This window comes from Lolium perenne, chromosome 4 (assembly GCF_019359855.2).
Source record: "Lolium perenne isolate Kyuss_39 chromosome 4, Kyuss_2.0, whole genome shotgun sequence".
Taxonomy (NCBI): domain Eukaryota; kingdom Viridiplantae; phylum Streptophyta; class Magnoliopsida; order Poales; family Poaceae; genus Lolium; species Lolium perenne.
The window spans coordinates 230,412,290-230,484,378 of NC_067247.2; the positions used below are offsets into that span (position 1 = coordinate 230,412,290).

The 72,089-nt window shown below is 42.9% G+C and overlaps 3 protein-coding genes and 1 long non-coding RNA gene across 4 annotated transcripts; 1 reads left to right on the plus strand and 3 right to left on the minus strand.

Moving 5' to 3' along the window:
* The first annotated feature begins 6,695 nt into the window (after positions 1-6,695).
* Positions 6,696-7,506, plus strand: LOC127326176 (uncharacterized). Its single transcript, XM_051353040.2, has one exon. The coding sequence runs from the start codon at positions 6,711-6,713 to the stop codon at positions 7,314-7,316; it is 606 nt and encodes a 201-aa protein (XP_051209000.1). The 5' UTR covers positions 6,696-6,710; the 3' UTR covers positions 7,317-7,506.
* Positions 7,507-7,974: 468 nt separating this feature from the next.
* On the minus strand, positions 7,975-13,372 carry LOC127326175 (uncharacterized). Its single transcript, XM_051353039.2, has 5 exons — positions 12,939-13,372; positions 12,811-12,860; positions 10,214-10,340; positions 8,996-9,100; positions 7,975-8,920 (listed from the first exon to the last, which is right to left on the minus strand). Exons 1-5 carry the CDS (start codon positions 13,324-13,326, stop codon positions 8,298-8,300), a joined length of 1,293 nt encoding a protein of 430 aa, XP_051208999.1. The 5' UTR covers positions 13,327-13,372; the 3' UTR covers positions 7,975-8,297.
* Positions 13,373-16,026: 2,654 nt separating this feature from the next.
* Positions 16,027-21,227, minus strand: LOC127326128 (uncharacterized). The gene is made up of 4 exons (XR_011743382.1): positions 20,830-21,227; positions 20,102-20,240; positions 19,733-19,947; positions 16,027-19,610 (listed from the first exon to the last, which is right to left on the minus strand). It is a non-coding gene; the product is annotated as an uncharacterized lncRNA (long non-coding RNA).
* Positions 21,228-21,594: 367 nt separating this feature from the next.
* Positions 21,595-24,015, minus strand: LOC127326127 (uncharacterized). The gene is made up of 2 exons (XM_051352988.2): positions 23,115-24,015; positions 21,595-22,214 (listed from the first exon to the last, which is right to left on the minus strand). The coding sequence occupies exons 1-2, from the start codon at positions 23,718-23,720 to the stop codon at positions 21,855-21,857; spliced, it is 966 nt and encodes a 321-aa protein (XP_051208948.1). The 5' UTR covers positions 23,721-24,015; the 3' UTR covers positions 21,595-21,854.
* Positions 24,016-72,089: the final 48,074 nt, after the last annotated feature.

The following is a 72,089-nucleotide window of genomic DNA, read 5'->3' on the forward strand; positions in this document are numbered from 1 at the left end:
TAACTCATTCATTTATTATTACAAATATCATACACATGTCGTTTCGGAGCTCCTCTTGGGTCCTAAGAGGAATACTCCTGGGTTCGAGGCGAACCCAACTTAGCTTACAATATAAGAGTCGCATTAAGTTATACATTTATTTCCTCGAGCAGCTAAATACTAAGAGTTCGGGCTGCTCGGTTACTACTACTACTGGATGTCTCTAGGCTTGATCTCCTCCGGAAGCCTCCCCGGATCCGTAGACGATGAGGTAGTCTACGCCTTCTATACCTCCAGAGAGGTCTGGTTCTTCATAGCCGATGATCTCGGCCCCTTCATTGTTGTCGTAGTCCTCCTCCGGATTTATCTGCATAATCTAAGCATGGGATTTAAGAGTGGTATGAGTACGAGCGTACTCAACAAGTTCATTATAGATAAGAGGTGTTTAATGCTCTAGCTACAATATTAGACCAGAAATTCTAATACCAATGCAAGTTTTGATAAACATTTCTTCAAGAGATTGCTTTTATTCGAAAGAGCTATGTCCGTCAGCCTTCACCGGTTTACTAGAACTTCATGGAGCTCCTTTCCGGCCGCGTTCACAGTTCCTTATCCCAGAACAGGGAGTGACAAGTCACAGTTCTTTACACTCTGCAGAGGTGTGTTGCTTTACCCATAAGAGATCTTAACCTTGGTGCCAACCGGGCAGCTTTCCCATCCACACTTCCTTCGGTGTGAGGCCCGGTATAAGGTCTAGCCAATCATGTTCCTCCGCTACCTCGAACACCCACCCTTTGTTGCATACTCCGACCCTGGGTCCACGCCGGCCCCATTATTCCCATAGATTTCAGGGTGGACTCCGACCACGACGTCAATGCAGGGCTCTACCATACATTCCTACGCCGGCAGATGCAACCCATCATAGACCTCATTACCGTTGGAACTTCTACGGGTTCCCACCCCTGCATCAAGTCTCGCAAGATCATGAGCACCCGGTAATGAGCATCCGTTGATGAACGAGAGGTGGAAACACTTTTGACTACTCCGTCCCACTCCGGATCTTATGGTTAACACGGGTATTACGGCACAAGAATCACTGGCGACATTTGTTGTTTAATCCTAGATGGATATAACCCTTGCAATGGAACCTCCACCATATCAACACAATCCATGGTTCCATTGCCCACCACATAGTCATATTCATAGTTATGAAAGTAGTGGTTTTGATTTTTATGCAATAGTGATAACCATAATACTTTGCAAGTAATTTGATAGAAATACTCGAATGATCGACATGAGCAAGTGATGAACTTGCCTGAACACTGCAAAGTTTTGCAGTTGGATGGTGTGGACTGACCCTTGTCCTCTGGTTCTGAAAAATAGCATCATTGTCCGATAAGGGCAATGGTTAAAGAAGCAATTATGCATGGTTCCAGTTTTAGGGTTTGTCCCCCCCTTCCGATGTCGTTATTATTTCATGTAGGAGGTTATTACTAAGAATAATTTGGGAATACTTGATTTAAAGTAATATACAACCTTGAAATGTTGTCAAGGTGTTTTTAAAGTCCAAATGCATTAATGGACTTATTTTTATTATTGAAAATTATATGTGTGATTTAAATGATTATTTAAATCATCAAATGAAGACTTATTCTTAATTGTCTTCAAAAATTCCCCTTTGTATTTTATTATGATAGAGAATTTTATGCTGATCTATTTTCATATTTTTAATTATTTTTTTAGAGCTATTAAGTATTTATTGTGCCTTTCCAAAGTTTATGCATTTTAATTGAATTGTGAAATGGCAAAAATGCCCCTGGGCCCACCTGTCGGTGCAACCCAGTGGGTTAGGTCGAACCGACCGGCCTGGTCCGGCTCGACCAGCCCCATTCCCCTCTCTTCCTCTCACGTGCGACCGAACCCTAACCCTAATCCCTCTCTGGCGATTCGCGTCGCCTCCGCCGTCGCCGCTCGATTCCGGCGAGCTCCGCCGGAACTGGCCCCCGCCATGATGCGCAATCGACGTGCCTCACGACGGCGGTCATCTTCATCCGCGTCGATCTGGAGCGGGTGCTGCTCCAGCTCGTCTTCGACCTCCCTCGCGGCGGCTAGGGTTACGGGATCGTGGTGATCCCGCTGCTCACTGGGCTCCAGGCGCGGTGGCGCCGCCGTGGGCCTCGCCACGGTGGTGTGGGGCGCTACGGCGCTTGTCGGCGCATGGCCTGGCCTGGCCAGGTGCTACCGAGCACTCGGCGCGCGCCGCCGTGGCCGCCATGGCCGCATCTGCTCGTCTGCTTGCCCCGGTATGTGCGCCTCCTCTTGCTCTCTCTCTCCTGTGCCTGTTCTACTCATTCTCCTCCTTGTCTCCGTCTAGCTTGATCACTGGCTTGCCCTTCCTCGTAGAGGTGCGGCCATCTTGGTGATCTTTCTTCTTCATTCTATTTAGTCTTTGCTATCTTTGTTGTCTTTCTTTGCTATGCTACTTGTCTTTCTTTGTGCTAGCTGTTGTGCTAGCCCTACTGATGTGCATCTGTTGTCGTGTCTTTGTGCCATCGGCTCTACTGGCCTTGGCCATTGTTGCCCTGGCCATGCCAGTGCTTGCCATTCTTGCTAGATTCTTGCTCTGTGCTTTTGTTCATGTTATTATGCTTCCCTGGCTCACTACTGTGAGTGATTCTTGCTGTTTTAGCAAGTACCAGTGCTGCTTGGGTGATGACCAATGATTGTAGGCTCATGGTAGGCTCAGCCTTGCTTAATTGTGGTCCATATACATCAATTCCTTGATGATATGCTTCTGGATACAATCATAAAAATGGTTTATATCATTATCTGTGATTCAATTATTGCTTAGCTGTGGCTGTTTAACTTATATGATTCATGTGTTGATGCCAGTGATGCCCTAGCATGCCCTGGCATGCTCTAGCAAGCTTCTGATGATCATAAGATCATCAGTTGCTTGTAAAAGCTACTGTGTTTCTTCAGTGCTTCAATTCTGTTCAATCTATGATGTATGTGTATCACACAGGCTGGTCCTGGTGTGTGTTGGTGCTTACTAAAGCAGTAGCTGTTGCTTGCAATGATCCATTGGATCATCAGCAAAGCCCTGGTGTTTTGATTTATTTGTTTTGTTCACTTATCTGTATTGCCTGAATTTTACTGAAGTGGATAAGTGATGTGAGCTGCTTTGCAGTTGTGATCATCCTATTAAATGTGACAGGGCTAGATGGATGCCAACACTCAGTTGTGTACCCTAGCCCTCTACTGAATCCAAATGGATAATGATGTGTAGGTTCTTGTGCTGGCTCAGGGTTGAGGTGGCCCCGGCAAAGACTTGTGATGCCGTCTGGTTGCTCCCCTCTCTGTGATTTGCCATGGTTTGTGATTCTTGGCTGGAATGGAATAGTCGTTCACCGGCTTGATCCAATATTGGACTTCTAGTGACCTTTTGATGTTGACAAAGTATATAGACAAGTAATTGTCTATAGTCCGATGGCATAAATAGTCGTAGGTGCTAAGTGTGTGGGCTAGGCTAGGTGTGACTTCATCTTTTCTTTGGATTTCTTCGATTATGCATTGATTTGCATAACTGTTGTTCCCATAGGATGATTGCCTAATGGTCTTTACCCATATTTGCTTGCACCAAATGGCTTTGCGGCCAAATGATGACACAAACAGTGGTATTCTACCCTTCGTGCTCTGTGATGCATTGTATGCTTATTTATGAGCAAAACTTGGTTTTGCTCGGGTTGATTTGGTTTATACCTCACTCCAGCTCCTAGATTGTTTGTTGGTGTAGAGGATTTCTTCGTTGTTGAGCTTATGCTTGCCCTGCTCCTCCTTGCAAGCCTGTGGTGCTTGAATTGATGTTGTGATGGTGTGAGCAGGTTGAGCAAAGATCTTTGTTCTTCCCGTTCTTGAGTTCTTGGTTTCGGTGGACTTACCCGGAGTAGCCTGTCGATGGATATGGCTTAGGGTTTACCGTGGAGGCTTTTATGTGGCCTTCTCCTTCCTCTCGTGTCGACAACAAGGCCTCGCAGCTTGTGGTGACTCAACGGCTGTGTGTCTTTGTTGAGCATGCACACCGCCCGGTGAGCGATTTGTTGTGTGTGAGTACCAAGTGCTTGGTACCTGGCTTGGTACTTGACTGTGAGTAGATCAGCTCGGCAGAGCTGTGAGCATATCCTCTCTGTTGCCATTTTCTTTCTAACCTGCCAAGTGGCAATGCCACTTGGCATAATTGTTGCTTTGCTTTGTTGTGTGCAGGGAATCAAGAGGATAATCAAGTGAAGATGAAGATCATCAGGCTCAAGCATCTTATGAAACTAGACTTGTAGTTTAGGATAGGTCATTGATTGTAATCTTCTTTTTCTTTTTCTATTTAAGCAATTCTTGTAATGTGTTGTATTATTCATTTATTTTCTTTATGAATATTGTAATGACAATGTAAATTGTGTGATGATCAATAAAGCTCAAAGTTTTCTCTAATGAGCTTTACTTTATTTTAATTGTTCATATTGTTTATTATTTATAATTTACTTAATGAATTTCCTCACAATTGAATTTATGAGATATTTATTTGATGTTTGAATTTGAAATTCAAATTCAACTTAGGTTTGAATTCAATCATGCAACTTAAGTTGTGATGCAAACTCTCCCCTCTCTTCTCAAAACCCTAGTTTAGTTAGATGAGAAACAAGTTTGTCGCACTCTCGAAACCCTAACCCTGTAAGGTGTCGAGAGAGAAACTTGTCCCCCTCTGATGCAGTTTTTGTTTAAAAGCGCGAAATTTCCCCAGAATTTACCATGCAATGCACATCCCTTTCTAAAATCTACCCCTCGATCGTCTCTAAACCTGGGACATTACAGCTGTTCAGCAGAGGCCGACGGCATTCTCAAGTGATTAGTCAGCGGCCGCGGGGAAGTCAGGAACTGCGGGTAGAGCGTCTCACCTTCTCGTATCCCCTAGCCGCCCGAGGCCGATAATTTATTTCGCGTCGTGCGAGCATAGGAGGCGGCGGCGTGCGGCTAGGGTTTGGGGCCTGGAGACGTGTGGGCGTGGGAAACTGGCAATGGTGTGGGAGAGATGAAAATTTGGGAAGTAAATCTGACAGTAGTGGAGATGCGATGGCGGCGATCACGCGTGTGCGGGGGGTGGTCGATAGGAGCGTGATTTTCGCGGGGATGAGGGGAGAACAAATGAATATGAATCGTTCGATTGATGCATATGAACGGAGGAGATTTGATTTTCCAACAGCACTTCGTGCCTTTATAAGTAGTAGAGATGTGAGGTCCCTGTTGAATGTAGATGAGCTGCAGCCCAATAAGGTAGTCCATGTGGTCTACAATTTCTGAAATCTCAAAGCCCATCACGTTGGCAGCTTGGGACAGCCTTGGAGGACAAAATTTAGTCCCACATTGCTAGTTGGGAGAGAGTTGGAGTGATATATAAGGGCTGATGTTCTAGTCCTTCCAAGTGAGTGAGATTAGAAGGAGCCCTCGCGCACTCCTCCTCCTCCAACCGCCCTGCCTCGGCTCGGCACGTCACGTGACTCGAGTTCGAGTTCGAGACACACTCAAGGAAGCCTAAATTTTTGCTTGGTGCACCAACTGTGTTGGGTACGTGTCGACCAGCATGTGCATGCTCGCCGCGTGTCCCTGGCTTCCTACGCGTGTCAACACGGTCGGGTCAGCTTCCTCCCAGGCTATACAAGTAGACCGATCAGATCTGGAAACAGGGAACAAGTAGCAGCGCAAGGTGAAGTTCCTTTTGCAGTGCTACTCTCTAGTCTTCCCCATCCCGGCGACTGTGTGCACAGTCGTCCGGGAGTGCAGGCCTCCGAAACCCCGTCCGTTGAGATCCTGCACCGGGAGACAGGCGATAAGGTTTTTGGGGAGCGTCTCGGCGCGACTGCTCGCTGCTGTTCGTGCTCTTCTTCGCCGGATCGACTGCTTCATCGACAGATCCGACTACACCATGGGCGACATCAACAACTCCCATGGTGGTCTTGTGTCTTCTTCTTTGGTGCGACCTTCCCGGTCGCGATGTACGTGTTTTTCCTCTCCTACCTTGCGCTGCTACTTGTTCCATGTTCAGATCTGATGCATGTGCTTAGTCTGATGTGTGTGGTTAAGTATGTTTGTGCATCTGTAATGTTGCTTTCGGTAATTAAACTCACACGGAAATTGCCTAATAATCCAATAGTCCCTCCTCTCTTTTTTCAGCTGAGGTTGTACCTTTCATTGAAGAGATAAAATTAATCATAAATAATGCTACACATTATAGACAAAGGGTTACAGACGGACGTGTTAAATCATAATTAGTTCACAAGATTTTCATGGGACCACCACTCCGGGAAACCAATCGCAGAGCATCACCACGAGTCTGTAAGAAGCCTTCCGTAAGAAACATCCGTAGATGTAAGATTATTGGTTAATAATCATGATAACTTTTTTTACATGGAACATCTACTTATGTATGTCACCATTGCTCGTACCTTAACCACACTCAAGCACACTTTTTGGAAAGCTATTGGAGATGCTTCTCGTGTCATGGGGCTTGCCCCGACGCCACGCGCACGCAATTACGCAAAGTGATTACGGTAGGTCGACTTGGGAAGGGAGAGTGTGGTACACGCATAACCAGCCACAAACTCCAGTCCAATCCACCTGCCCAAGCCAAGCCAGAGACCCACACTGATCAAGTTCAGAGGCCACAAGAGCTCCATAGCGCAATGGCATGCAGCCAACAACCTCCTGCACTCGACAGCGCATGCAACGCAATTGCAATCGGGTACATCGCAAAAGGCTCTCAACCGCATAGGAAGCAACAGGACAAGCTACCACAGCAAGCTCATCACTATGACCTCCAACTTTACCGCCGTCAGCGAGAGAATCGTCGTATGCTACCAGCTTTCAGTTCAGGCAGCCACGCCACATGGGACACGGCCTCTTATCTATATCTTCTTCCTCACCTCAGACCTCCCTGCTTGCTTAAGAACAAATACTTAGGAGCATTAGAGACAGACAACAGCACACGCAGCTCCGGCATGGCGTCGCCGGCGCCAGTGGAGGTCGGCGCGCAGGGCACCATTGGGTCACTGGTGTGCCGGGAGATCGAGTACTACAGGACCACGGATGGCACCAGCGCCAAGAAGAAGAACGGCAGCAAGAAGGCAGCTGCCAATGGAGGGAGCCCCCGGACCCCGAGCAAGGCGCGGAAGAAGGGCGGGGCGTTCTTGCCAAGCATGTGCTCGTCGGCAGAGGTGGCGGTTGCGGCGGCCGCCGGCAGCCAGGCCCCCAGGTTCCGGTACCGGCATCTGGGCGAGCCTCAGGATTAGCTAAGCTAGCTGCACCCATGTCAAATAATTAAAGGATATAGTATTACAAAGCATCGATGCTGCATTTTGTATCAGAGATCTGGAGTCCTATATGCATGCTCATATTCTATCCTTAATACTCCCTAGTACATGTAACGCGTCTGTTCACTGGAATTTCGTCTCTACCGTGGTCGAGCGTTTTAGTGTTTCATGTGCTCAAAAGTACATGTTGGTATGTAGCAATTTGTGGATTGCAATTTTCACAAGTACAAAAATGGTGTTCATCCTGCTGATTTAGCACAGGTCAAGTGCATCTCCACCAAAGCAAGTGCTTCAGTGCCAGATCAAAGCAGTTACAAGCTATATTTATTCTTAGGGATTGCTTTCAAAGGCCTCAAATCCTTTTCAAGTTTCAAAAACATTCAAGGCGGTTTCCCCTTCATGTGTTCGGTTCAAAAGACAATTCCTGCGGGGTTTTTTTTGCCCTTAAATATTCTTTTGATAATATTCAAAAATAAATGTTTGATTTGCACGCTGTGTTAGTTGTGCTCTGTTGCAAATCCAGCCAAACCAATCCCATAGGCCAGTCACACCGGGGCCTTGACATTTCTTACTCACGACAAATGCTCAAGAGGATAACAAACACATCAGGAGTTGCATCCTGATGCATCTTACATGATTATCCAAAAAGTAGAAATATTATCTTTTCAAGCAAGGCAATAAGCCAGACAATACTATTAGGTTTGGTTACCAAACTGTACACTGCGCTGTCTCGTTTCTTACCTACTCCATGCTAGAATTTGCTAATCCAGTATAAGTTTCGCCAATTCACAGCAGTGCAGTCGCAAGGAATAGTCTTCTGTTCAATATTTGCTCCCTTCCTCCCTAATTTTGTTACATTCTGTTGTCTAACCCTGTCAGAAATCAAAATAACTACTGCTACATTGCAGTTTATAACTAAAGACAAGAAAAAGAAAAGGGCATATCTCTACATGAGCTGCTTCACTTAGTAGAGAAGTCAAACATCATTGTATGAATGTACTTCTCACCAGGATGAACTACAACTGATGGAAAATTAGGTTGGTTGACGGCATTTGGAAAGCCTTGCGTCTCAAGGCAGAGGCCGGCGTGCTTCCCATAGACCGCACCTCCTTTTCCCACTACACCATTAACAAAATTACCAGTGTAGAACTGCACCCCAGGAGCATCTGACCAAATGTTTAGGACCCTAAGGCTTGAAGGGTCTGTCACCTTAGCCACGTGCTGCAAGCCTGACCTCACTTCCCCAGAATCAAGCACATAGTTGTGGTCATAACCGCCAGGGACTTGATCAATCCTGCCACCGATCTCATTCTCTGTCAGAAAGTCAAAGGCTGTGCCACTCACTGGCATAAACTCCCCTGTGGGTATTGAGGTTTCATCTACTGGAGTTATTTGAGATCCCTGAATCTGGAGAGAATGTGCAAGCACATCTCCTGAGCTGTGGCCTGCCAGATTCCAGTAGGTGTGTTGTGCTAAACTGATGGGTGTGGCCTTGTTCAAAGGCACAGCCTCCATCTCTAGCTTCAGCGCCATGCTTGATACAAGAGAATACCTGGCAGTAACAGAAACATTGCCTGGGAAACCTGTTTTTTTGAAGAAGAGAAATCCGTTAACTGTTCATAAAGTAACTGTTCGATTGGAATTAGTTGTCATCGTACCTTCCTCTCCATCTTTACTGTAGTATTTCAAGGTGATTGATGGGGTCTTCCCTTTGTTATATTCAGTGACTTCCCATATAACTTTGTCAAACCCTTTAAATCCACCTGAAAGGATATGTCACGACATTAGTTTATGTAATAAGCACAGGTATTGTACTTGTCCTTTTCAATGTACACGTATGCCATGTGCATTTCTGATCGCAATGACCATGATAAGAAGAAACCAATTGGTCTTGAAAAAGTGCACATTCAAATAAGCCATTCTCCTTGTGCAAGACTGCCACAAATGCTCTTTGCACAACAGATGGACGAATGAGATTGAAGTATTTCTGACACGTTCTTGGAGCTGTTCCAAATTCCAATATACTTGCTGCATGAAGAACCATCAACATTGAGGATACTACAGCCTACGGCAACACCAGCTGTAACAGAGAACAGATAGAACTGGAAGTTGGACAGGGTAAAAATGGGCAGAACATCATCTGGACGACTGTACCAGGTAGTTAGTTGTTTCTTGGATTGCTTTCAACTGGATGAAATCAGGGTTTTTTGAGCTAATAAATCAGGGTCAAGTTGGACATGCTTATATGAACCAAGCATGGATAGACATGATTATACCTGGAAACTTCACTGACCAAAATGCATTTGTTTGCCACCATGAAGCTACAATTTTTGTCATTCAGCTATTGAGTTCCCAAGATAAGCAAGGTTGTGCACAAATGCGAACATCCTTTTATCCCTCCAGCATTTTGGTATATAATGTAGGGATCTCATACTAATTGACTGGTTAAATGACATAAAATATCCATTGTAATAAATAGAGTACATAGAGTACTATTTATAAGAAGAAAATAAAGCCAAACTAACAAATATGCTAACTACATAATACTATTTATCTATCCTGGATAAACATGTGCTTTCTCCAATAAATTAGGAATGCAAGTCAAAGATCCAAAAGGCTGGTATGGTTCTTCACTCCAATTCTCATAGCTACGGTCAAAGAACAATATTTTTTTACCGAATGATTACTAAATCCTTTGGCAGAAATACCATGATCATATACAATTCCATTTCAATCAGTCACAGTTGTTCGGTACCAGGGTAGTTATAAGCAATCTGTGACCAGACCACTACTTATGCCTGTATACCTGAATATATAGATGGATTAATATTTAACAAACGCATGCAATGTAACAACTCAGGCCTCCTGTGTCTTACCATGAAGAGTATTCGGTGGACTGTTGATGGACAGACTATGCTGCACACCATTTAAAGTAAACTTTCCATCCTTGATTCTATTTGCAACTCGCCCAACAATGCAGCCAAAGTAAGGCGAGGTTCCATTCTGAGTTAAAAGAGAGCTCAAACCATCAGCAACAAATAATTACATCAATAGTTCAATTATGTATATAGGTAGATATAATCATCAAGTAAATAAGAGGAACATATGGGCAACCCACTTCAAGCACTAAATTTTATAAAGGAAGCGAGGGTTATACTGATTGCCCATAAAAAGATGAATGTACAAATTTAAATTGCAAAACAAAATCCAAATAGTTTTTGAAATTATAACTTCCAACCGTCCCAATTAAGCATTGGAATAAAAGTGGCTAAGAGACAAAATTCATAATTAATTTCCTCTTGTTGCTGAGGTAGCTTACTTAGATGACAGATGACAATATGTGTCCAACCAAAACCATGAAACCTTAATATTTGTTCTCATTAAGGAACACAACATGTCCTAAGAGCCTCCCCAGACTGTACGTCAGTAAACATCAATAGACAACTATGCTATGCTTGAGATATTGGCAAAAGAAAGCTTACAAACGATATGGAAAGAGGACAGTTAAGTTCAGAGATACTAGTCATATTTTGATGCAGTTATTATCGTCATTGAAATATGAATAAGAGACAAGATGGCAAGCCAGAGATCTCAAACAAAAAAACCGTGTTACTTTTCTCAGATAGCTTGTAGATACTCCCTACTTCCCAGTTTAGGATGCATATTAGTTTTGGTCAAAGTTTGACTAACTATGTATGAAAATATATTAACTTTAATAATACTAAATGCATAAAAAATGAAAATATATTTTGTGTTGGTTCTAATAACATCGAGTTAATGTTGTAGATGTTAATATTATTTTCTACACATTTGGTTAAAATTTACAAAGTTTGAGTTTGACTAAAAATAATATGCATCCTAATTTGGGAAAGAGGGAGTATGGTGCTACTATTTCCATGCTCTCTTTTTTTGTAAGTTGGAGTAACATGACCCCACATAGTGATCATGGCATTCCATAAATCAAGACTACATGAGTTCCAAAAGAATCAACCTGAAACAGAATGTAAGCTTAGAATTTTGAGCTAAGCTTTAGATCCTCGAAAAGGACAGTGGGTACGCTCTGCGATACAGTTCTACAACAACATACAATTTCCTTGGTTTCATCATCAAGCAATATGTGTCAGATATGCTAATACTACTTGATAACTAGCAGCCAGCTGGCCAGAGCAAATACTTAAATTGCATACAAAAAAAAAGGCTGAAGTATAACACGTTGCACGGCCACAATCTTTTGGTTGTGCAAGTCAGCAAGTGCTAGAACACCGACACATGTTGCCACTGAGTAATTCCTGAAGAAGGCAGGCTTTAACAAAAATGTATGAAAAAGTTTAACGTTTTGGTGAACTAGAACTCAAACTCAGAGCGAGTTTTCCGTTCTTTGAATCGAGTTATAAATTATGGTGTACTATATAAACACACAATGCAAAGCAGTGCTGCCACTGCCAATGTATAATTAATAGAAGGAATAGTGAAGTTAATTCACAAATGGTGCTGATATTCTAGGATTCACCTATAGTAGTATAGTGATATGATTTATTACTGCTATTGTGACAAGTTTTGATGTTAATAATAAAGAAGGAAAAAAGTGTTCTTTGTTCCTCATCTTTTGCCTTTATTTAATCTACATAACTCCAGTCTTGTTTACTGTAAGATTTACTTCTAATATATAACAATCATTTAAGCTACATCAGTTTTAAAATTATTGCCCCTAGATCTAACTCAATTAAAATGTCAAGCCTTAGATATTACATACCTAAGAGATGTTTCGATTATAGATACCTTGAGTTGAAAGGTTCTAAGTTTAGAGACCATGTGCATTTGTCAATGAAAAGACAAGATGATGGAAATGCACATTTTCTGACACTCGCTGAGACTAAATAGTAAGATCCACTATTGTCATTAGAAAATTAATCATCATCTAAAAACATGTCAATAAAGCTCGGGTAAGTATCGTTTAATTTGTAACCGGAAGTCCATGAATACATAAATAATCTGCTGCACTCCTAAGAAAAGGAAATTAAAATAATTATCAAAAATTGTAATACTAATTGACTTGTTATAGCTAAGTGTCGTGGTTTTAGTGGATCGGAGGAAGTATAATTAATAAAATCCTAAAACTACAACTGATTAACAAGGAGGCAGGAAAAGGCAAGGTTCTTGACACATCAGCTACAATTAACAAAACTTGGCATACCAATTGACTCATTATAGCTACAATTAATATAAGGTACAATTAATAAAATCCTAACACTCCAACTAATTAACAACAATGGAGGAAAAAGCAAGGTTTTTGACACATAAGCTTACTTAAAAAGCAGAGCCACTAGACTACTATAGTTGACTTGCAAAAGTCAGAAACCAAGAAATATCCCCTTCCCAGTCAGGGAACAGTAATCGTGGAGAGATCTCCGAGAATGCACCGAGATACTGAAACTAATCTTTGCAAATCCAAAAGGACACATGGAGGACTAACCAGATATGGATCCAGGGAGTCGAATCCAAGCACCACATCAGCAAGAACCCCTGCGGAAGCACACATGATGGCAGTGAGAAAGAGAACCGAAATGAGGCAACGAATCAGTCCAAAAAGAAAAAGCGCACCTTTCTTGTCCGGGACGAGCAGCGAGGTCACGGTGGCGCCGACATTGCTGATCCTGGCGAGGATCCTGCCGTTGTCGAGGTCGAAAAGGCCCGGGGAAGGCGGCGGCATGGGGACGATAAGCCTGTTTGGGTTGCTGGCGGGGCGGAGCGAGGCGGCGGGCGCGGAGAGGATGGTGAAGGAGGCGAGGAGGTAGACGGCGGCGAGGAGGAGGAGGAAGAAGGGCGGGGTGATGGTGATGCGGAGGATCCTGAGGCCGGCGTGGGGCTGCGGGTGGTGGTGATCCCGGAACCTGTTGGAAGGGATGTGCTGGAGATGCGGCCGGGTCGGGGTCCGAGGGGGCTGGTGATGCTGCTGCCGCTGCTGCTGAGCTCCCAGCAGCTGCTCCATTTCCTCCCCCAGACCTCTCGCTCCGACTTCTTCTTATATGTTGTTGGGCTTTTAGCTCCATTAAACTCCTTCAGTTAAGCTAACAGAAGCTACTCGTCCAGATCAGCAGTAGATCGATTCTGTGTGCACGTTTGTTTTTTCCAATGACCAACTGTACCTAGTGATGCACATCCATTTCACTGCAAGGATTTATAGTCGGCTGAAAGAACAGAAAAAGAACACGTTGGCTTCATATACTTAACGCAAAAGGATTACATGTATCACTTATAAATCACAAATCTTGTTGCTAAACCGTCAGTCAAATAGGTTGATAAATCTCGCGTCGCCATCTTCAAGTTGCACCCAGAGTCCAAAAGCCTTCGTGCTTCTGAAATCATGTATGGATTTAGTATGTACTCCCCGTCTAGATAAAGTTGGGAAGCTTTTTTAGGAACGGAGAAGCACCATCATTGTATTGTAGATATAATAAGCCTAAAATGTTACACAGTTAAACACAAAGGGTCATAACGGTTATTAAACTTCTGAAAGTATCCAAACCACCGATACATCCAAAGCCTTACGGATATGACAAATAGAAAGCACAGCTGGAACAATTCAATGGTTATTAAACTTCTATACAAACTAGTACAAATGCCCGTGCGTTGCCACGGGTTCCCAAATTTCATTTTTGAATACAAATATATAATTCACAACTCACTATAAAAATTAAATGCAAATATACAATTCGCAACTCGCTATGAAATCCTATAACGGTGAGAGAAAGTAACAACACCAACAAATATGTGCCCATATATGGAGATCAAAAAGATCATAGTATATTTCTCACAATATAAAGAGGCAAATAAGATACACATGAGAATATAACCATAGTAACAAAAGCATCAACGCAAATACAATAGACCACTTGTATAAAGTTGAGGGCTCATTTCCACTTGCTTATCTGGATCGTACGGGCTTTAGGTTTTGAATCCATTGCTCCCTATCTCCGAAGATGCACGTGTATACGAGTCTTCATCCCTGGTTCAATTCTGTAAACAAAATATAAAAGTGACCCTTCAAGATATATAACAAAAATCTAGAGATGTTACAAACATTTCTCGAAATGCAAAGAATAAAGAACAAATCTGTAGTGATTTTTTCATTCCCACTAAAGTTTAACATCCAAGTAGCTTGAGTGAGTACCAAAAAACTGAGTGAGATAGTCTACAACTTTATACTACGGGCTATACGTATTCTTGTTATAAATAATCCCTTTAAGAAATTACTACCTCAATATAGAAGAAAGGGGATATGTATTACATCATTTCACCTTCCGAGTGTCACCGACTTGCAGATATGATCTCTCAAAAAAAAGACTTGCAGATATGAGCTTTAAATCAATTAAATTGCTTTCCTCCAGTCCTAGTAGAAAGTTGTCTAATGAGTAAAGACTAATTTAAATATGAAATCTAATGGTCCTAACAATTTGACGATCCATGTTTGACTACAAAATCCATGTTTGACTACAAAGATGAAAATAGCTAACAGACAAAATATTAATCGGTAAGCGGTAGGGGAAATATAAAATTGGCATTTCAAACTGAGGGTGTGTTTGGTAGCCCGTATCACCTCGAATTCACTTTCCCACATGAGATATCTCACATCATCCAAGCTGACTTGAGATTTTGTGCCGTGTTTGGCAGCCCGTTTGTGTTGAGAGAATCTGAGCCAATACATTGTTTGGCAGCATCTCTGGGTTGAGATTAGCCCAAAATATAGGAAATTACAGACCAGTCCAAAATTTTGCACGAAAGACCCTAAATAAAATTAAAAAAATCAATCGGGTCCCTGTATCTGGAACAACACGGCAGTGGGCAGTGGAGCACCGGCGGTGGGCGGTGGAGCGCCGGAGGCGCGAGGTGGTAGCCAGTGGGCGGTGGTGCGCTGGCGGGCGGTGGTGCACTGGCGGGCGGTGGTGCGCCCGTTGCTGCTGCTCGGTTGGAGATCAAGAGGGCGCCCGTTGCTGGTGCTCGGTGGCGGCGCAGCCGTTGCTGGTCGGCGGCGGCGTGGCGCGGGTAGCTGAGGACATGGGAGGAGGGCGGCCGACGGGAGAGGCGGAAGGCGGCCGTCGCAAGGAGCGACGATGGAGGAGCCTCAGGCTCAGCCTCGGCCGAGTCGTCCATCGCGTGATGATGAGGGCGCCGGCACGACCCTTGCTGCTGCTCGGAGGCGGCGGCGGCTCCTGCTGGCGGCGGCGCAGGTGGCTGGGGACGCGGGAGGAGGCTGGCGACCTGAGAGGCGGAGCGTGGCCACGAGGCTGCGATTGTTGCAAATGAATGGAAAATAGGTCGGGGTTGAGGGTATGGGGGTGCTGCGAGCCGTTGCTACAGTTGTTTGCGGGATGAGGTGGGCTCGGTCAACCTGAGAGGCTCGAATCGAGCTTCCCAACTCGGCCTGGCTGAGAGCCCTTTTCTGTATGAGGCGAGCAGTACCGTGATGGACCGAGCCGGGCTACCAATCAACAAATTATGAGGTGGGCTCGGTCGACCTGAGAGGCTCGATTCGAGCTTCCCAACTCGGCCTGGCTGAGAGTCCTTTTCTGTATGAGGCGAGCAGTACCGTGATGGACCGAGCCGGGCTACCAATCAACAAATTGGCCTACCGTGATGAGATTTTCTGAGCTCGCCCGGGCAACCAAACACACCCTGAGAGCGCCATGTGTTCAGTAACTGATATAATATATATTTTCTGCACATTAGGTACAACCATATAGGTACTGGTAGGCATTTGGCAGCAAACTACACCAAAACAGGAAGATATATGTCTTTCAGTTAAGCATACCAACTCCAAGCAAATAATTTAGTAAATCCTCAATCCAACCCTTGCACATGAGATGCAAACAGGCCACACATCAGCTAGATTATCCATTCCTACATAGAACTACACAAGAGTAGCTTCAGTGATAGCTTATAAAGACTTCGTTGAAAACAAAACTGGTAGTAAAAAAATCCAAGCCGGGTACTGCAAGCTCTTCCTAGCTCTTGGACTGTACATCCGACCGACCGATCGATTGATCAGCATGGTCCAGGGCGCGGGCAGAGCACAAGTATGCGCGGCCTGCCAGCTTCATGTTTCCTTGGCTGTCATACAGCCACATCAGCTCGTCGATCTAGCCAAACACCTCACCATCTTGGTCGAAGCAACATACGATCAACCATCCTCGCTCAGTCAATTAAGATCAAACTTGGAATTATATTCTTCACATGGCACCTAGCTTTATCAACTTTCAGGTCGATCTAGCAAAAAGCATAAACAAATACATTAGTTATACATGTGCCAGCATAAATACCTTTCTATGAAGCTCTGCATGAACATGTAGTGTAGAGGAGCCTAAATCTAAAATTCATGTAAGTACCTATTTTTAGAAAAGCGAATGTAATTTTTTTGGTTTATTTACTACTTAAGATAATAGACATCTAATGAAGGGCTAACCCACAACATGTCCTCTTTTTCTGAAAAACTCACGTGATTAAAGGAACTTCCGAATAACTCTGCAGATATGTAGATTAATACCAGTAAAACAATAGATTGCAGTGGGCATCATCATCTATATGAATAATTCCCCTCAACATACAAATTGTTGGTTTCGTGGTTGGGTCATCCCATTCTTAGATACTCTTCTTTTCCTAATAGAAGTCAATGCACCTCTGATTGTTCAGAGTTTAGCTCAAACAAAACTTGCAATTTCATACACTTAAGCTGTTGCTAGCAAGGAAAACCAGCGCAAAAACGAGATTTAGAAGCACTTACATGAAACTCTGATGTAGTGTACATGAAGCACGAAATGGAGGCAGACACGGACAATGAGGACTTGAAATTGCTGATGGCCATCACAGTAACTTCAAATTACTCATGGCCAGCACAGTAACTTTTCTGCCAAACTAACATTGGAACAAAGACCGACACATTACTACAACACTCCTAATTCCAACCAAGGCACTGAATCTCATATTCGTTCTTATTTCCTAGCAGATGTTGTTCATTTTTCATGCGGAGGTTTATACACCACATGCTGACATCAGCCAGAACCAAAATAAACTGACACACTATATAGAATCCTGGTAGAAAGGAGTACTAAACACTTGCTTGGTGAGTCGAAATTACTGAACCAACGACACTTTGAACGAATATTGCAAAATAACTTACCACGCACACATAATGTGTGAAACCTAGCTCGATAGAAATATCCAACCCAATTTGTGAAAAATCATACAGACAAATCTTAGAAAAAAAAAATCATCAACCCAATCGTAATACATCAATCCTAGGAAGAGATACATTGACCCCATATCAGATTTATCTTCGAGACCCAGCCTAATTGTTGGGACAGGTAGGAGTCACTGGAGTTGAGGACTGACTCACTGCTACCATCACGGGAAAAACAAAATAGCCCGTTAAGAAGAGAGATGTCCTGTTTCATGAGGGAGTAATAAATTTGTGTGAAGAGAGTGGTACTGTTTTGTTCATGAGAGATGTCCTACATTCCCTGGCTGTGGTAGAAACAATCTGGAAAAGTGTATACCTGCTGAAGACAATTCTAACGATATGGATTCACTTCACCACCATAAAAACTGGCAATGATAAAACTGTATAGCTTAGTGTATGAACTGTGTAAAGGCTGAAGATACTCAATGCAGAATACATCGTTGCCTAATAAGAAAAGCTTGTACTGTTTTGTGCTCTCGCAAATGACCCGCTTGTCATACATGATTACTGAAGAGTAAATCTTGTGAAGAAATTTTAGGAATTGGTTTTGTATCACTTGCATTCCAGCGGTCCTTCTTAAATTTGCATGTTAGGATTTAATGCAGGTGAGCACATGTATTACCGACTTCCCCCATTGTGATTTTAGCTGCGAAGATTGTCCTTTAATCTCTAGGATGAGAGAAGCAATAATAATGTACCGCATATGGCCGCACATTCAACAAACATGTTGCTGTGAGATGAAAACTAAGACATACAAGGACAATAAAAATTTGAGAAAGTACCTGATCTTGTACTTCGGCACAAAGCAAGATAATAGTTTTCAATGTTTATTTCCCTCTCTCAGATCAAGTTGGAAGAGAACCACCCAGATTAACATAATTCATAGCAAACAATTTGTGGACGTAGAGATGTATGAAAAGATATCAGTTGCAAGGTTCTGATGTAGCACCCTGCAAGGTTCTGGAGATATCAGGAATTAAGTTGAAGTTTGACATATTTCAAAGAATAATATAGATCAATCAACAATTCAGATCACAAATGATTAATCAGGAGGTAGTTACCTGCCCTGCCACTTCACTTGCACAAAATCCTTCATGAATTAGTGATGGTAATAGCGTTTTATTTTAAAAAGGGTAAATTCTGGCAGTGGGAAAGGCTACTTTTGGTTCTCCACAAAAACACTAAATCTGAAAAAAGGGCAGCCCGGTGCATGAAGCTCCCGCTTTGCGCTGGGTCCGGGGAGGGGTCGGACCACATTGGGTCATTGTACGCAGCCTAAAAATAAACAAATCAAATCAGCTTCAGGAAGTCAATGAAGAATAAACAAAATCCATAACAGAAGTACATCAATTACTTCCACTCTGACTTTCTGACATACATACTCATGTCCGAGTGCAATACCCAGAACAAATAACTGAATCTTTCACACTCCCTACGTTGATGAAAGGATGTTAAAGATTTATCTAAATTCGGATGTATGTATACACCAAAAAAGTGTGTCTAGATACATCTAAATTTAGACAAACTTGCCATATCCTTTTATGGACAAATGTAGTAGAACTTTGGCTCACACAGAGATTACAGTGCTACCAAGAAATGATTTCAGTTTCACCATATTAGAAGAGAAATGTTCGGTGGGTTACATAATAACCATAGTATTATATCTACTACTTAAAAAGAGGAATGCTACTACGTTTGCATTTAGTGGGGATCATCAAACAAATGGTGGTAATGCATGGACCGTCTGACCTCCTCGCACATTCAGACCAAGCCTCACTTCACGCATCTGAATAGAGCACAAAACGCACAAATAATTAGAAGCAAATAATTGGAAGGTGACCAATCCATGAATAAATAACTACACTGACCAATGCCAAGAAATAAATAAGTTGCAAGTGAGGGAGTAGGATTGGAACTGGGCAGAGAATATCATGCACATGCAGGCTGCTGGATTGATTAGCAAGGTTGGTATGCTCATGCTTCGGTGCTGCTGCTGCAGATCGCGGAGGATACAAAGCCTGGCACAGCTGCGAGAGTTCCTGCGGAGAAAGAGGGCACATGATAAGAATCGATGGAAGAGCCATAGGATGTGGCGGTGGTTTTGCTCCCAACACAATAATAGAAAATTTTAAATCGGCAACTCTTATGAAGAAGAAAATACCTAGCATTCAAATCAGCATGGGACAAGGAAACGTATGCGGCGGGTTCCGATCTACCGATTATTACTTTGAAAATGTCCAGGTTGAGGGGCTCGGGAAGATCCTGCAGAGGAGGATTCCCAATCTACACCTGGCCACCGCTCGCCATGGAACCAAGGAAACGCCGGTGACATCGAGATCCTCGTGCGCACCCGCTCCACGTCATCGACGCTGATGGCTGAGAGTGAAACAGAGTGGATGAGAGTTACGGTACGGAGAAAATAGGAGAGAGATATGAAACAAATAGGAATGCTCAACCTATTTTGAACAAATGGACTGGGTAATATAGATAGTATGTTACATCAATGGAACAAATTGGAACCCACAATTACCTTTATTTTTTCCAACTCAGGATGTGCGTTGCTCCCTCTCCAAGTTCTTCATGGTCAGCACTTTATTCAGTTTGGATATCACCGCCTTGCTAGGCACCAACTACACCTCAGTGGTATATAGATATGATATGCATTTTCACTGTAAAATGAGATACGAACTGTCCTATTTCAGATATGAAACAAACCTCTGTATCCTCAATATTTCATTCAACAAATCTGAACAAAACATCACTATATGGGCATTTCGATTTCAGATATTGACAATTTATTGATGATGTACAACCATATTTCGAATTCTCAATTTATCTATGATTCAGAGTCTGGTAACTAAAGACCCTACAAGAAGATATTTGGTACAATACCCTGTAAGATAAATGGCATGATGGAGGCGATCTAGCCTACCTTGTGACTTGCAAGGGATCTGAACTCAACATTGTTAACTATAAAGCTAGGGACAACATGTGTTCGCTATCAGGACACAAAATACTTTCCGCGGACTCTCGCGAAGTTAACCCTAAAGCTAGGGACAAAGTGTGGCTTCTCTGTACAGCATTGCAACCTAAGAAGCTGTTAAATTCACCAACATTGTTTTTGGGAACGATTTCAGTTCTGTGTAAGCACCAGGCCTGATGAACATGAACATAACAGGTGTCTTCGGTGCTATTGTTGTGTGTTGGAGGAGCTAGGGATTGGACTGACCTGCAGATGTAAGTGCTATTGTTTCTCACCTGGCAGAGTGAAGCTGGGGACGTAGTTGGGTAGAGAGAGAGATCAGAGCTTGACTGCAGTGGCCCCGAAAGAGGTGTGCATGGTGGTCGCAGACGGTGGCGATGAGGCGGGTTTCTGCTCCCCTCCTTTCCATGACCGAGCTCCTCATGTCTTGCGACTTAGCTCCTCCCAGACCATGTGGCTGACCTACTCCCAGTCCCCGTGGCCGAGCTCCTCGCATCCCCATCCATCTCTCCAATCTCTACTACCCATATCTCCTCCTAGAGTACCAGTGCGCGATCGAGCGGCATGGGATTGGTGTCAGCGCCATCGAGGGCGGCATCAGGAGGCGGCGCGGAAGGATGCGGTGGCGGGGCGAACCCTAGGCAGTGGCGGCTCTAGTTCGTGCGAAAGAGAGGAACATGAGGAGGAGTGGGGTCTGAAGCGGCCCAGGTAGAGATGGGCGCGGCCCATGCTGAAGCGGGACGAGTATGACGAGGACGACCAAAGTTTGACGTATTGAGTCTGGGCAGAATAAGGAACACCTTCGTTCTTTTTAAGTAGTGTAGAAACGCGCAGAGGTTTCGCAAAATGCAAACAAACTGAATCCAACAGGAACTGTGGCTGCATTTAAGTGCATTTTGAGAGTTCCCCATATGCCAGCGAAGACACAATATAGAGTTAGAGACCAATACGCAGTTAGCATATATTTTCCATCACAAGCATAGAAGTTCCATTACTTCGAAGGAGTACGTATCAATTAAGTACAAACATAGAGTTAATAGAACAACGCATATAACAAAATATAATTAGACAAAGCATCTACAGCATATGATGTTACAAGATCCAGCAATCAACAAACTAACCTAAGAGAAATAGGTGGAAACCATGGAATTAGGGAGAAAACTATCTGAACCTCTGAAGTATCCAAATCTCTGATCTGCCGCCCGAGCAAAGCGAAAACCCACAGTTCAGGATATCCTATCTGACTGTTCTATGTATCCCCAGGTTAGGGGCTCCTAACCACCAGGCAAAGAAGTATTGCCTATTCTTTTGTACAGTGAGCATCTGTGCCGCGCCGTGTACAGTGGTTGTAACCAACACTACCAAGAAATGACCTTATCTCTTGTGCACTGCTGTTGCTCGCCTGCAGCAGGCGCTCATCTTCTTCATATATAAGGTAGGGAGCTTCGCCTTTCCTCCTTGACAGCAACTTTGATGCACCTCTCAGGACATGGTATTCCCAACCTTGAACATCAATTTTGATCAGAACCACATGATCTGCATCTGAAATGACTTCATCCAATGGAATTGTGGCAACCTCCACAGCAACTTCTTCATTAGATTTAAATGCTAACTTAGCACCAGTTGCAGATATAGCACTGTTGTCGAGTCGTCCGATAACCTAGGGTTACCAAAAATACTCAAAGTAAGCTGCCGAGAAAGCACAATAAAATAATCATCTGAACAAGAGAAAGCAACCTGAGATTTCTATGACATGATAGAGGCTATGTGTTGACAGAATACTACCCATCATGTGCTTAGTGAGTCAAGCAACTCAAAAATTTATAAATAATAAGTACGGATAACACAAAATAAAATGAATTCCAGTACAATGCAGGCTATTCTGATTATTTGATAAGAAACCAGTAGCATGCGAATGGATAACTTTATCATGTCCACCCTGTACCACCAAGATAAACTTGCCAGATTTGGTAGTGTGGTATGAAATTTCTGACTGTTTTATATATTTAGCTAATATTAAAACATATTCCATAGTGCATTTAGAGAGAATGGCAATGGCAGACCATGAATTAACCCAAATCCAATATTGAAATAATATGTAAGGAAGAAGAAAACAATCATATTTAAGCAAGATGAGCATCACAACCTTAGAAACTTTCTCCGGTTAATAGAATAGGCCAGCAAAACTAACATTGGTATCCATGGTGTTTCCAAGAATACTGCATTGGCTAGAGTAATGAAACATCCTTTTGCAGTGCCTTGCGTCTAGTGATGCACGAATGTGGCTGCTATCATAACTTCGGGGTTCATTTTTATGGTTCTCAAACCATTTTTTATCTGTAGATTTTCCATAAATACAGTAATTAGTCTAGTCAGCAAGCCAACACAATCTGAGTTGACCGCACCACTTTATTCATTGTGTGAGTCATCATTTGAGATAGCTCTACCCCCTAATGCTTCCTGAGGTACATCGCAATCAATAAAATATGTGGTCACCAGTACAATTCCAATATAAGTTTTCACACATAGACTTAGAACAATCTTGAATGAGACAAGATACCTTATGCATTGTGATGTTCCCAACTCGATCAGATGCCGCAGCATGATACACCACCACCTGGTCCTGCACCCGGTTCAGGTACATTCCGTCGCAGATCCGCTGCAGGTTCTCAAAGACGGGCTCGAACGCGACCACCCGGAACCCCATGACGGCCGCCGCAAAGGCCGCCATCCCAACATTGGCCCCCACGTCGACCACCACACCACCGGAGCCCTTGGCGAGCAGCTCTTGGATGGTCTGAGAGATGTCGGGCTTGCGGAAACGCTTGCCCTTGAGGAGGCGGGCGATGTTCTTGTGCGGGCGGTCGGGGAGGGAGCCCATGTCGGCGAGGGAGTAGAGGAAGGGGCGGGGCACGCCCTCCACGAGGCTGGCGAAGACCGGCGAGGCCTGCGGCGAGGCGTAGCAGTCGAAGGGGCGGAGGTGCGCGGGGAGGTGGGGTGGGGCGGAGGCGGTGGCGAGGGGGGAGAAGGTGAGATCTGGGGCTCTGGAGAGGACGAAGAGGAGGAGGAGGAGAATCGGGAGGAGTAGCAGGAGGGTCCTGGGCGAGGAAGAGGACGCCGCCGCGGAGGCATGCCGGCGCCACGAGGTGGCGAGCGGCGCCGGCATTGGCTCGAGATGGGTTGTGCTGGGATTTGGGCAGCCGCCGATGGGAAGCGATGGCAGTGGCAGTGAAGAGCGGCGGGGGTCCCGGGCGCAACAACTTGGGCGCGTCGGTGGAGCTCCAGCCGTAGCAGTGTATGACCTCGTCGGCCGGCAGGAACCGAGGCGCTGGGCCGGAGGCGACCTGGCAGCGGGGAACCAGCCGGGAGGCGGTAGGATGCGGCGGTGGCCCGGCAGGAGCGAATCTTAGGCGGCGCGCATCGCCAGCGTGAGAGGAGGACGGGGAAGGGGCACTCCAATACACAAAACGGCGGCCCAATATAAACAACATTTCTAAAACGGTTTTGTTATGTCTCAACTGAAAATTCCTTAAGTCCAACTGATCCGAGTTGCATATTTTTTAAACTGCAGTTGCAATTTTCTGAGGTGACTGAGACTTAAGAAAATCTCAGTTGACTGAGACATAGACACACCCTTTCTAAAAACTATGAATTTATTCACAGCGAGAATTTTTGTAAATATGAACAAATAAAAGAAAATGAAAAGAAAATAAAAGAGAGTATAAATGGAAAAATAAATATGCAAAAAAGGGAGAAAAAGGAAACATAAAGAAATAGTAAAAAAAAAGTTTTAGAAAAATCGCTTAGACGGGCTAACCCATTACCGAAACCCCTTCATGCAACATGGGTTGGGGTGTGGGGGGCCGGAAGTAACCCGAGTGGTAGGTTGGGCCGATTCAAGCTAAGAAAAAAAAATTTATGTGATCCTAAGCAAAAAAATAAAAAAAAAAAGCAAAAGGAGCGATCTCACATACTTCTATTTTTAGGGACGCCATTTTTATGCGCCGCTTGACCCTATTTTAAAACTGAGTTTTGCTTGGTAGTTGTTTTTTTTCTAGCATTTTCTCCATCCGATCCAATTTGCACCATATAACTCAAAACAACAATGGGCTGAAATTGCCTAGAAGCAAACATTTTCTTCAAGCTTCCCCCGTGTAAAAATCTACAAGCAACTTTAGAAACCCAAAAGAAGGTGGCCTAAAACGTTGTTAGTGAGTAGCAACCAATGTACCAAGAGAGGCTCGTTCCACGCTAGGAATAATTTGTTCAGGTGTAAAAATGAGCTCATATTTAATAAACATGTCCATGACTCCATGCTATTGACTTTGGCCCGCATCCAAAAAGTTTTAATTTGTGACCCTTAAAAGTTGCTCAAAAAGGTCCAATACAATCTCTTGGTTGACGATTTATTTGGTTTTGTTTTTGAGTTGTACCTAGTTTTTTGTCATTTATTTGTTAAATTTGTGCTCCCTCCCTTTTAAATTGCTTCGAATGTTAGGTCTTGTTGGACATGTCTTTGGCCACCAATTACTCTATTAGTAGTACATATTTTATGTGAATTTATATCATTAAAGTCATATTTGAAAGAACTTTATTGTGATCGTAATTTTGTACCACCTAATTCACATTATTAATATAGTAATAATTGGTGAATGTATTGTCCTAATGCAATCTAATATGTTGAGTATTTTAAACATAGGGAGTAGTGCAAAGTCTTCCTAACACATAATGAAGGAATCTGGAGAAAAGCACAGATATTCCTTCATTACGAAAGTATTATCCTAACGGAATCTAATATGTGGAGTATTAAACAGAGGGAGTGGTGCAAAATCTTCCTAAAACATAATGAATGAATCCGGAGAAAAGCATGGATATAGTACAAGATGATACATGTCCTATACAAGACAAACATACAAAAATTTAAAATCATACATATCCATATACGGTTTGGTTAAACAAACATGTAAACTCAGGTTTGAGCAAGGTTTTGGTTCTATATATGAATTTTTTCCTAAGGGGAGTCTGTGGTACTTCCGATTACTGTGGTTATATGAAAATCCTAAATGGAAGAACAAATTTGAAAACCAACATTTGAATTCAAATTCCTTGGTATAAACATTTACTGGGGTTTCTCGTTACAATCAGATTTTTTTGTTTAATATAACCATTTACCATGGGTGCTCGGGAAATCCAGTTACCGGGTGGTAACCGGATTTTCTGATCAATAACCAAAACCTTGGGTTTAAGCGGCTCCACTTAGAGACGAAGCAAGGGCATGGTCTGACTCATTTACCAAAACTTTATCAAAACAGTGGTTTAGTACTAACCAAAAACAGTTTGGATAAGAGAAACTCTGGCACAATCCCTTCTCAGCCCGCAAAGGATGCTTACTCAAGCCCCCTTTTTAGCAAGGTACACAAATGCCCTTCAGTGCCTCACATGCTAGGGACTCTACCCCTAGGCCTTACTTGGCAATATAGGAGAAAATTCCACTTCCGGCGCTCCCACACATGTTGTATCCCTCCCGCCAGGCGCCGCCGAGGTATCTGAACACTACCACCACAACAGAAAAGTGTAAGCTAGACATAACTAACAAACTCTCTTGAACACTGTTAGGCTATATTCTAGAAGGAAACAATGAAGTGGCAAGCATGCTATGATCAAAAGTTAGTGTCATCATCCAAGTAGGGTGCAGTGTGAAGAGCGAGTGGGTATTTGTCCCTTCATGAAATTGCAAAAGCTGGTTGTCATGTGTACCTATACTAAAACTTGTCATTTGGCAAAACTTGGAGAAGCATAGGTAGTTTTCCCTGCATCATTAATTTGTTGGCTCAAGGTTAGAAATTTTCCAAAGTGGCAAGCAATATACCATGCTAGTAATGAGTCCAGATATGATGCATATTTAAGCATACAAAACAATCATATTGTTAATCATCTCATGCTCCCTCTAGATACAAGTCTACAACTATGCCTATTATGCATGATTACAAGTTCTTATTCATTTTCATATGATATTTGCACAATTAGCAGTTTTAGTAGGATTTTATTACTTTTCCATATTATAAATGAAGGCAAAAGGTACCAAGAGAATATAATATGGGAGAGTTACAAGCACCACACTTAGCCATATGTGTGGGAAAAGTGATATTTTCAACCATCTTATAGTTAAGATATAAGGCCATGGTGTTGTAGCCGCTGTCTACGAGTCCAACGAGCTGAAGAACACCTCAATCAAAGTCTGTATGAAGAAATGACGGTCAAAACAGTAAAGCTACTACGAGGCTAACGAGCATCAGTATGGGTAGAGCCCGCCTGTACCAGCCTCCATTGACTCGATTTCGTCAAACAAAACAATATTTGTGAACATATTTTGCCCCGAGCTCTGTCGGTAAACCGACCTCCAACCCTATTTAAAGAGGGGAACCTGAAAGGATCGTATGCCGCACCTAGAGGGGGGTGAATAGGTGCTAACCAATTTTTAGTTCTTTTTCAATTTAGGCTTGACACAAAGGTAAATTCTCTAGATATGCAACTAAGTGAATTTACCTATATGACAAGATTAATAACTAAGCAAGATAAAGCTACGCAATATATAGGAGATAGAATAGGATAGAGGTAACCGAGAGTGGAGCACGCGGAGACACGGAGATGATTCCCGTAGTTCCCTTCCTTTGCAAGAAGGTACGTCTACGTTTGGAGGAGTGTGGTTGCTACGAAAGCCAAACCAACAGCCACGAAGGCTTCACTTAGATCTCCTGTGAGAAACGCAACGAAGGCCTAGCCCACTTCCACTAAGGGATTTCCTCGAGGCGGAAACCGGGCCTTTACAAGGTTCTTAGGGCACACACCCACAACCAAATTCGAGGCTCCCAAATCTGTAACAACACAACAATCAACAACAATACATCAACAACAAACAACTAGATATTCCAAATAGGAACACTAGCAAGAGGGCCCTCAAGCATATGAGGGGGAAATGTAAATCACTTAAGTGAGGATGTAGATCGGTGTCTTCTCCTTCGAATCTCCAAAGATCAAGAGCTTTGGTTGGGTGAGGGAGGAGATCTTGCAAATCTTGTGTTCTTGAGGTGGCTCTAGTGGTGGTGAGGCTTGGCAGAATTTTGTGCGATGATTGAGCAAGGAGGAAGGTAGAAGAAGGGGGTATAAATACCCTCCCTCAAAATCCAGCCGTTGGAGACATTCGAGGGCCGGATAATCCGGCCCCCCCAAAAAGTCCGGCCCTGGGAAATTCCGGCCAAATGTTCGGCCAAAAATCCGGCCCCATGCCAGGGGAGTACTGAGCCACATCGCCTCGAGTCCTTAGCCAAATTTTGGGGGCCGGATATTTTGCAAATATCCGGCCCGGATTATCCGGCCTGGTGAAACGTTTTCTTATTCCTTTTGTCTTGTTTTTCCACACAAGACACCCACATATATGTATATATATAATCTCTGCAACACTTCATCAAACATTAGAGTATCACATGTATTGACATCAAACACTTCAAAACATAATGTGAGAGATGTTCTTTCAATCTCCCCCTTTTTGGTGTTTGATGACAATATACGGATTTGCAAGAAAAGCATTATAGAGAGCAAGCATGTTGGCAAAACATAGAGGCACTCCCCTACATGTGTGCATACAAGTAATTTGCATTTGAATACAAATACAACACATATAGGTGTGAGGTGCCTCAATACAAGAGGTATCCAACATGAGCTCAAACAAGAGACATAGACATATATGAAGTTGAGACAAGGTGATAGAGATCATACCCATATGGAGATATATAATACATGATATATAACATCACACACCATATAATAAACCTTGGTCTCAACATATAGAAATCTGAAATCCTTAACATAATGTCTCACAACCACATATAACACATAGTTTTAAACGAGCAAACCAACAAGCCAAATAGTTCAAATAAACGACATAAAGAGGACACAAGCTATAAAAGAATGGTAAACACATGTGCTTGTGCCATACCCTAGCAAATCCCGTAGATACCTAATAGAACACTTCTCCCCCTTTGGAATCAAGACGCCAAAAAGGGAAACAGCGCGATGCTAAGCGCCACATGTAGATCACTCGGAGTCCTCCTCGGTGTCATACTCCCCATCACTGTCAGCAGCTGGAGGAGATTCGCGAGCGATGTTGGCCCTCTGAATGCACTTCTCAAGATCAGCCCATGGGACCTGGGAAGTGTGCTACCCACTATAAGCTGGGTGAACTGGAGGCTGAGGCGGAGGTCCTTGCTCACCACTGAGCTTGTGAAGAATGACCGCCTGAGTATGTGATACGTCTCCGACGTATCGATAATTTCTTATGTTCCATGCTTGTTTTATGACAATACCTACATGTTTTATACATACTTTATGATGATTTTATGTGTTTTCCGGAACTAACCTATTGACGAGATGCCGAAATGCCAGTTCATGTTTTCTGCTGTTTTTGGTTTCAGAAATCCTAGTAAGGAAATATTCTCGGAATTGGACGAAATCAATGCCCAGCATCTTAGAATCACACGAAGCTTCCAGAACACCCGAGAGCCACCAGAGGAGGGCCCTGTGGGCCCCATATGATAGGCCGGCGCGGCCAGGGGGTGGGTCGCGCCCCCCTACTGTGTCATCGCCTCGTCGACCTTCCGACTCCGCCTCTTCGCCTATATAAAGGTCCCTGACCTAAATCATCGATACGGAAAAGCCACGGTACGAGAAACCTTCCAGAGCCGCCGCCATCGCGAAGCCAAGATCCGGGGACGAAGTCTGTTCCGGCACGCCGCCGGGACGGGGAAGTGCCCCCGGAAGGCTTCTCCATCGACACCGCTGCCATCTCCACCGCCATCTTCATCAACGCTGCTATCTCCCATGAGGAGGGAGTAGTTCTCCATCGAGGCTAAGGGCTGTACCGGTAGCTATGTGGTTAATCTCTCTCCCTATGTACTTCAATACAATAATCTCATGAGCTGCCTTACATGATTGAGATTCATATGATGATGCTTGTAATCTAGATATCGTTATGCTAGTCAAGTGAATTTTACTTATGTGATCTCCGGAGACTCCTTGTCCCACGTGTGTAAAGGTGACAGTGTGTGCACCGTGTGGGTCTCTTAGGCTATATTTCACAGAATACTTATTCACTGTTATGAATAGCATAGTGAAGTGCTTATTTATATCTCTTTATGATTGCAATGTGCTTTGTATCACTACTATTCTATGTGCTACTCTAGTGATGTTATTAAAGTAGTCTATTCCTCCTGCACGGTGTAATGGTGACAGTGTGTGCATCGTGTAGTACTTGGCGTAGGTTATGATTGTAATCTCTTGTAGATTATGAAGTTAACTATTGCTATGATAGTATTGATGTGATCTATGCCTCCTTCATAGTGTGATGGTGACAGTGTGCATGCTATGTTAGTACTTGGTGTAGTTGTGTTGATCTATCATGCACTCTAAGGTTATTTAAACATGAATGTCGAATATTGTGGAGCTTGTTAACTCCGGCATTGAGGGTTCGTGTAATCCTACACAATTAGTGGTGTTCATCATCCAACAAGAGAGTGTAGAGTATAGCATTTATCTATTCTGTTATGTGATCAATGTTGAGAGTGTCCACTAGTGAAAGTATAATCCCTAGGCCTTGTTCCCAAATACTGCTATCGCTGCTTGTTTACTGTTCTACTGCATCTGTACTTCCTGCAATATTACCACCATCAACCACACGCCAGTTGTATCATCAATCTATTTTCTGGTGCCGTTACTACTGCTCATATATATTCATACCACCTGTATTTCACTATCTCTTCGCCGAACTAGTGCACCTATACATCTGACAAGTGTATTAGGTGTGTTGGGGACACAAGAGACTTCTTGCTTTGTGGTTGCAGGGTTGCATGAGAGGGATATCTTTGACCTCTTCCTCCCTGAGTTCGATAAACCTTGGGTGATCCACTTAAGGGAAACTTGCTGCTGTTCTACAAACCTCTGCTCTTGGAGGCCCAACACTGTCTACAAGAATAGAAGCACCCGTAGACATCAAGCACTTTTCTGGCGCCGTTGCCGGGGAGGAAAGGTAAAAGGTACTCACACTCCGGATCTCGGCTACTAAGCACTTATCTGGCGCCGTTGCAAGTGCTCGAAGCTATTTCCTTTAGATCCTGCAATTGCATCTTTTTGTTTCTTGTTTTACACTAGTTTGGCATAATGGAAAGCTACATGGAGCTTTTTATTCTTTTTCCTGAGTTAAGACATGGATGATTTGATTCGAAAATTAAAAAACCCATGGAACATATTAGTATGAATACTTTGAACACCATTGTTGCTAATGATATGGAAAATTCTAAGCTTGGGGAAGCTGGTTTTGATGAGCATGATCTTTTTAGTCCCCCAAGCATTGAGGAGAAAATTTTCTTTGATGATACTTTGCCTCCTATTTATGATGATTATAATGATAGTAGTCTTTTGGTGCCGCCTGTTATGGAGGATAAATTTGATTATGATTACAATATGCCTCCTATATTTGATGATGAGAATAATAATGATAGCTACTTTGTTGAATTTGCTCCCACTACAACTAATAAAATTGATTATGCTTATGTGGAGAGTAATAATTTTATGCATGAGACTCATGATAAGAATGATTTATGTGATAGTTATATTGTTGAGTTTGCTCATGATGCTACTGGATATTATTATGAGAGAGGAAAATATGGTTGTAGAAATTTTCATGTTACTAAAACACCTCTCTTTTTGCTGAAAATCTTGAAGCTGCACTTGTTTTATCTTTCTATGCTTGTTGCATTATGCTTCTTGAATTTATTTATTTACAAGATTCCTTTTCATAGGAAGCATGTTAGACTTAAATGTGTTTTGAATTTGCTTCTTGATGCTCTCTTTTGCTTCAACTCTCATCTTTACGAGTGCATCATTAAAACTGCTGAGCCCATCTTAATGGCTATAAAGAAAGAACTTCTTGGGAGATAACCCATGTGTTATTTTGCTACAGTAATTTTGTTTTATATTTGAGTCCTGGAAGTTGTTACTACTGTAGCAACCTCTCCTTATCTTAGTTTTGTTGCATTGTTGTGCCAAGTAAACTCTTTGATAGTAAGGTTCATACTAGATTTGGATTACTGCGCAGAAACAGATTTCTTGCTGTCACGAATCTGGGCTGAATTCTCTATAGGTAACTCAGAAAATTCTGCCAATTTACATAAGTGATCCTCAGATATGTGCGCAACTTTCATTCAATTTGAGCATTTTCATTTAAGCAAGTCTGGTGCCTCTTAGAAATTCATCTTTACAGACTGTTCTGTTTTGACAGATTCTGCCTTTTATTTCGCATTGCCTCTTTTGCTGTGTTGGATGGATTTCTTTGTTCCATTGACTTCCAGTAGCTTTGTGCAAAGTCCAGAAGTGTTAAGAATGATTGTGTCACCTCTGAACATGTGAATTTTGATTATGCACTAACCCTCTAATGAGTTGTTTTGAGTTTGGTGTGGAGGAAGTTTTCAATGGTCAAGAGAGGATGATGATACAATATGATCAAGAAGAGTGAAAGCTCTAAGCTTGGGGATGCCCCGGTGGTTCATCCCTGCATATTTCAAGAAGACTCAAGCATCTAAGCTTGGGTATGCCCAAGGCATCCCCTTCTTCATCAACAATTTATCAGGTTTCTTCTCTTGAAACTATATTTTTATTCCATCACATCTTATGTACTTTACTTGGAGCGTCTGTTTGTTTTCATTTTTGTTTTGTTTGAATAAATTCATGGTTGTGTGGGAGAGAGACACGCTCCGCTGGTTCATATGAACACATGTGTTCTTAGTTTTTAATGTTCATGGCGAAGGTTGAAACTGCTTCGTTAATTGTTATATGGTTGGAAACGGAAAATGCTACATGTAGTAATTGGTATAATGTCTTGAACAATGTGATACTTGGCAATTGTTGTGCTCATGTTTAAGCTCTTGCATCATATACTTTGCACCTATTAATGAAGAAATACATAGAGCTTGCTAAAATTTGGATTGCATGATTGGTCTCTCTAAGGTCTAGATATTTTCTAGTAAGGGTTCGAACAACAAGGAAGACAGTGTAGAGTCTTATAATGCTTGCAATATGTTTTTATGTGAGTTTTGCTGTACCGGTTCATACTTGTGTTTGCTTCAAATAACCTTGCTAGCCTAAGCCTTGTATCGAGAGGAAATACTTCTCATGCATCCAAAATCCTTGAGCCAAACACCATGCCATTTGTGTCCACCATACCTACCTACTACATGGTATTTCTCCGCCATTCCAAAGTAAATTGCTTGAGTGCTACCTTTAAATTTCTATCCTTTATCTTTACAATATATAGCTCATGGGACAAATAGCCTAAAAACTATTGTGGTATTGAATATGTACTTATGCATTTTATTTCTTATAAGTTGCTTGTTGTGCGATAACCATGTTCCTGGGGACGCCATCAACTACTCTTTTTTGAATATCATGTGAGTTGCTATGCATGTCCGTCTTGTCTGAAGTAAGGGCGATTTACCATGAGTTGAATGGTTAGAGCATGCATACTGTTAGAGAAGAACATTGGGCCGCTAACTAAAGCCATGATCCATGGTGGAAGTTTCAGTTTTGGATAAATATCCTCAATCTCATATGAGAAAATTAATAATTGTTGAATGCTTAAGCATTAAAGAGGAGTCCATTATCTGTTGTCTATGTTGTCCCGGTATGGATGTCTAAGTTGAGAATAATCAAAAGCGAGAAATCCAATGCGAGCTTTCTCCTTAGACCTTTGTACAGGCGGCATAGAGGTACCCCTTTGTGACACTTGGTTAAAACATATGTATTGCGGTGATAATCCATGTAATCCGAGCTAATTAGGACAAGGTGCGGGCACTATTAGTATACTATGCATGAGGCTTGCAACTTGTAGGATATAATTTACATGATGCATATGCTTTATTACTACCGTTGACAAAATTGTTTCTTGTTTTCAAAACCAAAGCTCTAGCACAAATATAGCAATCGATGCTTCCCTCTGTGAAGGGCCTTTCTTTTACTTTTATGTTGAGTCAGTTCACCTATTTCTCTCCATCTCAAGAAGCAAACACTTGTGTTAACTGTGCATTGATTCCTACATACTTGCATATTGCACTTGTTATATTACTTTATGTTGACAATACCCATGAGATATACATGTTATAAGTTGAAAGCAACCGCTGAAACTTAATCTTCCTTTGTGTTGCTTCAATACCTCTACTATGAATTTATTGCTTTATGAGTTAACTCTTATGCAAGACTTATTGATGCTTGTCTTGAAAGTACTATTCATGAAAAGTCTTTGCTATATGATTCAATTGTTTAATCATTGTCTTTACCATTGCTTTGAATCGCTGCATTCATCTCATATGCTTTACAATAGTATGATCAAGATTATGTTGGTAGCATGTCACTTCAGAAATTATCTTTGTTATCGTTTACCTACTCGGGACGAGTAGGAACTAAGCTTGGGGATGTTGATACGTCTCCGACGTATCGATAATTTCTTATGTTCCATGCTTGTTTTATGACAATACCTACATGTTTTCTATATACTTTATGATGATTTTATGTGTTTTCCGGAACTAACCTATTGATGAGATGCCGAAGTGCCAGTTCCTGTTTTCTGCTATTTTTGGTTTCAGAAATCCTAGTAAGGAAATATTCTCGGAATTGGACGAAATCAACGCCCAGCATCTTAGAATCACACGAAGCTTCCTGAACACCCGAGAGCCACCAGAGGAGGGCCCTGTGGGCCCCAGATGATAGGCCGGCGCGGCCAGGGGGTGGGCCGCGCCCCCCTACTGTGTCGTCGCCTCGTCGACCTTCCGACTCCGCCTCTTCGCCTATATAAAGGTCCCTGACCTAAATCATCGATACGGAAAAGCCACGGTACGAGAAACCTTCCAGAGCCGCCGCCATCGCGAAGCCAAGATCTGGGGGACAGAAGTCTCTGTTCCGGCATGCCGCTGGGACGGGGAAGTGCCCCCGGAAGGCTTCTCCATCGACACCGCTGCCATCTCCACCGCCATCTTCATCAACGCTGCTGTCTCCCATTAGGAGGGAGTAGTTCTCCATCGAGGCTAAGGGCTGTACCGGTAGCTATGTGGTTAATCTCTCTCCCTATGTACTTCAATACAATAATCTCATGAGCTGCCTTACATGATTGAGATTCATATGATGATGCTTGTAATCTAGATGTCGTTATGCTAGTCAAGTGAATTTTACTTATGTGATCTCCGGAGACTCCTTGTCCCACTTGTGTAAAGGTGACAGTGTGTGCACCGTGTGGGTCTCTTAGGCTATATTTCACAGAATACTTATTCACTGTTATGAATAGCATAGTGAAGTGCTTATTTATATCTCTTTATGATTGCAATGTGCTTTGTATCACTACTATTCTATGTGCTACTCTAGTGATGTTATTAAAGTAGTCTATTCCTCCTGCATGGTGTAATGGTGACAGTGTGTGCATCGTGTAGTACTTGGCGTAGGTTATGATTGTAATCTCTTGTAGATTATGAAGTTAACTATTGCTATGATAGTATTGATGTGATCTATGCCTCCTTCATAGTGTGATGGTGACAGTGTGCATGCTATGTTAGTACTTGGTGTAGTTGTGTTGATCTATCATGCACTCTAAGGTTATTTAAACATGAATATCGAATATTGTGGAGCTTGTTAACTCCGGCATTGAGGGTTCGTGTAATCCTACACAATTAGTGGTGTTCATCATCCAACAAGAGAGTGTAGAGTATAGCATTTATCTATTCTGTTATGTGATCAATGTTGAGAGTGTCCACTAGTGAAAGTATAATCCCTAGGCCTTGTTCCCAAATACTGCTATCGTTGCTTGTTTACTGTTCTACTACATCTGTACTTCCTGCAATATTACCACCATCAACCACACGCCAGTTGTAGCATCAAGCTATTTTCTGGTGCCGTTACTACTGCTCATATATATTCATACCACCTGTATTTCACTATCTCTTCGCCGAACTAGTGCACCTATACATCTGACAAATGTATTAGGTGTGTTGGGGACACAAGAGACTTCTTGCTTTGTGGTTGCAGGGTTGCATGAGAGGGATATCTTTGACCTCTTCCTCCCTGAGTTCGATAAACCTTGGGTGATCCACTTAAGGGAAACTTGCTGCTGTTCTACAAACCTCTGCTCTTGGAGGCCCAACACTGTCTACAAGAATAGAAGCACCCGTAGACATCAGTATGCTGAATCTCTGAACGCTGACGGCTGGCCTCAAAGTTTTCCTTGTGAATCTCAATGTTCATGCACAGAACATTGCGCTGAAACCAACTAAGCTTCTTCACCTGCTTCTGGATCACAGGAGTATCAACATAACGAGCGGGGGCAAAGCCACTAGAGTGGGCATCTCCCATAAAGGAGCCAGCAGGTGCAGCACAGGGAACAAGATTCTTCTTGTAGGCTTTCTTGACAGCGTGACTCTCTGTAGGGAATCTACCCAAGTCTTCAGTAAGATTAGCAGTGTTGTTGATGAGGATCTGAATATATGGGGCATAGGGCATAGTGGTCCGGGAGACCATGGCATCATGTATCTCATTGAAGATGAAGTCCATGATATCAAGAGATAAGTCCAATTCTTCGTCACCATCACGAGCACACTGAAAACCGAGATGCATGAGGTCCACAAGAGCTCCACGGATAGCATCATTGTTTCCACCACTTGGAGCAATGGTGGCTCGAAAGAAGCGGAGCAGCTGACTATAGATAGGAAGAAGCCCCTTGGTTGAACCAACAGCCCCAGATGCATCATAGAGATCAAAGAGTACATTCTTATCCGTCTTCTGGGGGCCATGATGGCGGTGACATGGGCATACCCTTCGGATACCCATTATTAGTATACCTGGCTCGGCCCAATATGGAGAAGACCCAATATGGAGAAGGCCCATCAAGGCAACCCGAAGAAGTAGTCGACTAGGACTCTTTTAAAACCCTAGGCTGGTTGCATATATAAAGCTAGCTAGGGTACCCGAAATAAGGAGGCCAACATATAGACAGAAGATAGACAATATATAGACAACATAGCTCCGCCTACGGCGACACCATGTAAACATATTGTGATCATATAGAGGACTGCTAGCAGCACGTATGGATCCTCCACCGAGGGGACCCGAAGCTGGGTACGTCGTGTGCCTAATCTCGTTCCCGGAATCTCCATCGTTGCTCTCTCCCAAAACCCAAGTCTACAATACGTAGGCAGATCCCTCGCCAATTGACGCCGTCCGTGGGAATCGCGACGACTAGATTTCGTTATCCGGGCGAGATCCACCATCATCAACAATGGCCGGATCACATCTGGCAATTCTTCTACTTCAAGTTTCGTCAACAGCTTGCGTGTCGCGCGATATCTCGGGTTCCGGCTGCAGCTTCGATACCTGAGCCATGCGAGTTAGGCACGCTGCCAGCAACTAGCCAGGAGAAGCACGTGCATCGATCAGGCAAAGACGAAAGAAGTCGTGCTTCATGCGGAGAGCCGACAAGACCAAAGCCTCGCCAGGGGCAGCTGATCGTACTTTTTTTTCTCAAAGCAATATTTATTATTTTATCTAACACATTGATTTCTCTGTTTACATGCACATGCCTGAGCATAATTTATGGATCAAGGCAAACGTGGTCAGAACAATGGAAATTAAATTGGTTTTCATCTCCATCTTGAGCGAATATTAGCCAACCTTCGGCAGCTACTTGCACAAGGCGAAGTTTTCCTCCAATAGTCATACGTGTCCGTAACAAGCGGAAATCCGCCGCGGCATCTTCATCTTCCATGGATTCATCACCCGACGGAAGCGCCATCAGGTGTTATATTTCCATAAATTACTATTAGAAAATTTTATTTAGCCAAATATTTTTTCGGTTCGTACTATTATTTGCGCACAGTTTTTTGCGTCATAATTTAATTGCAGATCGGAACAAGTTTGTACTACTTCGCGCGCATAGTCGCCTATCACGGACTTAACACACTAAGGTGTTCACCCTTCACGGATCCGCCGGATCGACTGCGTTTTCTTCATCGACTATATTGGCCACATCTACTACTTCCAGTCAGGTGCCGCGCGACTAAAGATTGTATCCGAGGCACGACTGATGCGCGTGCTTGACATGTTGTCTTTCCGTTCGACACGCGTCCGTTGGGAACCCCAAGAGGAAGGTGTGATGCGCACAGCGGCAAGTTTCCCTCAGTAAGAAACCAAGGTTTATCGAACCAGTAGGAGTCAAGAAGCACGTGAAGGTTGATGGCGGCGAGATGTAGTGCGGCGCAACACCAGGGATTCCGGCGCCAACGTGGAACCTGCACAACACAAACCAAGTACTTTGCCCCAACGAAACAGCGAGGTTGTCAATCTCACCGGCTTGCTGTAACAAAGGATTAGATGTATAGTGTGGAAGATGATTGTTTGCAGAAAACAGTAGAACAAGTATTGCAGTAGATTGTATTTCAGTATAGAGAATTGGACCGGGGTCCACAGTTCACTAGAGGTGTCTCTCCCGTAAGATAAACAACATGTTGGGTGAACAAATTACAGTTGGGCAATTGACAAATAGAGAGAGCATGACCATGCACATACATATTATGATGAGTATAGTGAGATTTAATTGGGCATTACGACAAAGTACATAGACCGCTATCCAGCATGCATCTATGCCTAAAAAGTCCACCTTCAGGTTATCATCCGAACCCCTTCCAGTATTAAGTTGCTAACAACAGACAATTGCATTAAGTATTGCGCGTAATGTAATCAATAACTACATCCTCGGACATAGCATCAATGTTTTATCCCTAGTGGCAACAGCACATCCATAACCTTAGAGGTTCTTGTCACTCCTCCAGATTCACGGAGACATGAACCCACTATCGAGCATAAATACTCCCTCTTGGAGTTACTAGCATCAACTTGGCCAGAGCCTCTACTAATAACGGAGAGCATGCAAGATCATAAACAACACATAGATATAAATTGATAATCAACATAATATGGTATTCTCTATTCATCGGATCCCAACAAACACAACATATAGCATTACAGATAGATGATCTTGATCATGTTCGGCAGCTCACAAGACCCGACAATTAAGCACAATGAGGAGAAGATAACCATCTAGCTACTGCTATGGACCCATAGTCCAGGGGTAGACTACTCACACATCACTCCGGAGGCGACCATGGCGGCGTAGAGTCCTCCGGGAGATGAATCCCCTCTCCGGCAGGGTGCCGGAGGCGATCTCCTGAATCCCCCGAGATGGGATTGGCGGCGGCGGCGTCTCTGGAAGGTTTTCCGTATCGTGGCTCTCTGCATCGGGGTTTCGCGACGAAGGCTATTTGTAGGCGGAAGGGTAGGTCGTGGGCGTCGCAAGGGCCCAGAGACAGTGGCGCGGCCAAGGGTGGGGCCGCCCCGCCCGCCCTTCCGGACACCTCGTGGCCCCACTTCGTTGACTCTTCGGTCTTCTGGAAGCTTCGTGGCAAAATAGGACCCTGGGCGTTGATTTCGTCCAATTCCGAGAATATTTCCTTACTAGGATTTCGAAACCAAAAACAGCAAAACAAAGAATCGGCACTTCGGCATCTTGTTAATAGGTTAGTTCCAGAAAATGCACGAATATGACATAAAGTGTGCATAAAACATGTAGATATCATCAATAATGTGGCATGGAACATAAGAAATTATCGATACGTCGGAGACGTATCAGCATCCCCAAGCTTAGTTTCTGCTCGTCCCGAGCAGGTAAACGATAAAAAAGATAATTTCTGGAGTGACATGCCATCATAACCTTGATCATACTATTGTAAAGCATATGAGCTGAGATCAAATCATTCAAAGCAAGTATCTATATTGATATAAGAGATGATAATGCAAGAGTTAGACAAGCTAGAAGTTTTCATGAACTATTGCTTTAAAGGCATGCAACCGTACAAAGTTCATTAAAGATGTATTAAGTATTCAGCATAGAAGTTCTATCCTTCATTCCAAGCATCAAGTAAATTTTCACAACATAAGAAGGATTCAGTCAAGTAAACATAAACATGAACATCATGAATCAACTGTTTCGAAGTCTACTCAACCGGTGAGCGCAAGCATTTGGTATTAGCACCAGGATGTTATGGCATAAAGAACGTTAATGGGGGTTTGGAAGGCCAAATGGAAGAAAGGCTTGCAAAGCTGTAAATGACCATTAGACAAGAAGAAGCCTTATGATCGAAGCTATGCAAGGAGTAGTGATTGCCATGCAACGGATGCACATAGAGCTATATGTGTATGAAAGCTCTCCAATGGAACTAGTGGGGGTGCATCCAACTTGGTTGCTCACGAAGACCTAGAGCACTTTTGAGGAGGCTCATCATTGGAATATGCAACCCAAGTTCTATAGTGTAAATTCTCCACATAGTTATACTAGTAAAACATGAAAACTCTCTCATATGAATGTAGGTGCTAAACATGAGCACAAATGATGACTATGAATAATGCGGGTGCTAAAACATGAGCACAAGTGTGGATAAAAGATAGTAATGCTGCCCCCTTTTTCTTTATTCTCTTTTTTCCTTTTTTCTCTTTTTTTTCTTTTTTTCTTTCTTTTCATTTTTTTTCTTTCTCTCTTTTTTTTCTTTTTGATGGCCTCCACGGCTCTTTTCATTTTTAGGGGCAACATCCTAATATGACAACACACTTTTTGGTACAAATAACTCATAATGAATGAAACATGATGTATGAAACTGTATGCCTCTGCCAGTGTAGCAGGATGTGCAATGATCTAGCGTAACATGGGTAAACCGCACATCAGCTGTATATGATCATGCAAAGCAATATATAAATAATAAATGACAACATGGCATGTAATGTAAAATGGATGTTGCATGGCAATATATCTCGGAACAGCTATGGAAATGCTGTGGTAGGTAGGTATGGTGGCTGTTTTGAGGAGATGTATGGGCTTATGTGTAGGAGAACAAGAGAAAGTTCTCCCACGGGTTTGGATGTACCGGCGAAGTATGCACAATTCTCAATGTGAGAAAAAGGCAATGCACAGTACCGAAGAGGCTAGCAAATTTGGATGGTGGAAGTGCCAAAAACCGTAGCTTAACATTAGTCAAAAAGAACTCACAAGCTTATTGCAAACAACTAGCAGGTTCATCATTAAGAGCATGATTAAAATTTACTCCAAGGAGGGCCGTTCACGGTGGCACAAGTACCCCGCTAGCTCCCTCGACCTTCAGCACAACTTAGTTATTACGATGAACTCTCAGACATGGAAAGCTATCAAGTCCAACTACGCCTTCAACTATTTAAATAGAGTTTGTAGTACGGCACAAGCTTAAAGACAACAATCCACTACTAATTTTAACTTATTTATCCAGCAAGCCTTACCATCTAAATACCTCAAAACATTTGCAAAGAATCAAGTTATCAAAGCTCAATGTTCTACAAGTATTTTATTATACACTACCACATGCAACATTTCCCGTTTCCAACCATACAACAATTTAACGAAGAAGAAACTTCGCCATGAATATTATGAGTAAAGCCTAAGGACATACTTGTCCATATGCAACAGCGGAGCGTGTCTCTCTCCCACACAAAGAATGCTAGGATCCATTTTATTGAAACAAAACAAAAACAAAAACAAACCGACGCTCCAAGCAAAGCACATAAGATGTGATGGAATAAAAATATAGTTTCAGGGGAGGAACCTGATAATGTTGTCGATGAAGAAGGGGATGCCTTGGGCATCCCCAAGCTTAGACGCTTGAGTCTTCTTGATATATGCAGGGGTGAACCACCGGGGCATCCCCAAGCTTAGAGCTTTCACTCTCCTTGATCATGTTGTATCATCTCCCTCTCTTGATCCATGAAAACTTCCTCCACAGCAAACTCAAAACAACTCATTAGAGGGTTAGTGCACAATCAAAATATACATGTTCAGAGGTGACATAATCATTCTTAACACTTCTGGACATTGCACAAAGCTACTGAAAGTCAATGGAATCGAAATATCCATCGAACATAACAAAACAGCCAATGCGAAATAAAAGGCAGAATCTGTCAAAACAGAACAGTTCGTAAAGACGAATTTTATTGAGGCACCAGACTTGATCAAATGAAAATGCTCAAATTGAATTAAAGTTGCGTACATATCTGAGGATCACTCACGTAAATTGGTATAATTTTCTGAGTTACCTACAGAGAATTTTGCCCAGATTCGTGACAGCAAAGAAATCTGTTTCTGCGCAGTAATCCAAATCTAGTATGAACCGTACTATCAATGACTTTACTTGGCACAACAAAACACTAAACTAAGATAAGGAGAGGTTGCTACAGTAGTAAACAACTTCCAAGACACAAAATAAAAACAAAGTACTGTAGTAAAAACATGGGTTGTCTCCCATAAGCGCTTTTCTTTAACGCCTTTCAGCTAGGCACAGAAAGTGTATATCAAGTATTATCGAGAGATGGTGCATCTACCACGGGGTGTGGAGTTTTCTCAACCATGCATAGTATGTTGGATACATAAGTTTTAGCGTCTCCCTTTTCATTAATCTTGGGCTTGCTACTCTCATCAAACAAATTTTCAGGAACAAGCCAAGCATAGTTATTTTCTAGTGCATCATTCATCGCTAGGAGCTTGCATGGTATTGGTGCTTTGATCTCCCCACCATCATTAATATTATTAGTGTACCTTATTCTCTCCATGTCCATTTTTTCAAGGAGACTAACAAAATTGGTATAAGAACCAAGCATATTATATTTAGCAAAGACCTTTCTAGCCTCTCTTGCTATACCACCAAATTCTCTAAGAAGGGTTTCTAGAACAAAATCCTTCTTTTCCCCTTCTTCCATATCACCGAGTGTAAGAAACATGTGTTGGATTATAGGATTGAGATTAACAAATTTAGTTTCCATCATACGAACTAAAGCAGCAGCGACAATTTCATAAGTAGGAGCAAGGTCTACCAAGTGTCTATCTTCAAAATCATCAACGGTACTAACATGGTTGAGAAATTCTTCTATATTATTTCTCCCAATTATAGACCCGCGCCCTACCGGCATGTTTTTTACGGTAAAATTAAAAGGAAACATAATGAAATAAGTAAAGTAAATGCAAGTAACTAATTTTTGTGTGTTTTTGATATAGAGTGCAAGACAGTAAATAAAGTAAAACTAGCAACTAATTTTTTTGTATTTTGATTTAGTGCAGCAAACAAAGTAGTAAATAAAACTAAGCAAGACAAAAACAAAGTAAAGAGATTGGAATGTGGAGACTCCCCTTGCAGCGTGTCTTGATCTCCCCGGCAACAGCGCCAGAAATTTTGCTTGATGCGCGTGGTTGACGTGTTGTCTTTCCGTTCGACACGCGTCCGTTGGGAACCCCAAGAGGAAGGTGTGATGCGCACAGCGGCAAGTTTCCCTCAGTAAGAAACCAAGGTTTATCGAACCAGTAGGAGTCAAGAAGCACGTGAAGGTTGATGGCGGCGAGATGTAGTGCGGCGCAACACCAGGGATTCCGGCGCCAACGTGGAACGTGCACAACACAAACCAAGTACTTTGCCCCAACGAAACAGTGAGGTTGTCAATCTCACCGGCTTGCTGTAACAAAGGATTAGATGTATAGTGTGGAAGATGATTGTTTGCAGAAACAAATTACAAGATTGCGAGATTGTATTTCAGTATAGAGAATTGGACCGGGGTCCACAGTTCACTAGAGGTGTCTCTCCCATAAGATAACAGCATGTTGGGTGAACAAATTACAGTTGGGCAATTGACAAATAAAGAGGGCATGACCATGCACATACATATTATGATGAGTATAGTGAGATTTAATTGGGCATTACGACAAAGTACATAGACCGCTATCCAGCATGCATCTATGCCTAAAAAGTCCACCTTCAGGTTATCATCCGAACCCCCTCCAGTATTAAGTTGCTAACAACAGACAATTGCATTAAGTATTGCGCGTAATGTAATCAATAACTACATCCTCGGACATAGCATCAATGTTTTATCCCTAGTGGCAACAGCACATCCATAATCTTAGAGATTTCTGTCACTTCCCCAGATTCACGGAGACATGAACCCACTATCGAGCATAAATACCCCCTCTTGGAGTTAAGAGTAAAAACTTGGCCAGAGCCTCTACTAATAACGGAGAGCATGCAAGATCATAAACAACACATAGATATAAATTGATAATCAACATAACATGGTATTCTCTATTCATCGGATCCCAACAAACACAACATAAAGAATTACAGATAGATGATCTTGATCATGTTCGGCAGCTCACAAGACCCGACAATTAAGCACAATGAGGAGAAGACAACCATCTAGCTACTGCTATGGACCCATAGTCCAGGGGTAGACTACTCACACATCACTCCGGAGGCGACCATGGCGGCGTAGAGTCCTCCGGGAGATGAATCCCCTCTCCGGCAGGGTGCCGGAGGCGATCTCCTGAATCCCCCGAGATGGGATTGGCGGCGGCGGTGTCTCTGGAAGGTTTTCCGTATCGTGGCTCTCGGTACTGGGGGTTTCGCGACGAAGGCTATTTGTAGGCGGAAGGGTAGGTCAGGGGGCGTCGCGAGGGGCCCAGGAGACAGGCTGGCGCGGCCAAGGGTGGGGCCGCGCCGCCTGCCCTCCTGGCCACCTCGTGGCCCCACTTCGTTGACTCTTCGGTCTTCTGGAAGCTTCGTGGCAAAATAGGACCCTGGGCGTTGATTTCGTCCAATTCCGAGAATATTTCCTTACTAGGATTTCTGAAACCAAAAACAGCAGAAACAAAGAATCGGCACTTCGGCATCTTGTTAATAGGTTAGTTCCAGAAAATGCACGAATATGACATAAAGTGTGCATAAAACATGTAGATATCATCAATAATGTGGCATGGAACATAAGAAATTATCGATACGTCGGAGACGTATCAACGACTTGCGTCCACATCGGCGCACCCGATAAAAAGCTAAGTTTTCCTCTTCCTCCAAGATTCAATTATTTATGTATTTTCGCCACACCCGAATACTCGGGGGCCTACACAATTGCATTATTACAGCAAACTCACCCAACGCTGGGGGTTGTGCCATTACTTTGTTACCACAAATACACTCGATTACTTGGTGAAATCCTTTTCTTCGCCTCTGGATATATCTACTTCGGCTAAGTGGATTTATTTTCGGCTCAATGGAATTATTTTCTTCGGATCAATGGATTCATCTTCTTCGGCTTCGGCTTATCGGATTCTTTTTCATCGGATTCATCTTATAAGATTCATCTATATGAATATTACTGGCTTACTCTTATACAACATTACCCGAGGCGTTTTGGGTCACTAGATTTATCATCAAGGATTATTACTGGATTTATTTTCTTCGGCGGATTCATCTTCTATATTATTGGATTCTTCGGTTCAATGGATTAATCTTCTATGATTATTACTGGAACTATTTTCTTCGGATAAATGGATTCATCCTCTCTGATATCAGCGAATTCATTTTCTATGGTTATTACTGGATTCTTCGGGTCAATGGATTCATCCTCTATGATATCTACAGATTTATCTTCAATATATACTCTATATTTAATGGCATAATCTTCAATATGGATTCATCTCAAATACTTCATTTGGATTTCATCTTCATATATTATTGTCTATGGCTTCATCTTAAATGGCGTTACCTTATGTGACGTCGCAACTCCATCAACTTATTTCGACGTCACGCCTAATGCTCGGGGGCTCGACAATGATTTCGCCTCGGGTCACGACTGCGACACAACAATCATGACATCACCTCAGCAACGCTCGGGGGCTCGGCTATTTCTTCATCAACAATTTTGCGGCATCCACTTTTGCTATTTGGTGGTGTTTCTACTTTGGCTAGATTTCTTATCTACACTCGAAGACTTCATCATGCATCGACTTCGTCGTGTCCAAAAAGCTAAGTGTTCTTTTATTTTACACAAAGTTGATTATCGTTTACTTTCGTCGCACCCGACACTCGGGGACTGCGCGGCATATATTCACTTTACATATCATCGAATCTGAGCATCTGACACCGCATGCGAAAAAAGAGAGTCAAGGGAAAGATAGAAAAGGTTTGTTTATTTGTGCAGGAGAAAGCAAAATTCAAAGTATATAAGAGAGAACCCGACGAAATTGTCTACAGGGAGAACTCGATGAAATTGTCTTCAAGAAAGAACAGGACCCGAAAATTATCCTCAAGGAGGCCCCGAAGAATTATCTTCAAGGAGGTCCTGAAAAATTATCCTCAAGGAGGTCCCGAAGAATTATCTTCAAGGAGGTCCCGAAAAATTATCCTCAAGGAGGTCCCGAAGAATTATCTTCAAGGAGGTCCCGAAAAATTATCTTCAAGGAGGACTCGAAGAATTATCCTCAATGAGGTCCCGAAGAATTATCTTCAAGGAGGACTCAAAGAATTATCCTCAATGAGGTCCCGAAGAATTATCCTCAAGGAGGACCCGAAGAAATTTTCCTGAGGGAGGAACTCGACGAAATTATCATCAAGGAGAAACCAAAAAAAAAGGAGGAGAAAAAAAAGGATGGACAAATCTTCGGGTCCATTGACTCGTCATTTGTTCTGAGCAAGAGCATCGGCGATGTGCCTGACGACAATATAGAAGAACCCAATATATTCGGCTGTCTCATCACGCCCGAGAAAAATATAGAAGAACCCGCAAAATGGGTCATTGCATCAGCCGAACAAGGCACTCGACAATATATTCTCAGAGCGCTAAAAGTCGCGAATAATCTCTGAATGCCGCAAAACTCTGCGAAGATACGAAGAAAAATCCTAACGGACGCGTTAGGTACCCGATAAAATATGACTGGGACTCGACAGAATGGTAAGACCTTAAGCGGCACCTGTCGAGTTAACACCAGTATCCCGAGATCATGTCCAGGGACGTGATCTTGAAGTAGGTTTTTGCGGATTGCCACTAGAGCAGTTAACTAGTACCTGATCCGTCAGATGAACTAGCCCCAATTACCATTATCCCTGTACAATATAGATATGGATGTCAAATAAAAATAGCAACGGCCTGGAGTCGATAAAAAGAGGGGCTGCGCCAAGTTGTTTATCGAGTAGTACAACTTGAGTCTATGCCTAAGTGCAAGCACTTACCCATAGACTCGGGGGCTACTTTTATCGAGAGTATTGTTCACCCTCCCGATAAGATACAAGAAAGAGGAAAAATTGTGGTGTCGATTAAAAGCAAGTAGAGCCTACACCCAAGTGCAAACACTTGGCTGTAGCCTCGGGGGCTACTCCCATCGGGAGCGCTGGCCGCGCACCCGATAGAAAAATAACTTCGACAGCATCTATGACAATCAAGGTTTGTAGACTCAACTCGATTCTACGACTCGAGTGGAGCCTACTCCCATCGGGAGCACATGGATTTCATCAAATCCTCCAGAAATATAGTTAAGTTCTTTATCGAGTAGTACAACTTGAGTATATGCCTAAGTGCAAGCACTTACCCATAGACTCGGGGGCTACTCCCATCGGGAGCGCTGCCACGCACCCGATAGAAAAGATAATTTCGAGAATCATCGACATCATCTACGATACACATGATCTACGACATGGACCTCGCCTTCGGAGATGATTATGCTTGGAGTCTCTACGCAAGTCTTCGACTTCCCTAGAAACTCGGGGGCTACTGACATGGGCATACCCTTCGGATACCTATTATTAGTATACCTGGCTCGGCCCAATATGGAGAAGACCCAATATGGAGAAGGCCCAACAAGGCAACCCGAAGAAGTAGTCGACTAGGACTCTTGTAAAACCCTAGGCTGGTTGCATATATAAAGCTAGCTAGGGCACCCGAAATAAGGAGGCCAACATATAGACAGAAGATAGACAACATATAGACAACATAGCTCCGCCTACGGCGACACCATGTAAACATATTGTGATCATATAGAGGATTGCTAGCAGCACGTAGGGATCCTCCACCGAGGGGACCCGAAGCTAGGTACGTCGTGTGCCTAATCTCGTTCCCGGAATCTCCATCGTCGCTCTCTCCCGAAACCCAAGTCTACAATACGTATGCATTGGCGAGGTGATCCCTCGTCAGGCGGTGACTACCTCCCTCGGGAACACCAAGAATCGAAGCAAAATGGCGCAAGGTAGCCTGACAATGTGTGGAGCCAGTCATCCACTCCATAGTGTGTTCAGCATCCTTCTTGAAGGCAAGGGTAGCAAAGAATTGCTTGATCAACTCAGGACTGTAGTCACACTGTACCTTCATAAGATCCTGCAAACCCATCATACCAGTGACCCATATGGCATCCTCAAAGTGATTGTTTACAGCCAAAAGATCCACATTAATTGCTTGCATAGGTCTCACTTTCTTCATAGGCTCATATATATCCTTGAAGATGTACTCCTGCTCCAGGCACCAGAAGCGCTTGTCCTCAATATCATGATCCCTCTCAGTGTCTTCATACCAGTTCTTATGTCGGATAGCAGCATAAGAGATACCATCCATGGTCTTGTAGTTCTCCCTAGTTGACTTGCCCTTCCGCCTTAGAGTGGCGGACTTGCGAGGTGCATTCTGAGAAAATTCATCACTCGACCGGGTATGCCTTGAGCGCCTCCGAGAACCACTACCCTCATCCATTGGAGGAGCCACTTGAAGGAGATGAGAGCTAGGGAGGAGGGGCACCCGATCCACCCAAAGAACTCCGGGAGGGAGCGGACGGGGCGGCTCCGGCGAGGAGGAGTTCCGGCGACCTTGAGGGAAGAGAGAGGAGAGAGGCGCGTGGGGGTCTGGTTGTGAACCGTTCACCCCCACGGCCTCCCCCTTAAGACCTTCAAGATCAACCCAGGCCGGATAATCCGGCCCTACGCAAGGGCGGATAATCCGCCCGGGACGGATTTTCCGGGTTGCCAACAGGCCGGATTATCCGGTTTTCTAGAATTCCATAACACCGGATATCCTGCCTATCTTTTGTTGGTTATTTGAAAAATCCCATATGTGGTGCAATGGCGTATCACGTCACATATAAGATGCATATTGACCAATAAGATGGGGCAACCTAGATCATCCGACCGAAATTCCTCAAACTCCAAGTTTTTACCAAAACATGACATATGAGCAAGATGGAAATGGATTATAGATAAGTGTAGGCTTGGGTTTAGAAAGCTCAAACTGTTAATGGTACATGATCACTCAAGTTTGCAAGATACGAGCAAATAAGGCAAAACTAGAGTGATTTCCCATAAGAACAAGGAGATGTCAAATAAAATCATTAAGGTCCAAATAACTCCAACTCTTCACAAAGAAGAGTGTGGTGGCCTAGGCCACCATATATGAGTGTTATGGCATGGAAACGCGAAGATATATCTTGGGCCCAAACCACTACTCATCATTGAAGCTCACATATCAACATATGATATAAAAAGAATGATTTCTTAATGTTGGCATTATGGGGGGAGGGATAGCTCAATAATTTAAACCGCACTCCCCCTATTTCCATGTCCACATCAATACCATATAAAGTTTTGAGACAAAGGTGTGTTTGCAAGATGGTCAAGCTATACTCCTTGAATCAATGATATTTAGCTCATTCCTCAAATAGCAAAACCTTGCTTCATCAAGAGGCTTCGTGAATATATCGGCAAGTTGATCTTTGGTAGGAACATAGATAAGCTCAATATCACCACGGGCAACATGATCCCTAATGAAATGATTCCGGATCTCAATATGATTCGTTCTTGAATGTTGCACCGCATTATAGGCAATCTTGATGGCACTTTCCTTGTCACATAATAGAGGCACTTTGTCACAAATGACACCGTATTCCTTTAAAGTTTGCCTCATCCATAACAATTGAGTGCATCCACTTGCGGCGGCAACATATTCTTCGTCTTCACGGGTAATGTGCTTGGCGAAAGGTGAGGGCGTTGTCCAACTCCTTGCGGATCTTGTACAGCATGAAATCCAGATGTGTCACATAGTGGTTCATCTCCGGGTGCGGTGGCATGGTCATTGGTCTTCCCATGGGGTCATGTCTTGGGTAGTAGATGAAGCGAGTGTTTTTGAGCTTGTTCTCATTTTGTCCACACAGACGGGCACTTGCTTCTTGCATGGCTTTGACTATTCCTTCCTTCCAAGTGTTTCCCGTTACAGAACACCAAATGGTTTCCCAAATTGGGGCTCCAAGCTTTCCTCTCAGATCTGCAGTAACTTCCCACCGAGGTGGTCCTCCCGACGGATTATTGAATGGCACTCCAAAGAACTCGGGATACGGGTGTCCTAGATATTCAACTAGTTGCTTCAAATCCTTCTCGAACATTAGGTTTCCTCCGTGGACAAGCTGATAGGACTCACATTGGTACTTCATCTATGAGCAATTAGGATGAGTAAGTTAGAGAAGTGGTCAAGTGTGCAAAATTTTATGTAGGATTACCAGAAAAAGTAGAGCATGGGTTTCTCATTTTGAAAAGATCTCAAGGTAAGAGTGAGAATAAGTTTTCATAAATATTCACTTCCTTTGTGTTGAAACTAAGTTTTTCAGACGTCCATTCTAACTAAGTAACTAGGGTCTCCTAAGGTCAAACAATGGCTCTGATACCAACTTGTCAACACCTGGATTTTTAACTCCAGATGCCTATTATGCCATACATCGCAATCCCAGGAAGATTGTTGGTGCGAGACATAACAGCTGATATCATAAGTCATCATTCATTACAAACCATAAGCGTCTTACAAATCTAGATCACATGATCCAATATTACACAAATAGTTGATCTAATGATCAACGAACACAATACATAGCGGAAGCGTAATCGAGGTGGACTATCTAATCCACAGGCCAACGCTTGACGTCAGGAGTAGTCCTAGTTGTCGTAGACGTCTTGCTGTCCTTCGTCTCGGTACTGCTGCTCCTCTTCATAGTCTGGCCATTGGAATAGCCAGGGACACATCCGTGAGTACTTTAAAGTATTCGCAAACTAATACTAGTGTAAGTACTAACAATTTTAGTAAGGGGGTGCTAAGCTCTAGTTTCATTTGCATAAAGCCAATTTTAGTTCACAAGCATTTCATAAAAAACTCTTCATGTGCTAACTACTCAAGTGGGAATATTAGTGTCATTCCCACAACTCAGTTGTGATTCAAAATCAAGTAACCATTCAATTCATCCATCCTTTTCAAGAAATATCTGACACCGGAAACATAATGGCCTTTCCAACCATCCGTAACCGTGGACACGGCTATTCGAATAGATTTACACTCTGCAGAGGTTGCACATTTGTGCCACAACATTTGATTACAGCCGTCAGGGATAATCCTGAATCATCGTAACTCAGTACGCGGATCATCAACCATAACCTTTCACTTACATACCCTAGTATAGGCACCTCTCCCCATGAGCTTGGCCTCCCAGTGAAGACAAACCGTCAGCCTGGGAACTGCACAGGGCTTGGGCCGTACATTCACCTCATTTCACATCATTTCACTTTCAACGGAGGCAGCCTCGGCATAACCCCTATGATGCTTGTTCAGACGGAACCCATACTAAGATGTATAAACTTCCAGTTAAGCCCTACCCATAATCAGGTATTGTGGGGGTAATCAAAAATTGGAAAGGTATCGCATCCAAACCCAACATCAGTTTTATCAAAATTCACCAACTCATTCAAGTCATATTCACCTTCAAAGGTCTTTCAATAGAATGACTCATCATTCCAAGGTTTTCAAATTCATTTCAAATCACAAGTTCCCATCTAGAGTAGTCAATTTTATTTGTTAGCACTAGCACTAATCACGAGGGGTGCTATCTTGCTTATCCAACTTGAGGCTAACTTTACTACTCTTATAACACTCTATACTTAGACCAAAGTTAAATATAAAAGTAAATCCTTAGTAAACAAAGTAAAAGCTTGTAAGGTAAAAACTTGGGATGGGATCATTGCAAGTAAAGTAAGAGTAATGGTGCCTTGCTCCAATAGAGCTTTGCACTTGCAAGAATATTAGCTTGCCTTGATTGGTGTACTGATCAAAGTGGTCTTCCTCTTCCTGGAAGTAGACCTCCTCCTCCTGGTACTCCTCGGTACTAGCATCTAAAAACTGATACGAGATAACAATCACCAAACAAGCTTAAGAGCTAGACTAAACACACACAAGGAGCACACAAAATAATTTATCACCACATTGCTAACATGTTGGTTGACTTTGTTTTCTTCTTAAGAAAAATAATTTCCTCTCATTACAAATCTTGTTTAAGGTTTCTCTTTAAGTCTTTGAGGAAATAATTTCCTCTCATTGAATCTTGTTAAGATTTAAGTTTCTCAAATAAATAATGTATGAACCCATGTTGACCAAGGTCAACAAGTCATAATTATCATTTGGGAAAATGATTTAAATGAGGTAAAGTACCTCATGCAACTTAAACAACTATTTGATTTAAGATCCTCAAGTGAGCAAGTATGAGACCATGCAACAAGGGTCATCACATTACTTCATAACGCTTGGGAAGAGAATTTAAATGAGGTGCTACCCTCATAGATTTGAATCCCTACATTTGAAACTAATTTAAATGGGCTAGTATTGACTACATAGCCAATTTTTGATTCTAGCCCATGATCATACAAAGTAACCATGAGATATTTTCGCATAACCAATTAGAGTTTTTGAAATGTGAATTATGAGAATTTGAATCACCTCAAAATTCAATTTGGTTGATTTTATAGAATTGTTTGAAAACTGAAAAGTCCTTGCCTTGTTATTTTTTCTACATTATTTCTACAACAGATATAGGATTGAATCCAATGTGGTTGGTTAGAGCTTTTCATAAGCTTTCCAAAAATATAAAGTTGAAAATTTGGTTTGGTAGATTTTGTTTTATTTAAATTTAAAGAGGACACCTGTAAGCATTTTAATTGATTTGATTTAAACTAAATTTGAATTCACGGGCCACCCGGTAAAAATAACGGGGCAGCAAGGGAGAGAGAGAAGTGGGCCGGCCCAACTGCGCGTCCAGCGCGAGCAGGCCGCCTGACAGGGTGGGGCACGCCTGTCAGCGCCTCATAACTCCCGAAACGGTACGTTTTAACTGGGGCCGTTGGATTAGAACTGGATCGGACGCACGAGGGGCGTCGTCATCTCCGGCGAGCGCGGGCTTACTGGCGGCGAGGGTTTGGTGCTGGCGAGCTCACCGGCGGTCGCCGAGGCAGGGCGTCGACGGTGCTTGAGGTTGTTGACGACGGCGGGTTCAGTGGTGGTCGTGGGAGCGCCTGGGGTGGTCGCAATCGACGGCGGCTTTCAGGTGTTCTGGCGGGGCTCCGGTGACGAATTGGCGGGCTCCGATGATCAATGTGGATGGGAGAGGAGTGGAGGATGCTCAGTAGGAAGAGGGGAAGTGAGGGGTGATGACGCGTAAAGCACACGCTCGTTGGGAACCCCAAGTGGAAGGTGTGATGCGTACAGCAGCAAGTTTCCCTCAGTAAGAAACCAAGGTTTATCGAACCAGTAGGAGTCAAGAAGCACGTTGAAGGTTGATGGCGGCGGGATGTAGTGCGGCGCAACACCAGGGATTCCGGCGCCAACGTGGAACCTGCACAACACAACCAAAGTACTTTGCCCCAACGAAACAGTGAGGTTGTCAATCTCACCGGCTTGCTGTAACAAAGGATTAACCGTATTGTGTGGAAGATGATTGTTTGCGAAAATGAGAACAAGTATTGCAGTAGATTGTATTTCAGTAAAGAGAATTGGACCGGGGTCCACAGTTCACTAGAGGTGTCTCTCCCATAAGACGAACAGCATGTTGGGTGAACAAATTACAGTTGGGCAATTGACAAATAAAGAGAGCATGACCATGCACATACATATCATGATGAGTATAGTGAGATTTAATTGGGCATTACGACAAAGTACATAGACCGCCATCCAACTACATCTATGCCTAAAAAGTCCACCTTCAAAGTTATCATCCGAACCCCTCCGTATTAAGTTGCTAACAACAGACAATTGCATTAAGTATTGCGCGTAATGTAACTAGTGACTACATCCTTGAACATAGCACTAATGTTTTATCCCTAGTGGCAACAGCACATCCATAACCTTAGAGGTTCTTGTCACCCTCCGCATTCACGGAGACATGAACCCACTATCGAGCATAAATACTCCCTCTTGGAGTTACTAGCATCAACTTGGCCAGAGCATCTACTAATAACGGAGAGCATGCAAGATCATAAACAACACATAGATATAACTTTGATAATCAACATAACAAGTATTCTCTATTCATCGGATCCCAACAAACGCAACATATAGAATTACAGATAGATGATCTTGATCATGTTAGGCAGCTCACAAGATCCGACAATGATAGCACAATGGGGAGAAGACAACCATCTAGCTACTGCTATGGACCCATAGTCCAGGGGTAGACTACTCACACATCACTCCGGAGGCGACCATGGCGGCGTAGAGTCCTCCGGGAGATGATTCCCCTCTCCGGCAGGGTGCCGGAGGCGATCTCCTGGATCCCCCGAGATGGGATCGGCGTTGGCGGCGTCTCTGGAAGGTTTTCCGTATCGTGGCTCTCGGTACTGGGGGTTTCGTCACGGAGGCTTTAAGTAGGCGGAAGGGCAAGTCAGGAGGGGGCACAGGGGCCCCACACCACAGGCCGGCGCGGCCAAGGGGGGGGCCGCACCGCCCTAGGGTTTGGCACCCTGTGGCCCCACTTCGTTTTGTCTTCGGACTTCTGGAAGCTTCGTGGAAAAATAGGCCCCTGGGCTTTGATTTCGTCCAATTCCGAGAATATTTCCTTACTAGGATTTCTGAAACCAAAAACAGCAGAAAACAAGAATCGGCACTTCGGCATCTTGTTAATAGGTTAGTTCCAGAAAATGCACGAATATGACATAAAGTGTGCATAAAACATGTAGATAACATCAATAATGTGGCATGGAACATAAGAAATTATCGATACGTTGGAGACGTATCAGCATCCCCAAGCTTAGTTCTGCTCTTCCCGAGCAGGTAAAACGATAACAAAGATAATTTCTGGAGTGACATGCCATCATAACCTTGATCATACTATTTGTAAAGCATATGTAGTGAATGCAGCGATCAAAACAATGTATATGACATGAGTAAACAAGTGAATCATAAAGCAAAGACTTTTCATGAATAGCACTTCAAGACAAGCATCAATAAGTCTTGCATAAGAGTTAACTCATAAAGCAATAATTCAAAGTAAAAGCATTGAAGCAACACAAAAGAAGATTAAGTTTCAGCGGTTGCTTTCAACTTGTAACATGTATATCTCATGGATATTGTCAACATAGAGTAATATAATAAGTGCAATAAGCAAGTATGTAGGAATCAATGAACAGTTCACACAAGTGTTTGCTTCTTGAGGTGGAGAGAAATAGGTGAACTGACTCAACATTGAAAGTAAAAGAATGGTCCTCTATAGAGGAAAAGCATCGATTGCTATATTTGTGCTAGAGCTTTGATTTTGAAAACATGAAACAATTTTGTCAACGGTAGTAATAAAGCATAAGCATCATGTAAATTATATCTTATAAGTTGCAAGCCTCATGCATAGTGTACCAATAGTGCCCGCACCTTGTCCTAATTAGCTTGGACTACCGGATCATCACAATGCACATGTTTTTACCAAGTGTCACAAAGGGGTACCTCTATGCCGCCTGTACAAAGGTCTAAGGAGAAAGCTCGCATTGGATTTCTCGCTATTGATTATTCTTCAACTTAGACATCCATACCGGCACAACATAGACAACAGATAATGGACTCCTCTTTTATGCATAAGCATGTAACAACAATTAATAATTTTCTCATTTGAGATTGAGGATATATGTCCAAAACTGAAACTTCCACCATGGATCATGGCTTTAGTTAGCGGCCCAATGTTCTTCTCTAACATTATGCATGCTTAACCATAGGGTGGTAGATCTCTCTTACTTCAGACAAGACGAACATGCATAGCAACTCACATGAAATTCAACAATGAATAGTTGATGGCGTCCCCAGTGAACATGGTTATCGCACAACAAGCAACTTAATAAGAGATAAAGTGCATAGTTACATATTCAATACCACAATAGTTTTTAAGCTATTTGTCCCATGAGCTATATATTGCAAAGGTGAATGATGGAATTTTAAAGGTAGCACTCAAGCAATTTACTTTGGAATGGCGGAAAATACCATGTAGTGGGTAGGTATGGTGGACACAAATGGCATAGTGGTTGGCTCAAGTATTTTGGATGCATGAGAAGTATTCCCTCTCGATACAAGGTTTAGGCTAGCAAGGCTTATTTGAAACAAACACAAGGATGAACCGGTGCAGCAAAACTCACATAAAAGACATATTGAAAACATTATAAGACTCTACACCGTCTTCCTTGTTGTTCAAACTCAATACTAGAAATTATCTAGACCTTAGAGAAACCAAATATGCAAACCAAATTTTAGCATGCTCTATGTATTTCTTCATTAATGGGTGCAAAGCATATGATGCAAGAGCTTAAACATGAGCACAACAATTGCCAAGTATCACATTACCCAAGACATTTATAGCAATTACTACATGTATCATTTTCCAATTCCAACCATATAACAATTTAACGAAGGAGAAACTTCGCCATGAATACTATGAGTAGAAACCAAGGACATACTTGTCCATATGCTACAGCGGAGCGTGTCTCTCTCCCATAAAGTGAATGCTAGGATCCATTTTATTCAAACAAAACAAAAAACAAAAACAAACCGACGCTCCAAGAAAAAGCACATAAGATGTGATGGAATAAAAATATAGTTTCAGGGGAGGAACCTGATAATGTTGTCGATGAAGAAGGGGATGCCTTGGGCATCCCCAAGCTTAGACACTTGAGTCTTCTTAATATATGCAGGGGTGAACCACCGGGGCATCCCCAAGCTTAGAGCTTTCACTCTCCTTGATCATGTTGCATCATACTCCTCTCTTGATCCTTGAAAACTTCCTCCACACCAAACTTGAAACAACTCATTAGAGGGTTAGTGCACAATAAAAATTAACATATTCAGAGGTGACACAATCATTCTTAACACTTCTGGACATTGCATAATGCTACTGGACATTAGTGGATCAAAGAAATTCATCCAACATAGCAAAAGAGGCAATGCGAAATAAAAGACAGAATCTGTCAAAACAGAACAGTTCGTATTGACGAATTTTAAAATGGCACCAGACTTGCTCAAATGAAAATTCTCAAATTGAATGAAAGTTGCGTACATATCTGAGGATCATGCACGTAAATTGGCTTAATTTTCTGAGCTACCTACAGGGAGGTGGACCCAGATTCGTGACAGCAAAGAAATCTGGAACTGCGCAGTAATCCAAATCTAGTACTTACTTTTCTATCAACGGCTTAACTTGGCACAACAAAACACAAAACTAAGATAAGGAGAGGTTGCTACAGTAGTAAACAACTTCCAAGACACAAAATAAAAACAAAGTACTGTAGGTAAAACATGGGTTGTCTCCCACAAGCGCTTTTCTTTAACGCCTTTCAGCTAGGCGCAGAAAGTGTGCATCAAGTATTATCAAGAGACGAAGTGTCAACATCATAATTTGTTCTCATAATAGAATCAAAAGGTACCTTCATTCTCTTTCTAGGGAAGTGTTCCATACCTTTCTTGAGAGGAAATTGATATTTTATATTACCTTCCTTCATATCAATGATAGCACCAACAGTTCGAAGAAAAGGTCTTCCCAATATAATGGGACAAGATGCATTGCATTCAATATCCAAGACAACAAAATCAATGGGAACAAGGTTATTGTTAACGGTAATGCGAACATTATCAACTTTACCCAAAGGTTTCTTTGTAGAATGATCAGCAAGATTAACATCCAAATAACAATTTTTCAGCGGTGGCAAGTCAAGCATATTATAAATTTTCTTAGGCATAACAGAAATACTTGCACCAAGATCACATAAAGCATTACAATCAAAATCTTTAACCTTCATCTTAATGATGGGCTCCCAACCATCCTCTAGCTTTTTAGGAATAGAGGCTTCACGCTCTAGTTTCTCTTCTCTAGCTTTTATGAGAGCATTTGTAATATGATGCGTGAAAGCCAAATTTATAGCGCTAGCATTAGGACTTTTAGCAAGTTTTTGCAAGAACTTTATAACTTTAGAGATGTGGCAATCATCAAAATTCAAACCATTATAATCTAAAGCAATGGGATCATCATCCCCAATGTTGGAAAAACTTTCAGCAGCTTTATCACAGGCAGTTTCAACAGTTTTAGCGATTTAGTGCTTTTTCGCGCTTTGCATTAGAAGTGGAAACATTGCTAACACCAATTCTTTTATTAATATTAGTAGGAGGTGCAGCAACGTGTGTAGCATTAGCATTACTAGTGGTGGTAATAGTCCAAACTTTAGCTACATTCTTCTCTTTAGCTAGTTTTTCATTTTCTTCTCTATCCCACCTAGCACGCAGTTCAGCCATTAATCTTATATTCTCATTAATTCTAACTTGAATGGCATTTGCTGTAGTAACAATTTTATTATGATGATTTTCATTAGGCAAAACTTTTGATTTCAAAAGATCAACATCGAAGAAGACTATCGACTTTAGAAGCAAGCATATCAATTTTCCCAAGCTTTTCTTCAACAGATTTGTTAAAAGCAGTTTGTGTACTAATAAATTCTTTAAGCATGGCTTCAAGTCCAGGTGGTGAACTCCTATTATTGTTGCAAGAATTCCCATAAGAATTACCATAGCCGTTGCCATTATTATAAGGATATGGCCTATAGTTGTTACTAGAATTGTTCCGGTAAGCATTGTTGTTGAAATTATTGTTTTTAATGAAGTTTGCATCAATATGTTCTTCTTGTGCAACCAATGAAGCTAATGGAACATTATTAGGATCAATATTAGTCCTATCATTCACAAGCATAGACATAATAGCATCAATCTTATCACTCAAGGAAGAGGTTTCTTCGACAGAATTTACCTTCTTACCTTGTGGAGCTCTTTCCGTGTGCCATTCAGAGTAATTGATCATCATATTATCAAGAAGCTTTGTTGCTTCACCAAGAGTGATGGACATAAAGGTACCTCCAGCAGCTGAATCCAATAAATTCCGTGAAGAAAAATTTAGTCCTGCATAGAAGGTTTGGATGATCATCCAAGTAGTCAGTCCATGGGTTGGGCAATTTTTAACCAGAGATTTCATTCTTTCCCAAGCTTGAGCAACATGTTGAGTATCTAATTGTTTAAAATTCATTATGCCACTCCTCAAAGATATAATTTTAGCAGGGGGATAATATCTACCAATAAAAGCATCCTTGCATTTAGTCCATGAATCAATACTATTCTTAGGCAGAGATAGCAACCAATCTTTAGCTCTTCCTCTTAATGAGAAAGGGAACAATTTTAATTTTATAATGTCACCATCTACATCCTTATACTTTTGCATTTCACATAGTTCAACAAAATTATTAAGATGGGCAGCAGCATCATCAGAACTAACACCAGAAAATTGCTCTCGCATAACAAGATTCAGTAAAGCAGGTTTAATTTCAAAGAATTCTGCTGTAGTAGCAGGTGGAGCACTAGGTGTGCATAAGAAATCATTATTATTTGTGGTTGTGAAGTCACACAACTTAGTATTTTCAGCGTTGGCCATTTTAGCAACAGTAAATAAAGCAAACTAGATAAAGTAAATGCAAGTAAACTAATTTTTTTATGTTTTTGATATAGCAAACAAGATAGCAAATAAAGTAAAACTAGCAACTAATTTTTTTGTATTTTGATTTAGTGCAGCAAACAAAGTAGTAAATAAAACTAAGCAAGACAAAAACAAAGTAAAGAGATTGAGAAGTGGAGACTCCCCTTGCAGCGTGTCTTGATCTCACCGCAAGAACGGCGCCAGAAATTTAGCTTGATGACGCGTAAAGCACACGCTCGTTGGGAACCCCAAGTGGAAGGTATGATGCGTACAGCAGCAAGTTTCCCTCAGTAAGAAACCAAGGTTTATCGAACCAGTAGGAGTCAAGAAGCACGTTGAAGGTTGATGGCGGCGGGATGTAGTGCGGCGCAACACCAGGGATTCCGGCGCCAACGTGGAACCTGCACAACACAACCAAAGTACTTTGCCCCAACGAAACAGTGAGGTTGTCAATCTCACCGGCTTGCTGTAACAAAGGATTAACCGTATTGTGTGGAAGATGATTGTTTGCAGAAAACAGTAGAACAAGTATTGCAGTAGATTGTATTTCAAGAAAGAGAATTGGACCGGGGTCCACAGTTCACTAGAGGTGTCTCTCCCATAAGACGAACAGCATGTTGGGTGAACAAATTACAGTTGGGCAATTGACAAATAAAGAGAGCATGACCATGCACATACATATCATGATGAGTATAGTGAGATTTAATTGGGCATTACGACAAAGTACATAGACCGCCATCCAACTGCATCTATGCCTAAAAAGTCCACCTTCAAAGTTATCATCCGAACCCCTCCGGTATTAAGTTGCTAACAACAGACAATTGCATTAAGTATTGCGCGTAATGTAACTAGTGACTACATCCTTGAACATAGCACTAATGTTTTATCCCTAGTGGCAACAGCACATCCATAACCTTAGAGGTTCTTGTCACCCCTCCAGATTCACGGAGACATGAACCCACTATCGAGCATAAATACTCCCTCTTGGAGTTACTAGCATCAACTTGGCCAGAGCATCTACTAATAACGGAGAGCATGCAAGATCATAAACAACACATAGATATAACTTTGATAATCAACATAACAAGTATTCTCTATTCATCGGATCCCAACAAACGCAACATATAGAATTACAGATAGATGATCTTGATCATGTTAGGCAGCTCACAAGATCCGACAATGATAGCACAATGGGGAGAAGACAACCATCTAGCTACTGCTATGGACCCATAGTCCAGGGGTAGACTACTCACACATCACTCCGGAGGCGACCATGGCGGCGTAGAGTCCTCCGGGAGATGATTCCCCTCTCCGGCAGGGTGCCGGAGGCGATCTCCTGGATCCCCCGAGATGGGATCGGCGTTGGCGGCGTCTCTGGAAGGTTTTCCGTATCGTGGCTCTCGGTACTGGGGGTTTCGTCACGGAGGCTTTAAGTAGGCGGAAGGGCAAGTCAGGAGGGGGACACAGGGGCCCCACACCACAGGCCGGCGCGGCCAAGGGGGGGGCCGCGCCGCCCTAGGGTTTGGGCACCCTGTGGCCCCACTTCGTTTCGTCTTCGGACTTCTGGAAGCTTCGTGGAAAAATAGGCCCCTGGGCTTTGATTTCGTCCAATTCCGAGAATATTTCCTTACTAGGATTTCTGAAACCAAAAACAGCAGAAACAAGAATCGGCACTTCGGCATCTTGTTAATAGGTTAGTTCCAGAAAATGCACGAATATGACATAAAGTGTGCATAAAACATGTAGATAACATCAATAATGTGGCATGGAACATAAGAAATTATCGATACGTTGGAGACGTATCAAGGGGTGTGTGGGATTTGTGCTGGGGCATGCTCTATTTATAGAGGCGAGGAGGTGTGTGGGGGTGCGGCGAGGTCGAGCGTGGCGGCGACGTTTGGGACGGTGAAGGGGGCAAGGCGACGTGCGCGTGAGCTTCCTAGTATCAAGGCGGTTCTGGGGAGCATGATGGCGAGGCTAGGCGGTGCCTAACCGTGTCGGGTGCGTGCGAGTATCTGCGCGTCCGCGGCGGGATTCATTGTCGTCTCCGGTGACGGCGGGTGCAGGTCGGCGAATTGAGCGTGTCTGCGGCGTTCAGGGTGCAGTGGTGAGTTGCTGGGCAAGAGAGGGGGTCCGGGGGAAGTTAGTTGCGTCGGGGCGACGCGTGCCCGTGTCGTGCACCGTCGTGCGCACGGCGACGTGGCCATGCCGATCCTGGCGGCACAGGGCGTCGCGGGCGAGCGCTTGTCTAGGCCTTGTCATGCGTCTCTTGGCCAATGGCGAGCACCAGCAGCTTCAGGGGATCAAGGGGGTCCAGTGGGACATGGTGGCCAGGCTCTGAGGTGAGAGGAGAGAGGGGAAGCATGTCCATGGGGGACATGGCCGGCATGGCCATGGCTAGGCCATGTTTTGCCCTCCTCTAGGGTTTTCAATGCCTTGGCTTGGTTGAGAGAGGACCAGGGGACAAGGTTGAGTCAAGTGGTAACCAGAATTGGGCTAGGCACTATTTAGAATAGTGAATTTGGGATTTGGTTTGATTTGATCACAAGGTGTTTGCAAAAAATGGCCGCATGAATGCAATTTTGAAAATTTTGAATGAAACTTGGTGGTGTTGATTCCCATGATCAAGGACACACAAAGGTGGTGGTGATTGTCAAAATTAAAAAGAATTGCAAAATTTCAAATTGGGTAGAAACTAGAATCTGATTTGAAGTCTCTACTTTGCTTGATCCTCGTTTGAAATTGGGAAAGAATTTGCAGGGGTGGTTTTGAGCAAATTTATTCACCTTGATGTGGTCTTGGATGAGGTGCAAAGGTTTGACGAAGTTTAGTTTAAAAAACTCTTAATACAAGGGCTCAAAGTGGGTAAGATATTAAAAGTGGCACATATGACCATTATCATATGTGACTAGGTTTTTGATTTTCTCTTGATTTGATTTGGGTTTCTTTGGTTCAAAAAGTGTTTATAAGTGTTTAATAACATTCTACAAACAATGGCACAAGCCAAATTGGCCTAGATCAAAGTTTTGCAAAATGGCCATAAACACATGTGTGTGTGTTGAATTGGATTTTTCTTATTTTTTTTCATTTTGGTTCACTTGATCCAAATTGGCATGGGTTAGGGTCTATTTAGGGTTAGATTAGGTTTAGTGATGGTTTCAAACCATTTGGGTAGGGTATGAAGGCATAGGGCAAGATTAGCTATTATGGCTAAGTGCCACATATGCCTCAATGCACTTTGTTATTTTATTTTTGGTTTCACCTTGAATTGGGTTGGTAAGCACTAGGTTAGGTTTGTTGAGGAATTTCAAATCATCTACACAAGGTAGTCATGGCAAAGTTTATCATTTGCAAAAATAGCCATAGGCTTACATAGGCTTCTCTTCTTAATTTAAATTTCTTTTTATTTTGGTTTTCTCTTGGAGGATGAAAAAGAAGGGTGAGGTTTAGGGTTTTGAAATATTTCACAGTAGTTCACATAAGAATTTTGGCAACAACACAATTATCAAGGATAAGCACTATGCATAGCACTTGATTCAATAAAAGTTTTTGTTGGTTCTCATTTTTGGAAACAGGAAATTCATTTTCTTCTTTGTTTGAAAATTTGGGATGTTACAAACCCTTCCCCCTTAAACAAATCTCGTCCCGGGATTTTAAGAAAAGTTAGGTTCCTAAGAGAGATTGTGAAATTGGATTAACAGGAAAACATACTTGGCATGGCCTGAGGGGCTTCCGGTGCTTCTGTTGCATTCATGTGGTAGAGACGGCCGTTGTGGTTGTTCTGGTTCCTTCTGGGTGCGAAATGGCGCTGTTGCTGTGAAGGTGCGGCGGTATTGGGGCAGTCTTGGCTAACCTTTTGGGGCACTCATTGGAGTAGTGTCCCACAATTCTGCATTCGTAACAAGTTATGGTGGACTTGTCCTTGGGGGTGACGGGAACAGCGTTGCTTCCGGTTCTAGGGGTAGTATTGGGGTTGGTGTTGCTCCCATTGTTGTTGTTGCTGTTGTGGTTGTTGGCGTTGTTGTGATTGTTGTTGTGGTTGCCTCCGGGCTTCGGGGGTCCTCCATGGTTGTTGGTGTAATTTGGGCGGTGAGTCTGAGCAGGGGGCTTGTTGTATCTTGGGGCAAATCCTCCAGATGAGCTGCTGCGGTACTTCGGGGCGTTGCTGGACCCATTCTGGTTCATCATACGGTGCTTGCGGTTCTCGTTGGCTTGGTGAAGCTTCCCTTCCATCTGGATGGTGGAGTCCACCAGGCGTTCTAGGTCAGCAAAGGGAATGTTGACCAGTACAATCTGCATCTCGTCGTGCAGTCCGTTCAGAAATCTTTCCTTCCTCTTCTCATTGGTGTCGGTTTCGTCCGGGGTGTACCTTGACAGAGTAAGAAACCTGTCGCGGTATTCCACCACAGACATCCTTCCATATTTGAGTTCGCGGAACTCGTCTCTCATCTTCTTGATCAGTCCTTGGGGCACATGGTATTTGCTGAACTTGAGCTTGAAGTCCTCCCAGGTCATCATTTGTCCCGCATTCATTTCGCGGGCACTTGTCCACCAGGCTCTTGCAGGTCCTGACAGGTAGTGGGTGGCGAACAGTACTTTCTCTGCGGCTTCAACTCCCGCAACTTCCAGGTTGTTCTCCATTGTCTGGAGACAATCATCAGCGTCAAGTGGCTCTTCGGTCTTGCTGAACATGGGTGGGTTGGTGTCCTGAAAGTTCTTCAGCTTGGATCCAGGATGATTGTGGTTTCCATGGCCTTGATTGTTCTGGACTATCTGTTGCAGTGTAGCAATATTGGCTTGTCTTTCAGCTCTTTTGACTTCTCGGTCTGCCATAATCATCTGCAGCATCTGCATCATGGCGTCTTGGTTGGTGCTGCGGGTTGGTGGGGCCATCTGAACATTGAGGTAGATGATAAGGTAAGAGGGAAATTTCTATGGTTTGTTTGGTTTTTAAAGTCAAAAAGTTCAAAACTTAAGTAGTGTTGAGGGGGTAACAACCAACAACACTTTTTCATTCATACCAAACATCACACATTACAAAGCTAACACACCGTTGGTTTGAAGAACCATTCATTCGCTCTACGATACAAGGGGATCCTGATACAAACTCACACCTACTCAAGTGCTTTAGTGATACTACTCTTCAGGGTGGATTCTTCATCTTCACGGGTAATGTGCTTGGCGAAAGGTGAGGACGTTGTCCAACTCCTTGCGGATCTTGTACAGCATGAAATCAAGACATGTCACATAGTGGTTCATCTCCGGGTGCTGTGGCATGGTCATTGGTCTTCCCATGGGGTCATGTCTTGGGTAGTAGATGAAGCGAGTGTTTTTGAGCTTGTTCTCATTTTGTCCACACAGACGGGCACTTGCTTCTTGCATGGCTTTGACTATTCCTTCCTTCCAAGTGTTTCCCGTTAAAGAAAACCAAATGGTTTCCCAAATTGGGGCTCCAAGCTTTCCTCTCAGATCTGCAGTAACTTCCCACCGAGGTGGTCCTCCCGACGGATTATTGAGTGGCACTCCAAAGAACTCGGGATACGGGCGTCCTAGATATTCAACTAGTTGCGTCAAATCCTTCTCGAACATTAGGTTTCCTCCGTGGAAAAGCTGATAGGACTCACATTGGTACTCCATCTGTGAGCAATTAGGATGAGTAAGTTAGAGAAGTGGTCAAGTGTGCAAAATTTTATGTAGGATTACCAGAAAAAGTAGAGCATGGGTTTCTCATTTTGAAAAGATCTCAAGGGTAAGAGTGAGAATAAGTTTTCATAAATATTCACTTCCTTTGTGTTGAAACTAAGTTTTTCCGACATCCATTCTAACTAGGGTCTCCTAAGGTCAAACAATGGCTCTGATACCAACTTGTCAACACCCGGATTTTTAAGTCCAGATGCCTATTATGCCATACATCGCAATCCCAGGAAGATTGTTGTTGCGAGACATAACAGCCGATATCATAAGTCATCATTCATTACAAACCATAAGCGTCTTACAAATCCAGATCACATGATCCAATATTACACAAATAGTTGATCTAATGATCAACGAACACAATACATAGCGGAAGCGTAATCGAGGTGGACTATCTAATCCATAGGCCAACGCTTGATGTCAGGAGTAGTCCTAGTTGTCGTAGAAGTCTTGTTGTCCTTCGTCTCGGTACTGCTTCTCCTCTTCATAATCTGGCCATTGGAATAGCCAGGGACACAGCCATGAGTACTTTAAAGTATTCGCAAACTAATACTAGTGTAAGTACTAACAATTTTAGTAAGGGGGTGCTAAGCTCTAGTTTCATTTGCATAAAGCCAATTTTAGTTCACAAGCATTTCATAAAAGACTCTTCATGTGCTAACTACTCAAGTGGGAATATTAGTGTCATTCCCACAACTCAGTTGTGATTCAAAATCAAGTCACCATTCAATTCATCCATCCTTTTCAAGAAATATCTGACACCGGAAACAGAATGGCCTTTCCAACCATCCGTAACCGTGGACACGGCTATTCGAATAGATTTACACTCTGCAGAGGTTGCACACTTGTGCCACAACATTTGATTACATCCGTCAGGGATAATCCTGAATCATCGTAACTCAGTACGCGGATCATCAACCATAACCTTTCACTTACATACCCTAGTATAGGCACCTCTCCCCATGAGCTTGGCCTCCCAGTGAAGACAAACCGTCAGCCTGGGAACTGCACAGGGCTTGGGCCGTACATTCACCTCATTTCACATCATTTCACTTTCGACGGAGGCAGCCTCAGCATAACCCCTATGATGCTTGTTCAGAGGGAACCCATACTAAGATGTATAAACTTCCAGTTAAGCCCTACCCATAATCATGTATTGTGGGGGTACTCAAAAATTGGAAAGGTATCGCATCCAAACCCAACATCAGTTTTATCAAAATTCACCATCTCATTCAAGTCATATTCACCTTCAAAGATCTTTCAATAGAATGACTCATCATTCCAAGGTTTTCAAATTCATTTCAAATCACAAGTTCCCATCTAGAGTAGTCAATTTTATTTGTTAGCACTAGCACTAATCATGAGGGGTGATATCTTGCTTATCCAGCTTAAGGCTAACTTTACTACTCTTGTAACACTCTATACTTAGACCAAAGTTAACTATAAAAGTAAATCCTTAGTAAACAAAGTAAAAGCTTGTAAGGTAAAAACTTGGGATGGGATCATTGCAAGTAAAGTAAGAGTAATGGTGCCTTGCTCCAATAGAGCTTTGCACTTGCAAGAATATTAGCTTGCCTTGATTGGTGTACTGATCAAAGTGGTCTTCCTCTTCCTGGAAGTAGACCTCCTCCCTGGTACTCCTCGGTACTAGCGTCTAAAAACGGATACGAGATAACAATCACCAAACAAGCTTAAGAGCTAGACTAAACACATACAAGGAGCACACAAACTAATTTATCACCACATTGCTAACATGTTGGTTGACTTTGTTTTCTTCTAAAGAAAAATAATTTCCTCTCATTACAAATCTTGTTTAAGGTTTCTCTTTAAGTCTTTGAGGAAATAATTTCCTCTCATTGAATCTTGTTAAGATTTAAGTTTCTCAAATAAATAATGTATGAACACATGTTGACCAAGGTCAACAAGTCATAATTATCATTTGGGAAAATGATTTAAATGAGGTAAAGTACCTCATGCAACTTAAACAACTATTTGATTTAAGATCCTCAAGTGAGGAAGTATGAGACCATGCAACAAGGGTCATCACATTACTTCATAACGCTTTGGAAGAGGATTTAAATGAGGTGCTACCCTCATAGATTTGAATCCCTACATTTGAAACTAATTTAAATGGGCTAGTATTGACTACATAGCCAGTTTTTGATTCTAACCCATGATCATACAAAGTAACCATGTGATATTTTCGCATAAACAATTAGATTTTTTGAAATGTGAATTATGAGAATTTGAATCACCTCAAAATTCAATTTGGTTGATTTTATAAAATTGTTTGAAAACTGAAAAGTCCTTGCCTTGTTATTTTTGCTACATTATTTCTACAACAGATATAGGATTGAATCCAATGTGGTTGGTTAGAGCTTTTCATAAGCTTTCAAAAAATATAAAGTTGGGAAAATTTGGTTTGGTAGGTTCTGTTTTATTTAAGTTTAAAGAGGACACCTGTAAGCATTTTAATTGATTTGATTTAAAATAGATTTGAATTCACGGGCCACGCGGGAAAATAACGGGCCAGCAAGGGAGAGAGAAGTGGGCCAGCCCAACTGCGCGTCCAGCACGAGCAGGCCGCCTGACAGGGTGGGGCACGCCTGTCAGCGCCTCATAACTCCCGAAACGGTACATTTTAACTGGGGCCGTTGGATTAGAACTGGATCGGACGCACGAGGGGCGTCATCATCTCCGGCGAGCGCGGACTTACTGGCGGCGAGGGTTGGGTGCTGGCGAGCTCACCGGCGGTCGGCGAGGCAGGGCGTTGACGGTGCTCGAGGTTGTTGACGACGGCGGGTTCAGTGGTGGTCGTGGGAGCGCCTGGGGTGGTCGCAATCAACGGCGGCTTGCAGGTGTTCTGGCGGGGCTCCGGTGATGAATTGGCAGGCTCCGGTGATCGTTGTGGATGGGAGAGGAGTGGAGGATGCTCAGTAGGAAGAGGGGACGCGAGGGGTACGTGGGATTCGTGCTGGGGCATGCTCTATTTATAGAGGCGAGGAGGTCTGCGGGGGTGCGGCGAGGTCAAGCGTGGCGGCGACGTTTTGGACGGTGAAGGGGGCAAGGCGACGTGCGCGTGAGCTTCCTGGTATCAAGGCGGTTCTGGGGAGCGTGATGGCGAGGCTAGGCGGTGCCTAACCGTGTCGGGCGCGTGCGAGCATCTGCGCGTCCGCGGCGGGATTCATTGTCGTCTCCGACGACGGCGGCTGCGGGTCGGCGAATTGAGCATGTCTGCGGTGTTCAGGGTGCATTGGTGAGTTGCTGGGCGAGAGAGGGGGTCCGGGGGAAGTCTGCTGCGTCGGGGCGACGCGTGCCCGTGTAGCACGCTGTCGTGCGCACGGCGACGTGGCCATGCCGATCCTGGCGGCACAGGACGTCGTGGGCGCGCGCTTGTCTGGGCCTTGTCGTGCGTCTCTTGGCCAACGGCGAGCACCAGCAGCTTCAGGGGATCAAGGGGGTCCAGTGGGACATGGTGGCCAGGCTCTGAGGTGAGAGGAGAGAGGGCAAGCATTTCCATAGGGGCATGGCCGGCATGGCCATGGCTAGGCCATGTTTTGCCCTCCTCTAGGGTTTTCAATGCCTTGGCTTGGTTGAGAGAGGACCAGGGGACAAGGTTGAGTCAAGTGGAAACCAGAATTGGGCTAGGCACTATTTAGAATAGTGAATTTGGGATTTGGTTTGATTTGATCACAAGGTGTTTGCAAAAATGGCCGCATGAATTCAATTTTGAAAATTTTGAATGAACTTGGTGGTGATGATTCCCATGATCAAGGACACACAAAGGTGGTGGTGATTTTCAAAATTAAAAAGAATTGCAAAATTTCAAATTGGGTAGAAACTAGAATCTGATTTGAAGTCTCTACTTTGCTTGATCCTAGTTTGAAATTGGGAAAGAATTTGCAGGGGTGGTTTTGAGCAAAGTTGTTCACCTTGATGTGGTCTTGGATGAGGTGCAAAGGTTTGACAAAGTTTAGTTTAGAAAACTCTTAATACAAGGGCTCAAAGTGGGTAAGATATTAAAAGTGGCACATATGACCATTATCATATGTGAGTAGGTTTTTGATTTTCTCTTGATTTGATTTGGGCTTCATTGGTTCAAAAAGTGTTTATAAGTGTTTAATAACATTCTACAAACAATGGCACAAGCCAAATTGGCCTAGATCAAAGTTTTGCAAAATGGCCATAAACACATGTGTGTGTGTTGATTTGGATTTTTCTTATTTTTTTCATTTTGGTTCACTTGATCCAAATGGGCATGGGTTAGGGTCTATTTAGGGTTAGATTAGGTTTAGTGATGGTTTCAAACCATTTGGGTAGGGTATGAAGGCATAGGGCAAGATTTTCTATTATGGCTAAGTGCCACATATGCCTCAATGCACTTTGTTATTTTATTTTTTGGTTTCACCTTGAATTGGGTTGGTAAGCACTAGGTTAGGTTTGTTGAGGAATTTCAAATCATCTACACAAGGTAGTCATGGCAAAGTTTATCATTTGCAAAAATAGCCATAGGCTTACATAGGCCTCTCTTCTTAATTTAAATTTCTTTTTATTTTGGTTTTCTCTTGGAGGATGAAAAAGAAGGGTGAGGTTTAGGGTTTTGAAATATTTCAAAGTAGTTCACATAAGAATTTTGACAACAACACAATTATCAAGCATAAGCACTATGCATAGCACTTGATTTAATAAAAGTTTTTGTTGGTTCTCATTTTTGGAAACAGGAAATTCATTTTCTTCTTTGTTTGAAAATTTGGGATGTTACACTATCATCCTTGTCTCCCGCCCAATCCGCATCGGTGTATCCATTGAGAATAAAACTTGAGCCTTTAGGGTACCAAATACCATATCTTGGGGTATCAACTAAATATCAAAAGATTCTTTTGAGAGCCATCATGTGACTCTCCTTACGAGAAGCTTGATACCTTGCACACACACCAACACTCAACGCTATGTCCGGTCTAGATGCACAAAGGTAAAGCAAGGATCCAATCATGGAGCGATATACCTTTTGATCCACCTCTTTACCATTGGGATCAAGTGCAAGATGACATTTAGTAACCATAGGAGTGGCTACACCCTTCATCTTGGTCATCTTGAACCTCTTGAGCATGTCTTGGAGATATTTTGCTTGATTGATGAAGGTTCCTTCTCTCAATTGCTTGATCTCAAACCCAAGAAAGAACTTCATCTCTACCATCATAGACATATCAAACCTATCGGTCATAAGCTTTGAAAATTCATCATTGAAAGCTTTGTTAGTAGAGCCAAAGATAATATCATCAACATATAATTGGCAAATGAAAAGCTCCCCGTTGACCCTCTTAGTAAAAAGAGTGGGATCGATTAGCCCAACATCAAACCCACGGTCTATCAACAATTCTTTAAGGTGCTCATACCAAGCTCTAGGAGCTTGTTTGAGACCATAAAGTGCTTTATCAAGCTTATAGACATGGTTAGGAAAGTTGAGATCCTCAAACCCCGGGGGTTGCTTAACATAAACCTCTTCATGCAAAGGACCATTAATAAATGCACTTTTCACATCCATTTGTTGTAACTTAAATTTATGATGTGATGCATAAGCAAGAAGGATACGGATGGACTCAAGGCAAGCCACGGGAGCATAAGTTTCTCCAAAGTCAATTCCTTCAACTTGAGAGAAACCTTGAGCCACCAATCTCCTTGTTCCTCACAACATTTCCAAACTCATCTTGCTTGTTCTTGAAAATCCATTTAGTGCCTATAACATTGCGGCACCCCTTTGGCTTCTCTACTAAAGTCCATACTGTATTGCGCTTGAAGTTGTTGAGTTCATCGTGCATAGCTTCCAACTAATCCGAATCTTCAAGGGCTTGATGCTGGCGCGCAGTTGACGTGCCCATTGGGAACCCCAAGAGGAAGGTGTGATGCGTACAACGGCAAGTTTTCCCTCAGTAAGAAACCAAGGTTTATCGAACCAGTAGGAGCCAAGAAGCACGTTGAAGGTTGATGGCGGCGGAGCGTAGTGCGGCGCAACACCAGGGATTCCGGCGCCAACGTGGAACATGCGCAACACAACCAAGATACTTTGCCCCAACTTAACAGTGAGGTTGTCAATCTCACCGGCTTGCTGTAACAAAGGATTAGATGTATAGTGTGGATGATGATGTTTGCAGAGAACGGTAGAACGAGTATTGCAGTAGATTGTATTCAATGTAAAAGAATGGACCGGGGTCCACAGTTCACTAGTGGTGTCTCCCCCATAAGAATAAGCATGTTGGGTGAACAAATTACAGTTGGGCAATTGACAAATAAAGAGGGCATGACCATGCACATACATGTTATGATGAGTAGTGTGAGATTTAATTGGGCATTACGACAAAGTACATAGACCGCTATCCAGCATGCATCTATGCCTAAAAAGTCCACCTTCAGGTTATCATCCGAACCCCCTCCAGTATTAAGTTGCAAACAACAGACAATTGCATTAAGTATGGTGCGTAATGTAATCAATAAATACATCCTTAGACATAGCATTGATGTTTTATCCCTAGTGGCAACAGCACATCCACAACCTTAGAACTTTCTGTCACTGTCCCAGATTTAATGGAGGCATGAACCCACTATCGAGCATAAATACTCCCTCTTGGAGTTACAAGCAAAAACTTGGCCAGAGCCTCTACTAGCAACGGAGAGCATGCAAGATCATAAACAACACATAGATGATAGATTGATAATCAACATAACATAGCATTCACTATTCATCGGATCCCAACAAACGCAACATGTAGCATTACAGATAGATGATCTTGATCATGTTAGGCAGCTCACAAGATCCAACAATGATAGCACAATTAGGAGAAGACGACCATCTAGCTACTGCTATGGACCCATAGTCCAGGGGTGAACTACTCACACATCACTCCGGAGGCGACCATGGCAGTTTAGATTCCTCCGGGAGATGATTCCCCTCTCCGGCAGGGTGCCGGAGGCGATCTCCTGAATCCCCCGAGATGGGATTGGCGGCGGCGGCGTCTCTGGAAGGTTTTCCGTATCGTGGCTCTCGGTACTGGA

Bases quoted from the DNA above. Each gene is read 5' to 3' on its own strand.
- LOC127326176 (XM_051353040.2), top strand. From the start codon at position 6,711: ATGGCATGCAGCCAACAACCTCCTGCACTCGACAGCGCATGCAACGCA.
- LOC127326175 (XM_051353039.2), bottom strand. From the start codon at position 13,326: ATGGAGCAGCTGCTGGGAGCTCAGCAGCAGCGGCAGCAGCATCACCAG. The intron at 10,341-12,810 runs GTTAGTCCTCCA...CTTTTAACTCAG, and splicing joins ACTCCCTGGATCCATATCTG to AATGGAACCTCGCCTTACTT. The intron at 8,921-8,995 runs GTACGATGACAA...TCAAAAAAACAG, and splicing joins CAGTAAAGATGGAGAGGAAG to GTTTCCCAGGCAATGTTTCT.
- LOC127326127 (XM_051352988.2), bottom strand. From the start codon at position 23,720: ATGCCGGCGCCGCTCGCCACCTCGTGGCGCCGGCATGCCTCCGCGGCG. The intron at 22,215-23,114 runs GTATCTTGTCTC...TGGTAACCCTAG, and splicing joins GGAACATCACAATGCATAAG to GTTATCGGACGACTCGACAA.